General features: G+C 39.7%; 2 protein-coding genes across 4 annotated transcripts in view; both read left to right on the top strand.

The window, feature by feature from the left end:
* CPR14 (cuticular protein RR-1 motif 14) overlaps nt 1–2,290 on the top strand; it is a 3,729-nt gene extending 1,439 nt beyond the window's left edge. For 2 of the 3 annotated variants that reach the window (XM_062673801.1, NM_001173263.1), the window contains 3 exons: nt 1–271; nt 656–1,731; nt 2,249–2,290. The exon at nt 1–271 is cut by the window's left edge. In XM_062673801.1, the coding sequence (XP_062529785.1) occupies nt 1–271; nt 656–1,731; nt 2,249–2,290 (1,389 nt within the window). Of the gene's footprint in view, nt 272–655; nt 2,147–2,248 lie in introns of those variants that run through there. The other variant, XM_038017449.2, reaches the window with a different exon arrangement.
* A 34,048-nt stretch (nt 2,291–36,338) lies between these two features.
* CPR15 (cuticular protein RR-1 motif 15) lies at nt 36,339–49,192 on the top strand. The gene is made up of 3 exons (NM_001173262.1): nt 36,339–36,408; nt 37,718–38,255; nt 48,531–49,192. Exons 1-3 carry the CDS (start codon nt 36,400–36,402, stop codon nt 48,824–48,826), a joined length of 843 nt encoding a protein of 280 aa, NP_001166733.1. The 5' UTR covers nt 36,339–36,399; the 3' UTR covers nt 48,827–49,192.
* Nucleotides 49,193–67,789: the final 18,597 nt, after the last annotated feature.

The raw sequence follows: 67,789 nt of genomic DNA, 5'->3' as shown, positions 1-67,789 counted from the left end.
CTTAGTTTTGAAAACATCATAACGCCAGAAGGCTTCTCATACACATTTGATACTTCAAATGGCATACACGCAGATGAAAGTGGCTCAGCTATTGAGGGGGTAAGAGCCAAAGGATCTTACTCATATACGGGTGATGATGGGAAGGTATACACTGTGACTTACACAGCAGATGAAAAAGGCTTCCTACCAAAAGGTGATCACATTCATCCTCTTCCAAATTCTATTAAAGCCCTGATTGAAAAGACCACAGCCGATGGAATATATGATGATGGTAAGAATTTGAATGAAGTTAATTTCTTCTTAAAAATGCAATGAAAAACAACTCTTACATTTGGGTATTGCTATAATTTTTTTTAGTTTTGATTCGCAGAAGTTTAATAATAATATAATTCATGTGTAGATACAGCCATACAACTAAAATTTAACAAATTTATTATTTTAACTATAAACTATTCAATAAATAATATCAAAACTAAAGCTAAAAGCTGCAATCCCTGCTAGCCTATTCAATTTTAAATAAATTTAAATCCAACCTCTTTTAGCACTTAGAAATTTCTACGCCTTGGGTCTTTGTTTTGGATTTTTCACCACTAAAATTTTTTTCAGTCTTAAATAATTAATACATTAAAAGTTTGTGATCTTCTTGTCATTTTAGGTTCTTACAGTGAAGAAAAGTATGGACACATGCGCTATCAAGGGCCCATCGATCGTTATTACTCACAAATTCATATGAAGACAGGGAATCGACAGCGAAAGCCTGCAAATAAAGGAACTAGCTCGTTCAACAAAACTCAATACATGAAGACAAATAATTCCGAAAGACTAGCAACTAATACCCCTTTCATAATTAACACTCCTAAAAGTGTTCTTCCCTTTAAGATAAAAGAAAGAAGCCAGACATCAACTTTAAGATCACGACCATCAAATATTATTGGTAATCAATATCCAAACGCCGAATTGAAAGGCAGTGAAAACGTTATCAAAAATTCGCAAGACAATGCTATCGTTGAAAGCGATGATTATAATATTAACGACATGAAACTCGGTAAACTTAAAACACCAACTTTTGAAATAATTAAAGAAAGCCATGAAAAACAATTTAAAAATGTACAAAAGCCGGTAGCCGTTACTGCTGACCCTTTTAACGGTCAAACAATTACTTCAACTGAAATTCCTGATTACTTCACAACCGAATTTAATAATCCATTGCTTTTAATAAGCAATGATGATTTTATACCGACTACTAGCGATGGGGAAACAGGTTATACATATACAAAGCCAAAAAATGTATTCAAAGAAGGCATAACATCAACTTCTGCTGATGCCGAGAAAGAAAGATATGTTTCTGTTAATCCTGGAGAAGCAAACGCTTATACTTCTTCAGTAAACGTACCAAATGATCTCTCAAGAACTCAAGAGTCAACAAGCCCTCAAACTCCGATTTTAAGATCAAAATTTACAGCAAATAACAATCCATACCTGACAACAGACACGATTGAAAAGATAAAGCTATTAGAAAGCTCACTAACGCCAACATTATTTATGCCATCAACAACGCCAATGCCATCATTAAATAAATATATTGATACTGGTATTAAGGCATTAGACGATAAAAAAACCATGGATGCTACAACTCCTGCAAATGTAAATACAGGATATTACACAGACAGCGATTTAGCTCTGAACACTGCTTTTGATCATAGTCCCAGACCAACAACACCTGCAGACGAGGTATACGAAGATCGTACCAACTTGCCATATTTAACCACAGAGCAAGACGCTGACACGAAACTCTTAAGCAATAATTATGACCCAAATTTTAAGTTTTCAGTCCGAATGCCCGTCAATGCGTTTGGGAATAGAAACTTAATGCAAATCGATAATGATGATCCATTTTATCGGAAAACTGATAAAGTTATTGGCGAAGACTTCAGTGGACCCAAACAACCTCAATCGTTTGATCCAGCTTCTGGTTACTATTATTAGTAAAATATTTCTTGATAAGCTATATAAACTAGGCGATAGTTGCTATATTATGTTGGGTGCGATAGATATTTTGTTACATCTTAACTATTGTCGTCCGTATTTTATTTTCTTAATTACGGCATAACCAATTCTTTGAAGAATAAAAATATGAAATATGTAATACTGTTTTAAATTTTGCTATGGAAAAAATGGTTACATATCGCTGAGATTAGCTCTAGAAACAAAATAACCCATATGTGCTAATAACTCAATTCATTTGCAGTATGTTCATTTTACTATGCCGGAAACCTCCCTAAAGTTCTAACAGATGTGTCTAATACAAAAGTTTGACAAAGAAAAAAGCCGACTTCAACAAAATAAATTATAAATCTCATCACTTAAGTCGAAATCAATTAGGCATGCACTTTATAAGATAAATCAAAAATTACTGATGTTTTTAATACAATTAATAGAGGGGCCAATTAGGAGCGCCAGCTTTTTAATAAAAATATATAATTATCATCAAAATCGTTTCTCGGTGTTTCCCGAGCGCTATGACATGTCCTTCTTCAAACGAGACTTGTGGGGAGTATTAAGCAGTAGGTAAAAAAAAAGATTTTCCGATAGAATAACAACATGAAACGTGACCAATGTCGTCCGTGCAGTCCGTGAGAGGCACTGCTGATGTCTCTGCTCTACAAATAAATTTAGTTAGACCGCCAATCAAAACGGACATAATATGCAAATTCAATATTCAAAGCACTAATTACGAGCAATTGAATCAAATACATTTCAACAGAGAATTCCTTGAATAAATCCTCCGTAAACACAACCTCGCGCACATAATCGAACCTCAGTTTAACATATGAATTGTAATTATTAATATTCGTTCATCGTATCTTCGTCTTAATAGTCTAAATAGTTTTTAGTAATGGGTTATTAGGATTTGCTATTTAATTTTGAAAATATTACATTGTTGCAACTTCTCTGGCAGTATTGGAAAAAATAAAGATCCTAAAACAAACGAAGATTCAAAATATTTACTTGTTCAGAGTCGGTAGGCAGGCGAGATTTTCTCGAAACTTTTATTACCGCATTTTGTTTTGATACAAATTTGGACGAAATTCACTCCCCAATTTGGTTTATAGTTACAGGGACTAATAGAAATCACAACAAGAGCTCCTGATCCTGTGGACCGAAAGTCGACGTTACCTCAAGCACCGTCCTCGCCGAATCCGTCGGTTGCGACGAAGGGCTCGACGAGTAAATTAACCCATAGACACAGCCCACTGACTTTCTCGCCGGATCTTCTCAGCGGGTCGCGTTTCCGATCCGGTGGTAGATTCTGCGAAGCACTGCTCTTGCTAGGGTCAGTGCTAGCAATACTTCCGGTTTGAGCCCCGTGAGCTCACTACGCGTTAAGGAGAAGCTGAAATAGCCTCTCAAGGCTATCAGTATAGGTAGGAAAAAAAATCGGTTCTGTAAAGTCGGTTTACTGACGATAGTTGAACGTGACAATGTCATAAGAAAATACGCCTCAGAGCGAGGTAACGCCGCATGAGTCATGTTTTTTCGTGCGCGCAGCCGGCTCCATCGAATTATAAGACGTTGTCACGTCAAAAACAAGATTACTGTCACCCATCCACCCATCTAGAGTTATGGGGTTAAAATCCCAATGGCTTGAGGGCTCATAATGTAGTTGATAATCGCAGCACGCTGCTGTAGTAGATACTAATCTAGCAGAGGATCTTGCTTCGTTGAATCACTTAATCGCCTTACGACACCTATAGAAAACGATGGATAGAATATGCTATCCTAAGATATGTAAATTGAATTGAGAACCTAATATTTATGATCATTTAACACGTAATCGAAAAGCGTCGTGATAGACTTGGACAATCATTAACTGAACCATTAAAGGACTACTGAAGAAAAAACTTTACGAATTAGTAGTTTAGGCTATTATCGATCGAACATTTTATCCGTTGATCATTCGCTTCGATATTTTTTTTAAAAGCGTCATCTATACTAAATTTCCAGAACTACACATTACCATTTTTGTAGCAATGTTAACAGAATAAAAATTCAACAGATGGCGCTTATATCAAATTTCTTCTGTATTCAGTTTCTCCGTAGTCTTGAAGAATTTTTACTCTTAATGCCTTTTGATGATTTTTTTTATGTTTTTGATAATGTTATTGATCATTTAAAGGCTCCGGAAAAGAGGTTACATCCAGAGAAACTGATCCATACAAACAATCGCATAAAGAGTCGACAGCAGAATACTTGTAACTCTGACTAGAGATAGTCTAATAGATGTATTTTTACCCCCTACCTATTCGCTGGTAGCTCTAGGCGCTTTTCCAGCTACGCCCGGGTAGGTGAGCTCACGGGCTCAACCTGAGAAAATTTGCTACCACTAGCCCTTGCAAGAGAAGTGGTGCTTCGCAGAATCTACCATCGGATCGGAATCGTGACCCGTTAAGAAGATCCGGCGAGAAACTCAGCGGGCTTTAGATTAGGTTGTACGTCGAATTCTTTGCCGAGCTCGACGAGTACGGTTACCGGAATCCCTAAGCCTGCTCCTAGTGTTAGAGCTGAAGGTGTCTAATGTAATGGGTTAATGAATGGCCAATTCCTGGCCAATTCTAGACTAATGGTTTAACGATGACGCGTTGATAGATTTTGTTTTATTAGGTCTTTTCCTAGCATTTTGATAGGATTTAATCATCAAATGCATTCCATTCCGTCGGATAGAACAGTAGATTGAGAGAGAGATTGAGATTCCAAAACAAATTTTCAGCGGTTTTTCTTAGAGTAATACCAATAAAATTAAGATAAAAACGGTTCCGGAGATTAAAATTTTCATCTACGATGCATTATTATACATAGCTCATTGAAAAATGTACACAAAAACTTAAAGAACTAGCTTGACCTGATCCACCTTGGCTTTTGGGATGAATCGGGTCACTTATGGGGATAATAGAGTTTTTTCATAGGGCTGGCACTATTTAGTTGTTAGGTAGGTTGTTGCCTTTAGGTAATTAACTTTTCAATATCTTTAATTAATTACAAAACTCCGATGACTAAATTAAACTATTTAATACTCATAAAAGCTAAATGAAAGTCCCTTTCAATTCAACACATTTAAATCTCACAAAAGCATTGTGACAACCCAGATCTGTCACCAGGGACGTCTTAAATTAGGCTGGGGCCCTTGGGCACACAAAAGTTTGAGGCCCTTTTGGAAAGTAAAAAAAGCGAATTAAATTAACATTTTTCTACTGAGTATGAAAATTTATTAAAGGTAATCAAATAAAGTATGATATAATATGTCATTAATGATATTAGAATGCTGCTGGTTTTTAGATGCGTTCGGAAATAATATTAATTAGTACAGTAGGAATAGGCGCAGTCATCGATATAATGGCGTAGTATATGCCTTGTAAATACCTTCTGATAAGATTACTGATTTGTGAAAAAAGTATAATGCGCCCGTCAAAAATGTTTTGAGAATAAATGTGTGAGAGAAATTGTCGGTCCTTAGGGGCCCCCTGAGAAAGGGGGCCCTGGGCACGGGCCCCGTGTGCCCTTATGGTAAAGACGGTATTGTCTGTCACTATTCCCCCCAATCTATGGTAGGCGTTGTTCAGTGCCTTGGAATAAACTCCCACACTATAAAGTTGCTATGTGTGCTTTATTGAACCGGTTTTTCAATGGTTAACGGAAAGCTGGCTTGGCTTGGCTTACTCTTGCTAGCTCCGATGTTGATGCCAATAAAATCTTAAAAAAAATAGCAGGCAATTCATATATTTTTAACCATTCGTTTCTAATGTTTTTTTTTAAAATCAAACATTGAAAAGTTTCGATATTAATAGGTCATGTTTACGGAAATTATTACGCGATGCCTTACATTACGTAATTTATTTTTTAAGAAAATAACGCATGACATGCGATAATGATCTTTTTGTCGGGACTTTTTTCGAGTTATTTTCAAATTATAATAATGAACAGAAGAAAAAAAACCTATTGAACAAATTACAGGATCGCTTCGAAGAAAAAAATTTTGCTTTTTGTTTCTTCGTGCTATATCCGGGTGATTAATATTTAACGCTCTTGAAGATGGATGTAGCGCTAATCTACCTGTTAAACCAATATCAAAGACAAATGCCAATATCATGATAATGCCAGGAAAATTTAGCCAGCCCGCTACTTATCGCAAGCATAACTTGCAGACTTCTTTTGAATAAGTCCAAACGCTCAGGGATCTGGAGTTGACTTCATCCTCAAATTTTTATTTATTGATTAGATGACTGCACGCTCCCACAACCCTTGTAAATCCTGTGCACGCTCTCCACTCACAGACCCGAACAGTCATGAGTTCCATTAAATCTTCCCCTCGTATTTCAGCTTAACATCTTCGGCTTATGTCGATTAAATAACTGGGGATCGCGCATTTCAAATCTATATCTATACTAATATATAAATCTATAGTGGTTTTTACGGATGTTCCGTTATAACTACTGAACCATGTATTCGATTGACTTGAAACTTGGTACTCATGTAGAAAATACATGTACTTAATGGATAGGCTGATATTAATATGAGTGTTGGACTCTTTACACCAGTTGCGGGGGTGTTAATTATGAGAATCTTTGTGGTGAGAAATAATAATGTTAATTTTAAATGCCCAGCGAAGAGGACGGGTACAGCTAGTCTTATCATAAATAGACAGAATACCTCGTACATTCTATATCTGTGTGAAGTAAATCAGCGGCCCACACCTAGGAGACCTTTCGTCTTATCGCGTGAGTCACAGCTTCTGAGATGTGCACGTCTGGCATCCGCGATGAAGCACGACGGAGTTTTTTGTTAGGTAAAAACTGGTACACTAGTCCGCAACTGTCACTCACTTTGGCGTATGAGGTCAAGGCTTCCTTTGAATTAGGATGAGAGTAAGGTAGGATAAGAGGTAATGGTGAAAATCGTTTTTCTCAAACGAACACAACGGCTTACATACCTTTTTAATACGCTTTTATTAGCTTCAGAGGTATGTATGTTAGTATGTAACGGAATCTTTGAACATGATTTTGATCCCCTTCAAAATGTCGGATTAACTCGAAATTTGGTATACTTATTAAGAAAGGATGACAATTCGATACTTAAAAAAAAATTAAAAGACAAATTGAAATTCAACAAAAAAATTAAAAATAAATAATAGTTTTAAAAAACTGCTGTTCAGGATATTATCAAAATATTTATAACTATTGATACCACGCACCCCACGCTTTATTTACAATAAGATGCTTTTGTTCTTAAACTATTTTTAATTCAAATTTATTAAAATTTATTTTCTATTTTTAGGTGGATTTTTTATAAAAGCGTATTTTGTTAGTTTTTTTTTCAAACTATGGAAGAAATAAGGCGATACTATCTGGGCTGTCTGTAAGCACATTTCTCTCTCTGTATATCATAGCTACCATATATTACAAACCGTTAATAGAGCATCTTGGGAGTCTAGTCTTGGGAGTCTGGTGGGATAGTCGTACTATACTTTTATCAGACCTCAAGATTCTTATATCTACAGGCCACTGTACCCACTTAACGTCAGGTGGACCGTGAGTCCTTTGAATGAATGAATGAAATGCATTTATTTCAGGCAACTTAAGCCGATAAAATGTCACATACAATTACATAACATCTAAATCAAAATACAATAAAATTAAAATTATAATTTATCAGAATGACTAAAAACAAAAATTGTCAACTACTAATATAAAATTAAAATTAATAAATTTTCAACCACCCTCACAATAAAAGACGTGCTTACCTCTCTTTTACTGCTATCATTTAGACGCCGTAGTGCCTTGTGTCAATGGATCTCCGAACATTAAATCTAGGTAAGATCTCGGTGAAATTTCAAGGCAGATGCAGATGCAGACGCGTTCGATATGCAAGGGCCTTAATAAATTAAAACGCAAGATTTGCTTTTCGAATTTGCATTAAGTTTCGTCAAACGATAATAAATTAACGAAAATTCGTTCTGGAATTGATTATTATTTATGGTTAGACTTAACGATTAACATCGTGATCCGAATGTGTTTTGGTATTTAGTTTTAACGATAATTAGGACTGTGTTGTTATTATATTTAACGAACAATTCTTAGCGTTGCTCCTTTGGAAGGGAAAATTTTAATTGCTTATTATTAGCTGCTAGCTTCGAAGTCGTCGTGGCCTAAAGGATAAGACGTCCGGTGCATTCGTATGTAGCGATGCACCGGTGTTCGAATCCCGCAGGCGGGTACCAATTTTTCTAATGAAATACGTACTTAACAAATGTTCACGATCGGCTTCCACGATGAAGGAATAACATCGTGTAATGAAAATCAAACCCGCAAAATTATAATTTGCGTAATTACTGGTGGTAGGACGTCTTGTGAGTCCGCACGGGTAGGTACCACCGCCCCGCCTATTTCTGCCGTGAAGCAGTAATGCGTTTCGGTTTGAAGGGCGACGCAGCCGTTGTGACTATACTGAGACCTTACAACTTATATCTCAAGGTGTGTGGCGCATTTACGTTGTAGATGTCTATGGGCTCCAGTAACCACTTAATACCATGTGGGCTGTGAGCTCGTCCATACATCTAACCAATAAAAAAAAGAAAGAAAAAAAGCTGCATTAAAAATATTTACATAATTCCACGCAAATAGTTTTTTTCTCCTACCTACGTCGAAAGTTCGGTTTTCGTCCCGCTGTACAGGGAAGAAAGTCTAACGTTTCCTCCCTGGGGACTCACAAGTGCGCATGCGCGTTAGTGACTACGTCTGCTCTCACGCATCTAAAATTTTCCGCCATTGTTGTGCTCGGGTAATTTGCAATATTGTGTTTAGTGTAAAAGTAAAATAAACAAAAGGCAATAAAATTTAATGGTGAAGTATTAAACAAAGCTGAGTTCATCGGACAGTTCTTATTCAATCAAACAATATTTTGTAGGCTTGGCTCTGCTCCTGGCATTGCTGAAGTCCATGGGCGACGGTAACCACTCTCCATCAGGTAGGCCGTATGCTCGTCTGCCTACAAGGGCAATAAAAAAAAAAAAAAAAATTGACATTTTTCTTCAATATGAATTTAAAAAAATGTCTATTAGCGGCCTTTGAAATTACAATCCCTAATTATGAAACATCAGTTAATCGAACCTAATACTCGGGACCACCGGAGGGCATGTCCTACACGTCTCAGAGATGCATTGTAGATAGTTATTGAAAGCGAAATATCAGGGTCGATGAATAAAAGCGATGATTACCCAACCAATGAGTATCGTGGACCAAAGATTATTGGAAAACGTAGAATGGACTTGGAATTTTCAATGACTTATCTGGAGCGCTCATAGGTACATCGCACTTGTCACATGCAGGTCACATGGCATGGAATCAGTCATGTACTATTGTTGGGCGATTGTTTCTCTGTTGTTAGAGAATCGCCTGTTGCTACTATTTCAAAAACAGTCACCATTTATTACTCAAATGCATTAACGTGAACGCCCCTCAAAGCTCAACCCGGAAAAATGATACTAACAAACACGAAGATCATTGTTTTGGTTCGCTCAAATCGTAATCACAATGTTACGTAATCGTGTCTTCTTCTTCTATCTTTCCTATTACCCTCTGCTGGGGTGTAGAGCTCGAATCAAGTCCTTCCATTTACATCGGTCTTGGGCAATCTGCTTTAACTCCTCCCACGTCATGCCCAAGATGTCCAGCTCCTGATCCACCGAGCGACGCAAAATTGTTCTGGGACAGCTTCTCTTCCTTTTCCCAGACACTTTCCAGATCAGTGCTCCCTTGGATACGTAATCATGTAGATAATAGAAATGAAGGTAGCTAATTTTACTTCGAATCTGAACCGAAGGAGCAAACCGCTCAACTCACAGTAATTATTTTTAGATAGCAAGCAAAAGTCTTCCATTAAGTATAACGTAACTTGTCACTACCATTGGCTGCGTGGTCATCCTCTCTTCTAGTACTAGTAGCCGTTGTAACTATACTGAGATTTTAGAACTTATATCTCAAGGTGGGTGGCGCATTTACGTTGTAGATGTCTATGGGCTCCAGTAACTACTTAACATCAGGTGGACTGTGAGCTCGTCCACCCATCTAAGCCATAAAAAAAATGGAGCTTCGACCTCATATCACAAAGTGACGTTTTGATTTCTAAGAGCTTTTCTTACGAGGTGGATAGTGAACACATAGTTTGCCCTACCTATTTGCTGGTAGCCTAAGGGACTATTCCAAGTTCTCACGGACGGGTATGTGAGCTCACGGGCTAAATTTAAGTGAATTTGCTAACACTGGCCCTAGTAAGAGCAGTGCTTTGAGAGCCTTCGAATCGGTCGTGACACTCCGTAGGTAGTGAAGGTCTTCGTTGTTTCACACTAAATTCACGTTGTGATGTCAACGGACTCCAGTGATCAGTTTTTTTATTTTTTTTATTGCCCTTGTAGGCAGAGGTGCACACGGCCCACCTGATGGTGAGTGGTTACCGTCGCCCATGGACTTCAGCAATGCCAGGGGCAGAGCCAAGCCGCGGCCTTCGTTTGAAGAAGGACATGTCATAGCGCTCGGGAAACACCGTGGAGGGGAGCTCATTCCATAGTCGGATGGTACGTGGCAAAAAAGACCTCTGGAAACGCACAAATTAAAACCAAATAGCCTATGATGGTTAAGCCAAACCACGCAAGAAATAAACATCAAGTTATCTTCATGGTCCATCTGAACATGCCTAGTCTATGCGGAGAGCGATGAAAACGCAGTCGAGTTCTTGACCTTACCTCGCAACCTCAAGATTCCAGAGTACTTTTTAATATTGGTCTGATTGCGTTCGCAAGCGGCATCCGTGTTTGTTTATCTCCACAATCTGCTTCCCAGTATAGGTATTTAGATATTTGTATAAGCGTGTACGTGCGATCAACGGTCGTGCCCAAATGGTCCTGTTTGTGTACCTAAATGTCACTATCACACCCACAATCCAGATACTTTATCGGTATATTTAGATGCTTTTATAAGCGTGTACGTACGATCAACGGTCGTGCCCAAATGGTCCTGTTTGTGTACCTAAATGTCACTACCACACCCACAATCCAGATACTTTATCGGGGGTCCTCTCAACGGTACCAAAATGAATCTTAATCCAGTTTGATTTTCAGCAATTTCTAATTAATACATTTACACGAAACCTTTGCAACTATGTACTAATTCGGCATCACAGTCTGGTGAGCTTGGAAATTTGACGGAAATCTTGATTCAGTCTTCATTAACTCGTTTCTTCTCGATTACTGCCCATTTAATCTATAAAAACTTTAGATGAAAACGCCAACGTCCAAAGCTGCCATATCCCTCTGAACTTTACATATACATATAATACAGTCCGAATTAAGACTACTTTTACGATTTTACGACCGTCCATCCCTAACTACGGAAACCGTAAAGTATTGGATTTTTTTTACTGGTGGTAGGACCTCTTGTGAGTCCGCACGGGTAGGTACCACCGCCCTGCCTATTTCTGCCCTGAATCAATAATGCGTTTCGGTTTGAAGGGTGGGGCACCCGTTGTAACTATACTGAGATCTTAGAACCTATATCTCAAGGTGGGTGGCGGCATTTACGTTGTAGATGTCTATGGGTAACCATTTAACACGAGGTAGGCCGTGAGCTCGTCCACCTACAGCATTAAAAAAAAACGTCTGAAATAATATAACGCCAATATTAAATGCAAAGACTGTGATAGCAGTGGCTTAGACTGCGTGTAGGTCTCGCGGAAGCCGAGGAAAATATTATCTACCATCGTTCAGTAATAAACTATTGCGTATTATTTAAAGCGCAATTTAAAATAGTTGAAGATCGTGATGAGTAAAGTCGAGAGCGCATCATTTTAGCCGCCGGTTGTGAGCATACGTATCGGGGATTGCAGACTTGCGATTTAACACGAAAATAAAATTTCCCAAAAATGAAAGCCTAGGACGTTTTGTATGACCAGAAATCAGTTTTAAACACGATCGAACAAGACACCTTTTTTTTTTTTATTGCTTAGATGTGTGGACGAGCTCACATCCTACCTGGTGTTAAGTGGTTACTGAAGCCCATAGACACCTACAACGTAAATGCGCCACACCTTGAGATATAGTTCTAAGGTCTCAGTATAGTCACAACGGCTGCCCCACCCTTCAAAACGAAACGCATTACTGCTTCACGGCAGAAATAGGCGGGGCGGTGGTACCTACCCGTGCGGACTCACAAGAGGTCCTAGAAAGTTTCGCTGTAAAAATCAATATAAACGACGATCTATGACCGAGACATAACCAATTCCCACCACTGAGAATACACCAGAAGACGTCAAGACTCACCTCATCCGAAGAAACATATTATTATACACAATCCGCAACTTTCAATAAAACTGAATAGGCACCTGTATTACGTACAAGATGTGAAAATTGAAATCAGGTTCCATACTGATGCTGCTAATTAGAAAAGAAAATTATAGTGGGAGCAAGTTCACGCTTGTTCGAAAGCACAATGTAAAATATTGTTGATAACAAGTAACGGCCCCATTCAGATGGCCATTGAACTCTTGCAAAAATAAAGATATTTAAAAATGACATGCTTGCTTGTATGCAAGCTAAACTAAAGATTAAGTAAAGCTTTGGCTAATGTCGTATATCGTCACTAACAACACACCCTGTTCAAAGGCTTTCGTCTTGAAATGCTATAGATTCAGGTAAAGAGCTCAACAAAGTCCAGATAGACGCAAAACACGAAGCTCTAATACCGATTTTTAACATGAATATTATCTGTTATAGGACCGGTTTTCTTTGATGTCATGAATATTATCTGTTATAGGACCGATTTTCTTTGATGTCATGAATATTATCTGTTATAGGACCGATTTTCTTTGATATCATGAATATTATCTGTTATAGGACCGATTTTCTTTGATGTCATGAATATTACCTGTTATAGGACCGGTTTTCTTTGACGTCATGAATATTATCTGTTATAGGACCGGTTTTCTTTGACGTCATGAATATTATCTGCTATAGGACCGGTTTTCTTTGACGTCATGAATATTATCTGTTATAGGACCGGTTTTCTTTGGCGTGCTTGGGACAGTTTGAGGCAGCGGTATAACCCACTGTGTGTCTCGCCGGAATTTCTCAGTGGGTCGTGATTCCAATCCAGCGGTAGATTCTGCGAAACGTTGGTCTTGCTAGGGCTAATGTTAGCAAATTCTCTCAGGTTGAGCCTGTGGGCTCACCTACCCGTCAGGGCGTAGCTGAAATAGCCTCTTAGGCTACCAGCAAATAGGTAGGGATAAAAAAGCAACTAAATTATTAAAATTAGAACTTATCTCAAGGTGGGTCGCGCATACACACTATAGTTGTCTGTAGGCTCCAGCAAATACTTAACACCAGGTGGGCTGTGAGCTCGTCTACCCAAATAAGTGTTGAGTCTCTATATCGGGCAAGGATTAATAAGACACGTGTTCAGTTAAGTGACTAACGTGTATTGGGATTACAACCTAACGTGCTATCGACAGCTCGACAATCCCGAGACAGACGTAGCATCATTGCAATATAATTACCGCTAACACATGCATATAATTATTAGTTGCTATGGGAACATTTGTGGTCCCTACATAAGCAATAAAACAAAAAACTTCAGAGGTGTCAAGGGACACCCGGATGGAACGAAGTTCCTTTCGATTAATTAGTGAAGGAATTGTAATTTTTTTTTTAAGTTATAATAATAAATTACGGCATTATGAAGAAGAAAAAAACAATACTATGAACTAAATTACTATTGTTGAAACGCGAAATCTCGAGAAACTGTACTCATTACGCGGACCAATCGGATACGAGCAATGTCACGCGATAAGCGCCTACACGTTGATTGGTCAGAATGACGGATGTAAAAAGTGTCGTGACAACTTTTCGTAAGAATTTTTTCCGTCTAGCCCCTTTTCACAACGCGAGATAAGGAACTTCGTTCCAAAAAAAAATAAAAAAACACAATTTAAGTTTCTCGACACGCGCGTTTCTTCTTGACAACAGCAAGTCTGCGTGACACAAGGAATTCAATAGATGCTCTCGAAATTGCGTCACGAATCATCGAGTGCAGGCTATTACGGAGCCGGCGTTGGCGCTGGCACAGACCGGTGTTACGGTAATCGTTTCATAAATGCCTTTAGAATCGACTTATGAATTTAAATTTGGTTCGCGTAAATTTTAACGCCATATTTGTTTATGCGGGATTGTTGTTTGGGAATACAGACCCTAGGCTAGTACGTTACTCACTCTAACCGGCACTAGGTATCTAGGCACCGGCAATAGGCACTAGCTATCTAGACGAGCTTCGGACACCCTGCCGACCGGGTTGGTGGTCATAGCGCCGACGGCCGCCGGTCCGGCGTCCCGAGTGGGAGGGTGATGGGAGACATGTACTCCGCACTAAACGCTTCACTCTCCCCCCTTTCCCTTTTCATGAATTCTGTCTCATGCGAGGCTCGGACGTGGGTTGTTGAGCGACAGAAGGTTTTAGTCAATTCAACTCCGACATACTCCGCCCGCCTTCCCCTGTGGAGGGTGGGAGTCCTGCGATTTCCTCCTGACCAAAAAAGGCTAGTACGCTGTGTTACACAGCGGTAGGCAGCGGCTAGGCTCTGCCCCTGGCATTGCTGAAGTCCATGGTCGACGGTAACCACTCACCATCAAGTGGGCCGTATGCTCGTCTGCCTACAAGGGCAATAAAAAAAGGAAAAAAAAGACCTTGCGTTCGCTTAATAAGGATTTTATCCGATCGGATCGCGTGATGCAATCGGTTCAAATCATCTTACTAACACTAGTTAGCCTTACTACTCACTACTTGTTATACAGTACTTACTTACTACACACTTACCGACTCGTGTATGGTATAACTAAATAACATCCTGTAATTAATTTAAAATGGTTTAATATTAATAATTATAAATTAATAAATATGATAATTGTATTTTTTGACTTGTTTTTTCCTTTATTGTAAATATTTTTATTTATTTAAAAAAAAGAAAATATTTGAAAAAGCCCGCTGAGTTTGTTTCGCCGGTTCTTCTCAGGACTGTGGCTTTTTTGGGACCGGCGGTAGAGTTAACACTGTTATTTGTATTTTGACATTCAACAAGTGTGTCATACTGACATCTAAGTTGAAATAAATGATTTTGAATTTGAATTTGATCTACGTTTTTTTTTTTTTTTTTTTATTGCCCTTGTAGGCAGACGAGCATACGGCCCACCTGATGGTGAGTGGTTACCGTCGCCCATGGACTTCAGCAATGCCAGGGGCAGAGCCAAGCCGCTGCCTACCGTGTAAGAAACGCCATTATATCGAATTATGACACGAAGCAGTGCTGCTACTAAAAGTCAGCTAAGTCAGCAAAGTTAGAACAGCTGCTATCTAAACTAATTGCTATATCGCTATTAATATCTTAAATACAAAAACGAGTTCGTGTTGCTTTTACGCTTTCACAACTTAGCTAATCGATCGATCATCAGGAAATGTTGCAGAAACAAAACACAGCTACCCAAGGATCTTACTTTTTAAACTTAGCACGTATAAAATCATGTGCATTTTAATGAAACTAAAAGTAAAAGTGACCGGGTCGTCGTGTCCTTTACGGGGCACGGTTCCATAGATACAGCCCACTGAGCAATGACCTCAGATTCCCCCTGAGGTAGAGGTTCGCCCCGAGACCCATACCGCGCCCCCTTTTTTTCCCTACCTATGCTGATAGCCTTGAGAGGCTATTTCAGCTTCTCATTGACGTATAGGTGAGCTCTCTGGGTTCAAAACGGAGTGTTGCTAAAACTAACCCTAGCATGAATTCGCAGAATCTACCACTAGATCAGAAACGCGACCCACTGAAAAGATCCGGCGAGAAACTCATTGGGCTTGTCTGTGGATTAATTTACTCGCCGAACCCTTAGGTATTTGATACAATTAGCGATAGTTACAAAGAACCATGACCGGATTTAATTGGTTGGAAATGAAAATGTTTTGTAAACTCGATGAGAGTAACGCATCACGGTGAGCCCTCACTTGAATTTACTCCCCGGTAGCCGAGAACCGGACAATACTAAAGCGGTTTATCTTCATAGGTTATAACAGTTTTTTTTTATTGCTTAGATAGGTGGACGAGCTCACAACCCACCTGCTGTTAAGTGGTTACTGGGGCCCGTAGACATCTACGACGTAAATGCGCCATCCACCTTGAAATATAAATTCTAAGGTCACAGTATAGCTACAACGGCTGCCCCGCCCTTCAAACCGAAACGCATTACTGTTTCACGGCAGAAATAGGAATAACCTACCCGTGCGGACTCACAAGAGGTCCTACCACCAGTAGTATCTTAGTGTTAGTAACTTAAAAATATAATATATTACTCACTATCCATTACAATGTTTCCTCCCATTAGTATGTTCCACATTTACTATCCTCGATAAAATGTCAAGAACGCAAACATTCTGCTAAGTAACCTCTCCGAACGATACTTACATTAATCGTACGCTATTAATTGGCTCCGATCTAATGACCGCTAAATATGTACGCATTGATTGACAGATTCCCGAGAAAGACATGCCCTACTGTTTTAATTTATTGACTGTCCTCCGAACACCAAGAAAGACTTGGAATATTTTAATTAATAATTATCTATACTGTCGATGTGCTGTAGCTAGTGCACGCATGCAGAGCCTTCCCTAATCTAAATATTAATACGTGAAGCAAAAATTTTGTATCCCTTTTTACGAAAATTGCGCGGACGGAGGAGTATGAAATTTTCCGCACTTATAGAGATTATAGAGAAGAAGTGCACATTGCCAATATTTTTTTTAAATAATGCATAAAAGATACATTAAATCAATAAAGAAAACATTACACACACTACATACCATGTATTTGACGCACACACGCAACTGTCAAACTTTTGCTCTTGACGTCTGTGGTCAAATTGAGAATAGATTAAATATTGTTTGTCTTTGCTAATATATTTTTATAGAGTAGCCTTAGCGAAATTTGTGATTACAGAAGTATAAAATATAATAATAATAGTGTACAAACTTACAATTCCAAATAATTATAGTCGAATTTCGACTACTGCGGGACCTCTAGTATATAACTAAATACAAGAAATCTTCCAAACATCAGCGAGCTATAGAGAGGGCTATGCTTAAAGTTTCTGTGAAAGATCGAATCGATCGAGGTAATCCGACAGAGAACCAAAGATATAGACGTAGCACAGCGAATTAGTAAGCTGAGCTGGCAATGGGCTGGCCATATTACCCGGACAACCGATAACCGTTGGGGTAAACGCGTTCTTGAGTGGAGACCGCGAATTGGAAAACGCAGTGCAGGACGCTCTAAGGCTCGGTGGAGTGATGATCTGTGCAGGGTGACTGGCAGGAACTGAATGAGAGAAGCCGAGGATCATGCTCAGTGGCGAGCAATTGGAGAGGCCTATGTCCAGCAGTGGACTGCTATAGGCTGATGATGATGATGAACAATCGTCCAAACAGAGAAAAAACAAACCAGTTCCTTACACGAATGTTTGCCCGGATGTGGGAATCGAACCCACGGGCGAGGGTTCGCCGCAACAGTCAGAGCCGCTAACCGCTGCGCCACCGATAAAAGTAGTTTTAATTGTGTGTTCAATATGTGCAAGTTTTGTTACTTGTACCTGTAGCGTGCATCATTCGCAGATCGGGTCGCACTCGGGTGTCATCGGGCGTGATCAGAATTTCGGAACGCGCAGGTGTCCCGTGACGTCATCACAACAAGATTCGCGCGCCGATTTGACTTGAATATAAAATCGAAATTTTAGTTTTAATTTGTATCATCTAGTGCCTAGCGTCGTTTACTCCTTTTTAGTTTATACATATTTTATTATTGTACATACATCTGAACATTATAAATATTATTAAATTAGTGTGTTTGAGTTTTTTTAAATTCCGAGTGAAAATTTCCCGCGAATACGGAGAACAAAATAACAAATTACATACTTAGGTACTGACTAATTAATTCATCTGCGCAGAAACTAAGCCGCTAGGGCTACTAACTTGAAAAATTGGCGCTTGGCGTGCTTGAATAACATTCCTAAGGATTAAAACTAAGAGATGACGCTTAAGAGATGAAAAGGAAAAAGGTTTGAAAGTGTCCGTTTTCAAAGTTTAACTCCTAAATTTAAACTAGGAATTAGAAGTTTATCTGAAAAGAATCATGAAATGTTATATGATGGTAACGGCCACATTCCGGGTTTTTTTTATGATTGAAGGATTACTGGTGGCCCGGAGGCCTTTCCAGTTTCACCAGGACAGGTGGGCGAGCAAAGGCTCAGCCAGAAGGGGTGGGATTTGCTAACAGCTACTCGAGCGCCTCCGAAGGAGACCTAACAACTCAAGAGCAGCTGCTTCGCGAATGAATCTACTACCGGATCGGAATCGCGACCCGCGGAGAAGATCCGGCGAGAAACTCAGCGAGCTGATTCACGGGTTAGGTTGCACGGCGAACTCTTTGTCGAGTTCGACGAGTACGGTTACCGGGGTCCCTAAGCCTGCTCCTAGTGATAGAGCTGAAGGCGTCTAATGCAAATGTTATTGGATCTGATGGATCCGTAAGGACGTGTGACATTCCGGGTCTGATCTTTAATGTAGTATGAAATCTCAATTTCAAAAACAGCAAGAGTATGTACAGGCCAAGTTTGGTAGGAAATGCGAAAACGATTTACCTAAAACGTGCATCAGAAACGTGGCCAAATCATTTAGCTGTGGGCGTTCTCTTTGTGAGGAGAGCATGATTCAAATAATTCACATTACGAAATTCACGCGGAGCAAACGACCATCGGGATATAATAGTGCAAACTTCAGGGTCTACACAAACTAGGTTAATTAGTATTTCTGGCCATAAATTGACCTGAGGGGGAGTCCGTATAGAGTCCCTTCTTTATTTCGCGGGAAAATCGTGTTTTTGGATCACTCGTAATTAACACCACAGTTGAAACAATAGGAGTTTTATTGTTGCAGCGGCCTACATAGTTCTAATTTATACACTTTATTTTTTTCGTCTCATGTATTTTCGGCGGTAAAAAGTCTACTTCGATAAAGCGGCACGACACGAGAACCCTGTCATCGTGGCCGCCGGTAACTACATTCCCGATCCTGCGGACAGAATGGAAAGAAGTCGACGTCGCCCCAAACATGTCATTTCGGATCCTCCCGATCCACTAACGGTGCTTTTAGGTACCTCAAGCACCGGTCATCGTTCTCGTCGAACCCATCGCTTGCGACGAAGGGCTCGACGAGTAAATGAACCCTCAGACACAGCCCACTGAGTTTCTCGCCGGCTCTTCTCAGTGGGACGTTTCCGATCCGGTGGTAGATTCTGCGAAGCACGGCTATTGCTAGGGTTCGTGTTAGCAATGTCGTCAAGTTTGAGCCCCGTGAGCTCACCTACTAGTTAAGATTACGCTGAAATAGCCTCTCAAGGCTCTCAGCTAGGTAGGAAAAAAAAGAGGGAAAAAGTGTCACAGATTTATATATGGGCTCCGGTAACCACTTAAAACAAGGTGGACCGGACCGTAAGCTTGTCCACCGATATAAGCATTAATAAATAAATAAGTAATTTGAATCAGAGCTCATTTTCTTGTTCCATCAGGAACGTACCCAAGGGGATGGGAGATTTCAGTAATGTCTGTCATGGGGACCACATAGGAGAAGCCGCTTTTTCTAGTCGATTCTGTAGGTGCTGGAATGCGGAGGGAGGGAGGAGTTTATCCACACACGCTTTAATACTGACCGAATCTTCTTAGGTTTCCAGGGAATTCCCCTAGGTTTTATTTCCCTACCTATTTGCTGATATCCTAAAGGAGACCTGCTACGCCCGGTAGGTGAGCTCACGGGCTCAACCTGAGAGAAATATCTAACACTAGCCATAGCTAGAACAGTTCGTCGCAGAATCTACCACCGGATCGGAATAGCGACTGCGAAGATCCGGCGAGAAACTCAGTGGGCTCTCCCCTATGCCGTCTATGGACCGGATCATGGATCACGGATTTTTGGAACCAAGTTCCATAAGGAACGATGCGGAGGGGTATGCTAACCGGCAAAAAATGTCCGTAACGTAAGATTTATAGTAGTAATGCACACAGTGTACGACTTAACTTTGTAATAACGTACAAAAAATTACATATTTTGATTATATATATTTTTAAATATTATATATTTAAATCATTGTGAATAAAATAAAATTGATAACTTTGTAAAGTAGTTTTTTTTATCAATAAAAAAATCATAATAAAAGTATATACCCGTATAATTATTTTCTTTATACCTCGAATAGAACTTAAAATTAATATTTTTATAATAAGTAACTTCGTTCCTATCCGGTGTCCCACGACACCACACTTTTTTTTAATTGGGCCTATAATAAATCACGATACCATTGAAAACACATTTATATGGCGTAGAGAAAATAAGCGGGAGTCAATATAATTTTTATAATAATTATAACAGTACATGCCCATACCCGAACCAAGTACCGACTTTAAGCATACAAAACCACCGTACTATCGCCGCTGTTTCGTCATAATACTAGATCATTTATCTAGTCTAGATGCAATCTCTAGACTGCCTTGAATCTAACATAGCTCTCATTATAATAAACCCATCCTTAAAGTACTCGTAAATGCTAACTACTGCCAATTTGTTACATTGCCGTATTTATAAACGTTAGGAGCCGGTATGAACTGTCAAATCGTGTAGTATCGACACCATGTTTACTATTTACTAGTTTGAAGATTGATGTGGTGATTATACGAAACGATACGATATAATTGAGACTTGGAAGTTGTCTGTCATGTTGGGTGATGGAATACTTGTTATGATGTCCACGGACTCGGGAAACCATTGACAAAGAGGGGCTTGAGGTCGTCGGCTCATTTTTTTAATTCATTTTTTTATTGTCCTTTTAGTCAGACGAGCGTACGGCTCATCTGATGGTGAGTTATTACCGTCGTTCAGGGCAGAGTCAATCCGCTGCTTAAAAAGTTTTTTTTTTGTTTCAAAAATGTCATTACGTAATAGTATCCTAAAGCGTCTATTTTTTGATTAAGCATCTTAAAAATATCGGGCCGCATCTATAGATACATATATAAGTGTATACGTCTACAACCAACATACATAAGCCGTTACATATAAATCAATGAATCGATTTGAAGCTTGACCTTTGATCGCTCCGGTGAACTTTAAAGCATCTCCACGTACTTTCTAAACGTTCGGATCCGTAATAACTTTGTACATTTTTGTTATTATGTAATTAGCGTGTACGTAATTACTCGACGATCACAAGGTTACCGCGGAATGTTTTTAATGATTACTTAATAATTTCAGATCAACTATTAATTCAGAATTGCCTAATAACGTGTTATGAGCTTCTTCGGACACTAGAGGAAGAGGTAACCTAAGAAGAAATGGATGGATTGCGCGAAAGACCATATTATGTTTAAGACCCCTCTTAAGTGAGCGAAGAAATGGTATATGATAGAAGAATATGAAAGGAGTATGAAGTCGTCGTGGCCTAAAGGATAAGACGTCCGGTGCATTTGCGTTGAGCGATGCACCGGTGTTCGAATCTCAGGCGGGTACCAATTTTTCTAATGAAATACGTACTCAACAATTATTCACGATTGACTTCCGCGGTGAAGGAATAACATCGTGTAATAAAAATCAAACCCGCAAAATTATAATTTGCGTAATTACTGGTGGTAGGACCTCTTGTGAGTCTGCGTGGGTAGGTCCCACCACCCTACCTATTTCTGCCGTGAAGCAGTAATGCGTTTTGGTTTGAAGGGTGGGGCAGCCGTTGTAACTATACTTGATACCTTAGAACTTATTCACAAGGTGGGTGGCGCATTTACGTTGTAGATGTCTATGAGCTCCAGTAACCACTTAACACCAGGTGGGCTGTGAGCTCGTCCACCCATATAAGCAATAGATAAAAAATAAAAAAGTATACAAAATTATAGTCTTCGTTCAATCAAAATGCATGGTTTCTTCAAGATAATGTAATATTGGCGTCGTGATACCAATCGCCGTGGAGCCTGGTTCGCGGTCAGCCGATCTGGTAATCTACATCAGTATTGTACTGGGATTTGAAACGAGTGTAAAGGTCACACGATGCGTAGGTTCCGGCAGATTGTCCCAAGTCGAGGTCACTAGCTGACCAGTCGCGGATCTCTCGACGATGACCGTTCACCATGCTATGCTACAGTAAACTAGGTATTTAAAATACGTCCTTATTGACTTGTGATATTTTTTTTGTTTTTAAATGGCTGTTACTTTATCCGCTCTCATATTTTTATATCGTTAACGACATTAGTAATTTGAGTATGCAGAAAAATAAAAATATTGTAATAAAGAAATACTACTTTGAAAGCGACAGTAAATATATTAATTAGCTTTATTAAATTACTGGTGGTAGGACCTCTTGTGAGTCCGCGCGGGTAGGTACCACGACCCTGCCTATTTCTGCCGTGAAGCAGTAATGCGTTTCGGTTTGAAGGGTGGGGCAGCCGTTGTTTCTATACTTGAGACCTTAGAACTTATATCTCAAGGTGGGTGGCGCATTTACGTTGTAGATGTCTACAGGCTGCAGTAACCACTTAACACCAAGTGGGCTGTGAGCTCGTCCACCCATCTAATCAAATTTTTTTTTAAAAATAAAACAGTTTAAAGTTTAAAACGCTTTAAACCTACAAATTACTGGCAAAATACGTTCCTATTGGAAGCAGAATTGAGAGACTCAATCTGATTGTTTTCAACGAGAGTTTGAATTTTGTGAGACAAAGAATTCATCTTGTTATTGTTGAAATACTCAGAATTGGTTTTCATTAACATAAGAATTATTTTTTGCTTTCAATTTAAGATTACTTTGTAACGTAATGCTTTGTATGTCTTTTCTATATTATGTTAACCTTTTTGTTAATTTTTGCGTTTTTATTAGTGCCCCAATGATGACACCTACACGTGCGGACATACATAGTTATCAATTTGAATTTATTTTCACATTTTTATTGCCTTAGATCAGGGGTTCCCAAACTCATTTCTTCTACTGCCCACTTTGAGAAAAAAATATTTTTAGCGCCCCCTTTCTTTTTAACCTACTTAAAAACCACTATAGCGAGAACTCATTCGGTGTCTAGAAGAAATCACAATTCGCCTCCCAAGCCTCTACACAACGCCCCTAATTTTTTTTCTGGGTGTCTTACCCTTTAGGGCTGCAGCCCCCACAAAGGGGCGTTATCGCCCACTTCGGGCAAGATTCTCTTTTCGTTGTAAACTATATTATTCATAGATCGTGAAAGATTCACGTAATTCACGTATATAATGTTATCTATACTGATATAATATTCTAAAGAGAAAATATTTGTTTGTTTGTTTGTTTGTATTGAATAAGCTCAAAAACTAGGGAACCGATTTGAAAAATTATTTCACTGTTTGGAAGCCACACTATTCCCGAGTGACGGGTTATAATCTTTTTTGAAAAAAATTAGGGATCCTTACTAAAACCTAAACATAAACAGGTAACATTAATAATGGAATGTAACCCAAGGTGTAAAAAAATTACCTAAAATACTCTTTACATCGCGTGCCCTGCGAAAACTATTGATGACAGAATAAAATAATGTACTACGACTTTGTAGAACACATTATTATTTACAAAAAGCGTTGCGAAAGCATTATGTCTAACTATTAGAGTTATGCCGCAATAAGTGTTCTTTTATTTAAAAAAATAAAACAACGTCAAATATCGTTGAAATTTTTGTTTAAGACCCGAGCGGAGCCGGAGCGGGCCGCTAGTTTATTAACATTAACAACAATTGATTGGGAAGTCCTTGTTGACAGTTGTCCAGTGCGGCCGCTCTGATGCAGCCGACATCCATTCTCGCGACCTCTGTCAGACTTCATTACGCAAAACCAACGCATCGAAATGTAATATTCTTTTAATTTTTGCTGCACGCTTCAATCAGCGCTACGCCTCTGGGCCAATGGGCAAACCTCATTACGGTAAATTGCCCTGTTTTAAGTGTAATTACATAACATGTCAGATTATTGCTCGGCCTATGTGTAATAATGAAGTGGATGGTATGGCATTGGTGTTAATACGTAGCTATCGGTCTATTGCTTAGATTGGTGAACGAGCTCACGACCCACCTGGTGTTAACGCGGTTACAATGGCTGCCCCACCCTTCAAACCGAAACGCATTACTACTTCACGGCAGAAACAGACAAGGTGGTGGTACATACCCATGCGGACTCACAAGAGGTCCTACCACCAGTGAAGAGACTTGGAGACTTACAGGCCCTATGTCGTAATTTTAGAGAGGTATTGTGAAGAATGAAATGCATACCGCGTCACATCAGACACAGAAAGGACGGTGAGAAAATACGTGCTGATAAAACACGCCCTGTCGCCGGTTCTCAAATTACCTTTTCCTCTCGTATTTCTTACGATAGGCAATGGCGACTGTAACGATGACAGTTACTATTTAACATCAAGTGTGTTATCAGTTTGTGTAATATCTCATAAAACCTTGTTGTGAACATCTGGCAGGTTGTTGTTGTACTCCTAGCGTAGCGGTTAGCGTGGTATGGACATGTCATGCATAGAGAGAAGATGTATGGAATGTTAGAGCAAGGTAGAAGGGGTAGAGGTCGACCGAAGAATACACGGTTTGAAGGGTGGGGCAGCCGTTGTAACTATACTTGAGACCTTAGAACTTCTATCTCAAGGTGGGTGGCGCATTTACGTTGTGGATGTTTATGGGCTCCAGTAACCACTTAACACCAGGTGGGCTGTGAGCTCGTCCACCCATCTAAGCAATAAAAAAAAAAAAAAAAAAAAAAAACACGGATGGAGTGTGCGAATGACGATATGAGAGAAGAGAGAAGGTATGAGAAAAAGTACCCCGCCGGTACATAGGGCCCTCACAAGCTGTCTCTACTTGACTCTGTCTTGCGCATATTTCTTAACATCACTCCAGGTCAGGCCAGCAGTCCACATCTCGCTCTCCACAGTAAGTCGCCATACAGGGCGGCAAGGTCTTCTCCTGCCACGCGGTTAGTACTCAAACGCGATTGATGCTGCGTCGACTTTGCTGCGCCCTAGAGTGTATCGTATCCAATGGTCCGATGGACAATGTTTGCGTGATGGGGTCTTAGTCACATCTGCCAGTGAGAATCTTAAAAATTGTATTAAATAAACAATTAATTCCTTGATACGAGAATGTGTTATTTTTTTGAAACTTGACCTAGATCTTTAAGATATCCCAACAAAGTTATATCCCGTCGATTAATTGAGCAACAAAGTCTAGACGATCTATATCTAGATCGACTGCCCATCTCGTACCCTTACTTGGCCCGACCTAAGACTCCAATACAGATTCAATCATGATTTATATACAGAAAAAAACAACAGTGCAAAAATGTGTACATATTTTTTATGCTTATTAAATGCTCTATACGGCCAGTCGACGAGTTTAAGTTCCACCTGGTTTTAAGGGAGACCGGCACAATTGTATATTAGAAGTGTCATTATCAATGACGGGGGCATAGCTAAGTCGCTGACTACTGCTGATGCTCGTTTTTAATTATTTCAAAAGTCGATCTTTCACTATTCAACCCTCCATCGAATTTGATTTTCGATACCAAATTTGGTAGTAGGACCTCTGGTGAGTCCGCGCGGGTAGGTACCACCACCCTGCCTATTTCTGCCGTGAAGCAGTAATGCGTTTCGGTTTGAAGAGCGGGGCAGCCGTTGTAACTATACTTGAGACCTTAGAACTTATATCTCAGGGCGGGTGGCGCATTTGCGTTGTGGATGTCTATGGGCTCCAGTAACCACTTAGCACCAGGTGGGCTGTGACCTCGTCCACCCATCAAAGCAATAAAAAAAAAACAAGGCTGAATTAGAAGCGGATTGATAAGATGAGGTTGGGATAGCGTTGGCTCTTGTAAATGAATCAAACTGAACGAAGATCCTAAAGATTAACAAGACAAGTGCCATACAATCGTAGTCCGGTGAAGAAGGACGGCTTGCTATCATCCTGTTACTCTTAACCTACGTCCCGGTATTAGTTTTCGCTTAATTTCTGAAGTCTTCTTGCACTATTTGCATTTTTTTTTAATTCTCAATACTTATCTATGTATTTTTAGCATACATCATAATTAGCTATGGAAGATTTATAAGAGTAAAATTCGTAACGGCGTTACATTACTCATAATAAACAAGAATGTGTGGCGGTAGCTATCATACGTACCAAGCTATTTGACAGATTCCTGGATCGCGCTTACGACATTTTCAAGATAAGCTTGTAAATATACAAGTTCCGAACAACAAAATTCGGACCGTCGGTCTACCGAGGAAAATCACTAACTCGGTGGAAGAATTTCCCGTCGTCGAAATTTCTCGAAATCAATATGAATATTTTGACAGTGTTCTTTTAAAGGGCTTACAGAAATTCGTTAACTATTACGAATGGAACCATCGGTGTATGACGGTACCTCTTACAATCAAATACGTTTGGTTGGATCTTTCCAGTTACAGAAATGTATTTTAAGACTTTATAAATACAAGACTAATGTGTATATTTATTCTAATAATTTGCTGTGCAAAGATATGAATCGTAAGGAATCTGGTGCCCATTTAAAATCAATATTCTTAAAAACGAGATTTGTGAAACCATGTAACTGCATTGCATTGAACGTAATAGCCCAAGGTAAGAATAAAATCGTTTTAAAACATTTATTTTGCCTACTTAGTTACAATGTCTGAATCGATTTCTGCTATATCAACTAAACTAAACAAAAATAGTTTGGAAAAATAGCATTCGTTAAATTTCACGAAAAATAATAATAATACGTAGGGCAAATACACATCAAAAACTTAGTCATAGCTAAAATGGTAAAGCCCACAGCGAGGTCTATTTTGCGACATTTAAAGTAATGCTCTGCGGTTTAGTGAAGGCGACATCAAGAAACGATTAGGCTGACTATAAACTAGCGTTTTTAACGCTTCTACACAATTATTTAATGCTGACAATAGTTTTACACAATTATTCATTCATTTTTGAAATGTTATATGCATTTTAATTGGGAATTGCCTATACCGATTTTCTGTACACTAATATGCACTCAATTTATTCTTTCAATTCTGACAATAGGAACTAGGAATTTAACAGTAAGCAGTGGTATGGCAGTATCTCTAGCGTAGTGAACAATGGCGACTGCTCACTATTATATGGTCCATATGTTTGTATATTTACAGTGGCAATAAAAAAATCTTGATTAATAAAAACAATCTCGATATTCCGTGTAGACAATAAAATAAATGTTGGCAATAAAATTTTTGATGCCGTGATTCATCATATGGTCAGTCGTCAATATCCAGTGGTAGCATTTAAACAGACTAGAAAGAGGGTAGGCAGATTTTTTTGCTGCTAACATCCTACTTGTAGTCTTTTTTTTCCCATTCTGTATAGAAATGTAATTCAATTCAAGTTATAGGCACAGACAAGATCCGCGCGTTCACTGGGTATAAAGACCCTTTTGACAGGACGCCACAATTTCAAGGAATATCGCTGCGACCTTTCACGATTGTTGGGAAACTTGGAGTCAACGTTTCGAATGATCTCTACTATCGGAGAATTAGGAGGACAAAGCTAAGTTGTCGTCAAAATTGCTAGGATTCTTCAACAGAGCAAAGCGATACTTTACGCCAAGACAACGACCTTCGCAAATCACAATTCCGTCCTCAGATGGAGTACTCCTCCCATCTTTGCCAGGGCTCCCAAATAGCAGCTACTTCCATTTGACTATATACAAAAGACAACAGAAAGTGTAGGGTTTTATTTGCAATATAAGTAAGTGTTGGGCCGCACGGTTCTGTTGTAAAGTAGTCATACGCTTCGATTTTTAGAGTGAGAAAACCGTTATTTAATAATAGTAACACTTTTAAAAGCCGACTTAACCTAATAGGTGTATGGCTCTAATATAGAATAAATAAAAAAACCTTTTAAATTCCCAAGTGCGTGAGTAATTTATTTGACACTTAAAAGACACGTTAAGCAGCTATGACAATATAATGATTCCATGATCCACCTAAAATTGTCACTAGGATTAAGACAGTTAAAGATTTAATTTATTTTAAACATGTTTTACATTTGTTTTTTGATAAGTCTATGAAGGATTTATTGGGTCCCGTAAAAAAGCACGCGTTTTTCATAAAAAGCTCGGCGATCGCTAGGTGTGCAGCCAGCCTTGTGTAAGCAGAACCTATAAATTTAATAGCTCTACAAAATGTTTTAGAATGTTAGTAGGTGTATTTTAATGATGATACAAAAAGTTAATCTGTGAATAGCTAGTTCGGACCGGCTCCATTGTTCTGTTTATAAATGCCACTACGTGATGAAGCAGAGGTTTTCAATGCAAGCTTTTTCATTCCGTTGCTAATCTCAAATTCTCATATATTTCAGAGAGGCTTTATTTTTACCGAAGCAAAGAAGGTTAGAGCAGACGTGCTGCATGTGCAAATGAAATAATGACCGATATGATCTTATGGTCATTAAAAAATACACGAACTAAAGTAGGTACATATATTTTCTTTAGAGAGATACATCGTGTTTTTATTTATTTTTAAAATAATTATTTAAAAAAACGTAATCTTTTACTTCAATTACTTCTCGATATTTCGGCACTCTTGCAAGCGCTATGATCACAGGTTGAGACTACAAGTAGGATGTTTTTTTTTTTAAGAGATTTTATGACCTGGTAACTGAGACCTTTAAGTCATGTCTTATTTTAATTTATATTATTCATATTTTTATGAAAAATTTCATGAATTTTATGGAGTGAAATGAAATGAAGATGATTAACTTGAGACACCAATCAACTGGGATGAAATAAGATGAAATGAATTGAGATGATATGGGATGAAATATAATCTCAGTAAAATGGTGGTCATTTACTAAGATTTTTTCAGTGGACTTTTTGGAGGATCCCGAGAAGTTACGTCCAGCGGCTTTGTTTCATTTTCCCACATTTGTGCACTCTCACAGATATTAAACAGTTAATAAACCACCATTATTACACATTTAAACCCGAAGAAACACTAAATAGACAAAATAAAACAAATCACACAACTTCACTCCTCGCGTTCCCGCCAAAAAGTCCAAGTAGGATGTTAGTAGCAAAAAAATCTGCCTACCCTCTTTCTAGTCCGTTTAAGTGTTACCACTGGATATTGGCGAAGACATCTACAATATACATGCCGTCCTCCACCTTGAGACATGAGTTCTAAGATCTCAGTATAGTTACAACGACTACCCCACCTTTCAAACCGAAACCCATTACTGCTTCACGGCAGAAATAGGCAGGGTGGTAGTACCTACCCGTACAGACTCACAAGAGGTCCTACCACCAGTAATTACGCAAATTATAATTTTGCGGGTTTGATTTTTATTACACGATTTTATTCCTTCACCGTGGAAGGCGATTGTGAAAATTTGTTGAGCACGTATTTCATTAGAAAAATTGGTACCCGCCTGAGATTCAAACACCGGTGCATCGCTCAACACGAATGCACCGGACGTCTTATCCTTTACGCCACGACGACTTCAATGGTGTTAATAGTTGTGGCTTCTCCGACATATACCTACGGTTCAGTTCGAAGCATGGGGCCCTCACTGCACAACGCAGTCCTGACTTGGGCTTGTCCTAACTTGCTCGTGATGCCAATCTCAACTGCAATTTCATCGGCATATCTAATGCAATAAAAAACCAGTAAAGTCACCTCATCTAACCGTCAAACCATGACGATATAGAAACTTAATACTCAGGCTATTTTGATGGATTGTTAAATAAGTGTATAAGATTGCATTATATCAAGTTACCGGTAGTCGCGACGGGTGTAAAAATTAATAATAGTCATATCTATACTAATATTATAAAGCTGAAGAGTTTGTTTGTTTGAACGCGTTAATCTCAAGAACTACTGGTCCGATTTGAAAAATTATTTCAGTATTAGACAGCCCATTTATTGAGGAAGGCTATAGGCTATATAACATCACGGTAAGACCAAAACAAGTGGAGCACCAATAAAGAATGTTTTAAAATAGGGGTTTAAATAGCTCCTTAACATTCTATAATTCAAAAATATCTTCACTTTCTACGTAAATGAAGTGGGGGGTAACATTTAGCGTTATGCCAAAGTAACTATTCCACGCGGACGGAGTCGCGGGCAAAAGCTAGTTTATTTATATCCGACTAATGAAACCCACGCTGTGTGTGCTTAGTGCGAGTTTTTTAACGTTCTCGATAGCGTAAAAGTTAACTCAAATTTGTATGGAGTTGGAACGTTTTTTTTTTTATTGCTTAGATGGGTGAATGAGCTCACAGCCCACCTGGTGTTAAGTGGTTACTGGAGCCCATAGACATCCACAACGTAAATGCGCCACCCACCTTGAGATACAAGTTCTACGGTCTCAAGTATAGTCACAACGGCTGCCCCACCCTTCAAACCGAAACGCATTACTACTTCACGGCAGAAATAGATAGGGTGGTGGTACCCACCCGCGCGGACTCACAAGAGGTCCTACCACCAGTAAAAAACCACCAGTTTGCATACGTTTGCATACAAATTTGAGTTAACTTTTACGCTATCGAGAACATTAAAAAGCTCGCACTAAGCACACTGGTGTGACTAATAGTGTGAAACGCATATTACGGCCCCGCGATGTGAAATAAATTTAGAATTCACACGCGCCCCATCTGTCATATGTTATTGGTAATTACGTGTTTCCGAAATGCCAATAACCAGTGGACCAAATCGGTGGTACATCGAAATCGAATTAATTTTTAACGGACGCTAAACGGACAAACATTCGTTTTATTTTTATAGATAGTTCGATTGATGCGTGTCGTTAATACCTTTACCGCAATTCTCTTTATGAGAGGAACATATTGCTCGTATATCGACTTTATATAAGTTTACGTTTTTATAATAACATTCGTTTATTTGGATTGGTTTATTTATTTATCTATTTACTAGCTGACCCGGCAGACTTCGTAGTGCCTCAATCGATAAATAAAAGACCTAAACTTATGTCTAAAATAATCTTAAAACAAACAAAAGGAATCCGTCCGACGGGGGACACACCAAAGGAAAAACAAAATTGTTATTTTTATTTAATTCCTAGCATTTTCATCTACCTTTTAAACCTTCTCTGGACTTCCACAAATAATTCAAGACCAAAATTAGCCAAATCGGTCCAGCCGTTCTCGAGTTTTACCGAGACTAACGAACAGGAATTCATTTTTAAATATATAGATAGATTACACTTCATGCAATATTTATATGGCGGACTTAATGTCTGAGATATTCTCTACAGTCAACCAAAGGTAGCGTAGAGTAAATAAAGGCAGGTGCTTCGAAATATTAATTTAATTATAAATACATACATACCGTAAATAAGTGTAAATATATGTACATATTTATATACACAAACACATATACAGTTAATACAAAATACAGATACAATATTCAGTTTTGTCATTACCATGACAATTTTTTTCGAATCCTGAAGATAATAATATTAATATTCTGATGTAATAGGCACGTAATAAATGCTCACGAATGACTTCATGTCATTGTGATACTACCTACCATCCTGCCTATTTCTGCCTTAAAACAAGAATGCTTTTCGGTTTGAAGGATAGGACAGCCGTTGTACTGTAAAAGCTGAGACCTCATGAGTAAAGATGGGTGGCAACATTTACATTGTTGATGTCTATTGGCTACGGTAATCACTTAACATACGATGAGCGGTGAGCTCGTCCACTCAATTCCGTGCAATAAATCCATACTAATATTATAATTAGGAAAGATTTGTTTGTTTGTTTGTATTGAATAGGCTCCGAAACTACTGAACCGATTTGAAAAATTATTTCACTGTTTGGAAGCTACACAATCCCCGAATGACATACGCTACATTATTTTAAAAAAAGTTAGGGTTCCTTACTAAAACTCCAATAATGTGACCCAAGGTGTAAAAAAATTACTTAAAATATTCTTTACATCGCGTGCCCTACGAAAACGATTGATGATAGAATAAAATAATGTACTACGACTTTATAGAACACATTATTATTTACAAAAAGTGTCGCGACAGCATATATGTTTAACTATTATAGTTATCCCGCAATAAGTGTTATTTTATTTAAAATAACACAACGTCAAATAACGTTGAAATTTTTGTTAAGGACCCGAACGGAGCCGGGGCGGACCGCTATAAATTATAAAATTATGAACAGAGCGTACAGAAAACATTAGATTACTACAATCGTGAATTCAGATTATCAATAATAATAATAATAATACCCTTCAACTACACAACGGTTCACTTAGGATTCATAAAAATGTAATTTTGAAATCCGTTCTGTGATTTTTTTTTCTCTATTTGTTTGAAAAATACGTCTTTCGATTCGGACGAACGATGTTGGGGTAATTTTTTATTTATTTCCGACGCAAGGAAAATTTTATTTTGACTTTCATTCACATATCCAGAACACACACACAAACACACACACACACCCAGAACCCAGCGTGGAGGCTGTCACACATCTTAGGACAATATGAAACTGCTTTTCGGCAGAAATAAGCTGGATATAGAACCATTAAAGGCCACGTCGCCAAATAGAATAAATATTCATGTAACAAACTGGTTTCATTTTGTTATCGTTCCAAATTAAGTAAATTAACCCACAGACACAGCCCACTGAGTTTCGCGCCGGATCTTCTCAGTGGGTCGTGTTTCCGATCCGGTGGTAGATTCTGCGAAGAGCCGTGGCTCTTGCTAGAGCTCGTGTTAGCAACGTCGCTAGATTTAAGCCTCGCGAGCTCACCTACTAGTTAAAGTTACGCTGGAATAGCCTCTGAAGGCGATCAGCTTAGATAGGAATAAAAACCAAAAATTTATTTTAGAATATTTTAATAACAACATATTAGCAACGAATCTACCACTTCTTTCTTCATTATTATCGCAATTCAATTTGTTTTACATCCTCGAACAACGCATAGCGTAATGTTATCAAGAATATTAATATGGATAATCGATAATTTTATATAAACAGTATATCATGGTGATGATTCACGTTAATGATTTATTGACAGACCCAAGCCTACAATGGCAGGCAATCTTTCGTTCAATGAGATCATAATGCACAGGGTCAGTGGTAATTACGTTACTTTTCTAAGTAATCCAGCAATTCCAAGCATGTGAATTGCTTAATTACAGTTTCTAATCTCAATTAGAACAGTGTTTTTGTTTATTGCTTCGATGGGTGGACGAGCTCATAGCCCACCTGGTATTAAGTGGATACCGGAGCCCATAGACATCGACAACGTACAGGGGCCCACCTTGAGTGACCATACTATTATATCTCAGCCTACTCTCCTGCATCTTGTCGGCGATGTCGCTCTTTTATTACCTTGTGTCTTTATAAAATCTAAAAAGAGCGTATTAAATACACAGCACGCTCGCCGTTATTCAGAGCCGTGTGTATACACAACAATGGCCCAACATAATTGTCGTTATAATAGTGAAGTATTAAACTACTGTTTCTTAACGTGTTTTACTGTATGCGAAACTTTATTGTTTTACACATGTGACATGCGTGTTCGGGATTGGGCAACGATTGCCGTGGTCACTAATGGGATGGATAACCGTTTACCGTTCTATCTATTTGGCGAAGGCTGTAAGGCTATGAAGGTTGAGTTTTTTTTTTGTTGCTTAGATGTGTAGACGAGCTCACAGCCCACCTGGTGTTAAGTGGTTACTGGAGCCCATAAACATCTACAACGTAAATGCGCCACCCACCTTGAGATATAAGTTCTAAGGTCTCAAGTATAGTTACAACGGCTGCCCCGCCCTTCAAACCGAAACGCATTACTGTTTCACGGCAGAAATAGGCGGGGCGGTGGTACCTACCCGTGCGGACTCACAAGAGGTCCTACCACCAGTAGAAAAAAATATATCAGAAACATTGAATTGTGTAATGCGTTTCACTGGTATCCTTTTCAGGATTTCAGTGCCCTTTAATGCTATTTCTTAACTTGGTCGAGGTACGGACATCTATGTTTTAATGTTGCTACTAGTGACGAAGCTAGTTTTGTAACTGGTTGACAATTAAGAGAGGTCGTCGAAGACGTCGTGGCCTAAAGGATAAGACGTCCGGTGCATTCGTATGTAGCGATGCAAAGGTGTTCGAATCCCGCAGGCGGGTACCAATTATTCTAATGAAATACGTACTTAACAAATATTGCAGATCCCACGGTTAAGGAATAACATAGTGTAATGAAAAACCCTGCCTATTCCAGCCGTGAAGCAGTAATGCGTTTCGGTTTGAAGAGTGGTGCAGCCGCTGTAACTATACTGAGACCTTAGAACTCATATCTCAAGGTAGGTGGCGGCATTTACATTATAGATGTCTACGGGCTCCGGTAACCACTTAACAAATGGGCTGCGAGCTCGTCCACCCATATATGCAATAGAAAAAAACAAAAAAAAAGAGAAAGAAATTTCTAGAAACTCTAGGGCTAGAAGTTGGACAAATCGAACGGCTTTCATCTATATGAAATGGCACGAAAATTACTTTATCTTGGGAGCCCAAGCCGAAACATTTGATCAGTAGATACTCTACTCCTACGATCCACTATACGTGTTTATTATTAGAATCGCCTAGTCTTAACAGGTTCTTAATCGCTTGATCTGTATTTATCTATCGTAATGGAATTTTTCAACAAAATTTTCATTAACTTCAACACCTCCAATAATGTCAATTTGTACACGTGTCAAGAACCAATGACAATGCAATAAACTCAATTAAATTACCCGATACAACATCCTGATCGGGATAAAAAAAATATTTTTTTTTATTAATTATTTTATTCTGGCCAGCTACCAAAAGGTGTTTGTTGTCTTGGTTTTTTAGACTATACTTAATATTTTATATTGTAAGTGGGCGGATATCGAGCTCATCACTCACATTAATGGTATAAAAAAATACAATTATACCAGTTTTTAGAATCCAGTTTTAGGTACCAATTTTTTTAAGCACCATACGTAGGTACTTCCACGCTTAACGAAGAACAATGGCTAAATAAAAAGGAAATCCAAAAAAATATTGTGTAATAAATGTTGTTTTTTTATTCTTCAGATGTGTGGACGAGCTCACGGCCCCCCTGATGTTAAGTGGTTACCAGAGCCCATAGAAATCTACAACGTAAATATGTACAGTACAGCGGCTGCCCCACCCTTCGCATTTACGTTGTAGATGTCTATGGGCCCCAGTAACCACTTTAAACCAAGTGGGTTGTGTGTGAATAAAAAAGGGATATGGTTGAAATCAGAGGTACAGCCAAATATCTGATGACTTTGTTCAAGCACCAGTCTCTTCTTTTTTTGCGAACGACATCAGACGAGCCAATTGCACGGACATTGGAAATACCAGGACAGTCCAATCACTGTCTCGTAATTTCACTTTTATTGCTCTAGGTTGAAAGACCAGCTTCCTAAGCCGGTATTGTGAGGGTACAAAATTCTATAGGGTTCGTAACGTGAATACCACTATCTTTGCGTAGAAGTAATGACCACTGAAATATAAGGCTTATTAAAATCTCAAACAGGATCAATCAGCATTCGTAGTGCGATTATCTAGGCGAAGAATGACGAAGAAGCCGAAGAAGGTTCTCGAAGCTTTCTTCATAAAAAACAATAAAGCATACAGATAATCAAAGTCTTCCTACAGCCTTGTAATGAAGGCTTAACTTTCAACCAGGTTCAACCAGGAAATGAAGTGAACACCTCGAAACAAGACATTAAATTATTATTTTTATAAAAAAATCATATATCATCGCAATTGCATTATCTGTACATCCTCATTACGTTTGCGACATAAAAATTAAAAAAATAAAACATAGCCTGTTCACCATCAACTCTCGAAGGAGTCCGATAGCCACCAAACAAAAATATCATGATCTCAGCACACAAAGATATGTGTACCTCAATCCAGGTCACAGTTGAATGGATATATCAAGAGCTGTGATGTAGAAGATTTTTTACTGATGTAGAGCTCTCGTTTAAGTGGTAGGGGTTCGCCGTGACCATGATTTGATTTTCAGTCACAAGAAGCCTTCTAAGACGGTGTAAAAGGTATATAATGCGGTTCCATCGTCTGTACATCACAGTTCACAGCAGGTTACTGCAGTAACAACATCAAGTAAAACATTACCTTAAACTCTACAATGAAATTGGTGAGTTTTGTGAACTATGCGGACTCTCCGTAGAGTTCAACTCTATGTAGAGATAGAATTTCAAGCTTTTAAACGAAATAATAATTTTATATCTTTAGTTAAAGCTTAAGTGCGAAAATTTTTCTAATATTAACTTGTATTTTAGTTATAATAAGTCGCTTTAATAATGTTGAGGTTCCTTGATTTTAAAAAAACTTGATTTTTATTAATTATAAAATTAATAATTTTAATGTATAATAATAATTTCGTTCATCAAAAATAGGTTTGAAATTACCGACTTCCAAATGGTGGGAATTACTTTCTAACAAATTCGACAACAAAAATGATCCTAATATAATATTTTAAAACAGTACCTCATGAAAATGTAACTCAGCTTAAGAACTTCAATTGTTTTCATAAATAACAATAATTAACATGAATAATGTCATTAATGCGAATATTTTGTTAATCTATTCTTTCTTCACGCATTTGCATTAACGACAGATTTTTTTGTGGAAACATGCATTACTGACTTCTATTATTACTTCTTCTAAGATTATAATACTATTTAATCATATAAAAAAATATATTTTTCCAAATAATGTTACAATCTAAAATCACTAGAGACGAAACCACAACGCAATTGACACAATGCGAACAAAACCTTCGAATGATTAATTAAAATTAATTACTAGAATCAGAGCTAAGCTCATCAGCCATTAAAATCAATGATGGTGCCGAGCAAAAAATCTAGGTCATCCATAAAGACTGGCATATGCACTAAATAGGCTAGGCTGCATTCTTCAAATGACTCGACGCTTTATTGTGAGCGATTTGAAATGCTATTAGACTTACCGACGCTTTGAATGGTTTATAGATTAGTCATTTTACTGGTGGTAGGACCTCTTGTGAGTCCACATGGCTAGGTACCACCGCCCTGCCTATTTCTGCCGTGAAGCAGTAATGCGCTTCGGTTTGAAGGGTGAGGCATTCGTTGTAACTATACTGAGACCTTAGAACTCATATCTCAAGGTGGGTGGCGGCATTTACGTTGTAGATGTCCGGTAACTGGCTCCGGTAACCACTTAACATCAGGTGGGCTGTGAGCTCGTCCACTCATCTATGCAATCAAAATAAATAAAATAAAACCCGAGAACAAACTGTAAAATATTTTTCGCTATTATCCACTGTTGAGAATTCTTCTCACCAGTACTCAACTTTGGCTTCAACAGTTTTCGATATTGTCAGTAACTTTTTCAAGAGTACCAACTAAGCTAACTTTATACTCGCATCTGTATATTTTGTTAATGGTTTATTTGTCTTTCCGCAGTTCGTGGTAGCCGCTGTGCTCGGTGTCTGCTTAGCAGACCGCCTTGACAACAAATACCTGCCGCCCAGAGGCAATGCTGGAGCCGGTTTTGGCCCTGGTTTCGGCCTGGCTCCGGGAGCCGGTGGCTTTGGAGGCAACGGAGGTCTGGGACAGGGAGGCTTCGCTCCACAACCGAGCGGAGGCTACAACGCCGCTTCCCAGGCCTACAGCAGCCGCTCTCAAGCCTCAGCTGACGCTGGTGCTCAGATCCTCAGACTGAACAATGAAGTTACCGCTGAAGGCTTCTCCTACGACTTCGAAACCTCCAACGGAATTCGTGCTGATGCGCACGGAGTAGCCACTAACGGTGTCCAGTCCCAAGGCAGCTTCGCCTACAAGGGTGATGATGGTCAGGACTATAGTATCACTTACACCGCCGACGAGAACGGATACCAACCTCAGGGCGCGCATCTTCCCACCCCTCCTCCAATCCCCGAGGAAATCTTGAAATCTTTGGAACAGAACGCCCGTGATGAGGCCGCTGGTATCAGTGATGATGGTGAGTCATATAAATCCTTTTTTTACATAATCTCACATCAAATTACTGTGCTTTTAGTGAGAAAATCCTGAAATCATAACTCATCGTATATGACATACAAAATTCACAAAAAAGCATACTGTGCTTAAAAAGAAGAGCTAATAATTGATACATGGTGATACTAATTTAAGGTATCCACTTTTACTATTGATATTTTAAAACAAAATTTAGTTACTACTGAATTAAAGTTATTCTCAAAACGCTTTAAAAGTCATTACATGCTACAACAAAACCATTTTGATTTAATATGAAATACATTGCGATTAAATATGTCCGATTAACACAGACTCAGCACTAGTTGACTCCTTATTTGTTCAGATTTACTGATTTTTCTATAAAAAAACATAATTATTACTCAATTATTTAAACAGTGCCATGACACTTGACCCATATCATGTAATTTAGCAATACAGGCTAAAGCACCCATTATGTTATAGGATACGAGAAAGAGACCTTCTCGTGGGGTCTGGTGGTACAACGATGACCCAAATATTGTTTTTCGGAACTTGCATATCCCAGTTAGCTCTACCCCTTTGCTCTATCCCAGTTAGCTGATACTGTTATTACGTGGATTGAGGCTTTTGCCGGACTTATTCTATTCTACTACAGCCAACATCAAGATGTTCAAATGCTTATTTACAAATTATTACAAGCCAAAAACGAATCAAAGAAGCTCCCTCCATTAATGTTTTCTGACACTACATAATTAATAACAAAACTTTTTGTTTGTTATCACACGTCAAATTAATCACACCTCGCTTCAGTCTATCTAGCCAATACAAAAAAACATATATTTGTTACATAACATTATGTCCGATGTTCTGACGGTCAAAATTAGTAATGACCGAAAAAGTGTCGGCAAAAAGTGACAGCATTGATGAGTTTCTGGACACGAAGACGTAGTTAGCGACTTGCTTTTTGTAGCTCAATTTAGTGTTACCAGTTGCCTGTTTTTTATTCCAAAATGGGCGCTGCCACTCACGATGCTCCTCCCAAGAGTTAAGATATCAATTGAACCCTAAAGAGAAGATGTCTTTTGCTATCTAGCCTAGTGCGAAGCGGGGCTGATTGACGAATACTAATCTGCCAGCTTCCTTACTACATTTACAAGTTACAATTGAATTTAAATCCCCCTGATAGCAAGTAAACACAATATTTTGGATTCTAAGACAGTAAAATCACTATGATTTTGAGTTTTATACAGAGATACCTTAGTCTTAATTAATAAGACTCATTTCAAATGCTACATTTGAAAAATTTATATCACAGAAATATCTTTTAAATTACGAAAATTGTGTCATTACCATTTAATTAGTATTTAATTATATTTAGCATTTAATAACATATAGTATTTAATTATAATTCCTCATTTAATCCCATGTTGCCTATAGATCTAACACACTATACAAAAATACACACTAATGAGACAAATATCAGGTAAAAGTGCTCAAATCGCTCAGACCACAAATTGCCAGTCTAGTCATCTCAAATACACAATTAACCGACTTTTGACCTTGTTTAAATGCAATTCGGGTCGAAATTAGCACGGATGCAATGCCTAATGATAGTACAGTTATGAAAGAAATTAGATTTTACGTAATCAAATCAAAGTATATGGACCAAGTATTTCTTAAGGTGTCTTTTGCCACGTGAGGTGTATCGGCCGAATGTTCCATTTCAACTCAGGTATTCTTGAGAATAAATCAGAATCTGACTAAACAGGGTGATCTCAACTTCCACCTGATGTTATGTGGTGACCGGAATCCATATTGATAGCACAAAGTGAACGCAGATGCCAAACCTTAATGGTCACAAGAGCTACCTTATCCTTCAAATCTAAATCCATGATAATTTTTACTGGTGGTAGGACCCATAGTGAGTCTGCACGGGTAGTTACCCCCCTATTTCTGTCGTGTAGTAGTAATGCGTTTCGGTTTGAAGGGTGGTGCAACCGTTGTAATTATACTGAGACCTTAGAACTCACATCTCAAGGTGGGTGGCGGCATTCACGTTGCAGGTGTCTATGGGCTCCAGTAACCACTTAACAACAGGTGGGCTGTGTAACATAATTGCAATTAAAAAATAAAATAAAAAATAGATCATTGTCTGATAAATGTCTTTCATATTTAATCGATCATGCCCCATCTCTCTTTTGCCTCCCCAAAGAACCACAGCATAGCCTCATGAATAGACAATTTTTCTACTGTATTTCTAGTGTTTCTTTTTTTTTAATCGTAAAATTTAACCGGATGTAATTATATGTGATCGTATCACGATTGTCTCACCTAATGATAAAACTAACACGTAACAACTCTGAGCTCCTATTCCGCCGCTATATTCACTCATTGCTCCGTTTTGCGATTTCATTATAAGGGTACATCTACACGGCCGGCTAGCTCGTAACGTTGTTGCTAAGTAAATAATTAAATGAAATCAGAATGTGTTCCAAGCCCATTTATGGTAATATATTTATGACCCCGTCTACCTTGAGACATGAGGTCGATATCTGTACCAAAGTAACGGCCATGAGTATGGTAAGCTAAATTTCCAAATAATTTCGCAGACATTGTATTTTCTTTTTTTTCTATTTTGAAAAAGAATATTTGGTTCGCGGTATAGCTAACCTTGCCTAAGTAAGGTTTTACGTTCAATCAGTAGCTTATCAGCAGCATTTTATTATTTCTTTCGGGTCCACCACCAGACGGCCCTTTTGTGCTGTAGAATCGCTATATATTTTCTATTCTGATTCTCTAACTATGCGAATCAAAGAACTCTCCTCTCCTAGTTAGATCAACAATAATACAGTACAATATCGAACGCGTTCAATTTCATTAGGGCAGGACCAAGTCTTTTTGGAAAAAAATATCCAGATCGCTACCACCGTATTTTCTCAAAGAGAATATTTTATTTTAATCACAAGTGCGAATACACCTTAACCTGACTGAGTTTACAAAACGTGGGAGCTTGCATTGCAGCACGCATCGTGAGGGCCGATGCTCTAAGACGCATAGTTCATAGGTCATTCCGTTAACTGATTCTAAATTGATACACTTAATAAATAATCAGGTTACGTTGGCTAATAGTAGACTAAGTTTTGTAATTATTTGCAAGTTGCTAGTGCTGTAGTTACTTCAATTTTTGAAGTATATTTGTAAACGAATGCATATATTTATCTTTAGCTAGACTATTAATTGCTTCAAAACTTATTTTTTATTTATTTATTTTTTATTTATTTATTTATTTATTACAAAAACATACAATTTTAATCATAATAACAAATATTGAAACGATGTTATCTGCTGTAGTCATAGACTGTGTTGCAGATAACAACGCCAACCCCTACACACAACGAACAATAACATATCAATTTAAATATTTCATAAACACATTATAATAATTAATTTTAAATACAATTATCAAATCAATACAATATTATTTCAAAATCTAGAAGTACAATTAGTGTATGTGTGTGTGTGTGTGTGTGTGTGTGTGTGTGTGTGCGTGTGTGTGTGTGTGTGTGTGTGTGTGTGTGTGTGTGTGTGTGCGTGTGTGTGTGTGTGTGTGTGTGGGTGTATGTCTGAGTGTATGTGTAGATGCGTGTTAATACCTAATATATAAATTGCTCATTACCAAAATGTGTAATCTACTCCAGTAATTCTTCCATATCTTCGTATGTAAGGGAGAAAAGCCATCTATCAATGATAATTTTAACTTCTTTAGAAATAAGTGGGTAAATATTTAGTAATTTATTTATCTTATTGTACAGAATAGAGCTTAAATACCTATAGTGAGACCTGACCACATTATAATTTGCTACATAGATTTTGCACACTCTGCCCTGACGACGAGTTTGCGAACAGATATTAGGGTCAAAAACGAGTTCCAAATGTTTACGTAACAATGTGCTCCCAATAAAAGATTGTCTAACTCGAGGCACTTTGCAGATATCATACAATTCCTCCGTTGGAAACCTTATTGGTTTTTTAGATATTACTTTAAGCACGGCTCTCTGTGCTCTTTCCAATCTAAGTAATAATCCTTTCCTACAGCCTCCCCAAACGACAATGCAATAGGTTATGACAGAGTGTGCCAAAGCATAATAAACCATTTTCAGTATGTGGAGATCGCTTGATGTTCTTAGCTTCCGAAAGACAAAGATAAGCTTTCGTACTTTTCCAACCAAATCATTTATATGCTCTTGCCAAGATAGGGTGCCGTCAATTTTTAGACCAAGATATTTTACAGCATTAGTTCGTGAAATTTTTGGACAAAGATCATGTGTGTTCGTTTCTGAATGGCATTGATGAACAGTCAAGGAAAAGGAAAGCGGTGGCTGCGATACATTAACTAATACATAAACTATGGATACATTTCGCATTTAATGTTATTAAATCCAGCTATTCCAGCCAAGGAACAAAAAATGAAAACAACTGTTAAACTGAAGTCATCGTGGCCTAAAGGATAAGACGTCCGGTGCTTTCATATCTAGCGATGCAATGGTGTTCGAATCCCGCAGGCGGGTACCAATTTTTCTAATGAAATACGTACTTAACAATTGTTCACGATTGACTTCCACGGTGAAGGAATAACATCGTGTAATACAAATAAAACCCGCAAAAATTATAATTAGCGTAATTACTGGTGGTAGGACCTCTAATGAGGCCGCGCAGGTAGGTACCACCACCCTGCCTATTTCTGCCGTGAAGCAGTAATGCGTTTCGGTTTGAAGGATGGGACAGCCGTTGTAACTATACTCAGACCTTAGAACTTGTATCTCAAGGTGGGTGGCGCATTTACGTCGTAGATGTCTATGGGCTCCAGTAACCACTTAACACCAGATTGGCTGTGAGCTCGTCCACCCACCTATGCAATAAAAAATATAAATAAATAAAAAGCCATCAATCAAAAGATACATGCAACCTGTGCCCCAACCATTTCATCCGTCCTCAGCAGCGAGATCTTCGCCAATTTTCAATTCCCAAGAGCATACTGCAGTAATGCTTCACGCGTTTCAGATTTAAGGGTAGCTTAGTCATATCTCAAAGTTGGTAACAGAATTTTGTTCTGGTAAATAACTGTGGGAGCACGTAATCCAATCTTACATAATGAAAAAAAAACCAGGGATATTTACCTCAGCGCAGCATTGTAAGCGCGACCTTTATATACTTGCACTACAGAATCTATACTTCAGATCTGACTCTAGAAATCTAGGTCTGTGTTCTTGGAAGGCGCGTCGTGGGGCCCGATGAAAGATCAAAGTTCCTCAAAATGTCTCATGCAGTTATTGTTAAAACGCTTTAAATGTTCTTGCTTGATATTGCGCGATACTGTTCGCTCGACGTCAGCTTGATGTTCGTTGAAACATTACAAATATAATACGGTTGCATTAATTACGGTTCGGTGCTAATAAAATCACTCTTAGTCTCGTGTGTAGAGCGGTTTAGGAATATAGAAACCTCATAGAATAGAAAAATCAAACCCGCAAAATTATAATTTGCGTAATCACTGGTGGTAGGACCTCTTGGGAGTCCACACGGGTAGGTACCACCGCCCCGCCTATTTCAGCCGTGAAGCACTAATGCGTTTCGCTTTGAAGGATGGGGCAGCCGTTGTAACTATACTGAGACTTTAGAACTTGTATCTAAAGGTGGTTGGCGCGTCTACATTGTAGATGTCTATGGGCTCCAGTAACCACTTAACACCAGGTGGGCTGTGAGCTCATCCACCCATTCAAGCAATAAAAAAAAAAATTTGATCGGAAATTCATGTCTTTTTGGTAAACGCAAAAAAATTAATTCAAGGATTGTAATTTTTCATCATCATTTTTAATCTTTAAGCCTTAAATTGACGTAAAAAAGACAATCGTTGTCCTTTTTTAGACAAAACACAAAATTTAATTTATAATTTTAAAACGCTCAGCAGACACAATGGATTTGCTTCAGAGTCAGATTGCCCAAGTTTTGAATAACAATCACCATTAAAACGCATCTTACTAATATTCTAAGCTATTAACGTACTAATGCAATTATGAAATTGCTGCAATTACGCTGCGTCATTGCTAACTTCCTACACTCAGCTTACACGTAATTATTACTATAAGCACTATTTACACTGCAATAAAACGCATTACGGCGGTGCATTACCGACTTAGTAATCTTTGAAATAGCACACTAGATATGAGATTTCAATTGTATACTAATTTTTGCGTCACACAGCGCATCTGATAACAATCACGTTCTAGGCAGCGGCTTGGCTCTGCCCCTGGCATTGCCGAAGTCCATGGGCGACGGTTACCACTCACCATCATGTGGGCCGTATGCTCGTCTGCCTATAAGGGCAATAAAAAAAAAGGCGCTGTGGTATCACTTGTGCTTTTAATACTAAAAGTCTCAACTTCGATATTCGACATTTAACAGTTATAACGTGTTTGAGATAACTATGTTTTTTTTTTATATTTATATAGGTGGACGAACTCACCGTCCATCTGGTGTTAAGTGGTTGCCGGAGCCCATGGACATCAACAACGTTAATTCCGCTACCCATCTCGAGACATCAGTTTCAATTCTCATGTTTACATTAGAACCACTGCGAGGTCCTTCAAACGGAAACCTATTGCTTCAAGTTCAGTGAAACTGATGTGAAGTATTCAAACCTGTAAACCATAATACCAATATAAATACTGCTACCTTGAAATATGAGGTTGAAACATTAACTGTCTCGAACTTACGGCCTTCGGTTCTTACAATACGCTTGTTGTTACCACTAGCCGATCCGCAAATAAATTTATACAAAAATATTTAAATTTTAGATGATAATTTGTCTAATTTAAAGGTTAGCGAAATACTTGCAAAGTGTGCATCAAGGTATCATGTAAACTCTACGAATGATAAGTGGCTTTTGTTTCGCGGCCCACTCATAATTATTCCGAGACCTTGTTTGTAGGAAATCGCGACATTTGTAAGGATCAACTTACGTCATAGCTACAAAATTCGAATATCATAAAAATAATTATTTTAGAAATTAATTGATAAATAATTCTAATAACGTTCATCTGTCTACCATACTAAAAACAAGCGTGATTATACTCTATTTCTTCGGAATGGGAAATAATCAGAATAATAATTGTTTTCAACTACTTTGTTTCACGAACGCAATCCAAAAGCGTCCTAATTGTAGAGAATTATAAAAGTTAATATCGCGTGGCGCTAATCTACTTCCCACAGAACAGTAATGTACTATGGGAAATACGAAATTAGAACAATTCAAGTGTTCGCGAAATGAAATTTAGATTACTTTTGCATAACGGTAATTAGTACTCCTTGTAAGATGCATTGTGAGGCCGCGACTTATTTTTGGAACAAAAGAATCATTCTTTCCAGTATGAAAATTGGCATTATACAATTATAAATCTTTCTTTTTCTCCACTTTATCCCACTAGGTGGGGTCGGCACAGCTAATTTTTTTCTACTATTCTCTTTTATCAGCCGTCATCTCAACACTCACTCCTCTCTCTCTCATATCGTCATTCACACACTCCATCCATGTCTTCTTCGGTCGACCTCTTCCCCCTCTACCTTGCACTACCATTTCCATACATCTCCATTATACAATTATAAATGTACAATAATAATAAATAAAAAATAATTGCAACTTAAAGTAAAAAGGTGCAGTTAAATACATTATTTAAATAAGAATGAGCAATTAAAATTCCACTTCATAACTCAAGATGTTGATGTCAATGCGCTTCGCCGCTCAGCAAGGGATTTTTTTTTATTGCTTACATGGGTGGACGAGCTCACAGCCCATCTGGTATTAAGTGGTTACTGGAGCCCATAGACATCTACGACGTAAATGCGCCACCCACCTTGAGATATAAGTTATAAGGTCTCAAGTATATAAGTAGTCACAGAGCGGTGAAATGTTTAATATATAATATTTTTTTAACATTTCTCTAAATCCCAGTATTATCTTTAGTTTTCCTAAATATATTAAATTGCGACAGTAATCGTGTCCCCTAAAATGATAAACAAACAAAATAAATGCGACATTTTAACGTGTTTAAATTAATAATAATTGTTTAATCAAAATTTATCACGTGTAGAAAACATCGTAACTAATTTACATAACAATTTTCGTTTGGAAGCTACGTACCTAGTTCAAACGTAACGCAGTAAGGCAACTTCAATATATACATACATGTAATTGTGTATTCTCGTCTTGTCTATATATACGTGATACAAAATATGTATACATAATCCACGATAATCGATCCGGAATCTCGCTTATTTCTAGAAAGTAGTGTTTTCTAATTATTTAACCGCTTACAATTTCATTATTTAAAACACCTTTTTGCTATCAAAGAAATTAATGTAATTTGCACGAATACTGTGGTCAATCTGTTTTAATAAATAACAGTACTATCGTCAGACAGTAATAAAGACTGTGTCCCCGAAAATAACGGATTGTAAGATACATTTTAAATGTAAACTTTTTAAACTAATAAAAGCTTAAGTAACTAACATCAGACCCGTAACTCATGAGAAACACACCACTGATGCAGTTTCATTAAACCGTAAATACATATTTTTTACGTATTTATTATTCTTAAAATTATCAATAAAATTACAAGATGTCCGTTTTTTGTTTGTTGTATCTGGAAAAACGTTCTCTCAGCTTACCTGTTTTTAAATATCGGGATCCACATAGTTTATAACGTCATAGACACGACAATTGAGACGAGATGGTAGCATGGTGCAGTATTTAGGGATAGGCAGCGACTTGACTGTGCCCTGTCATTACTGACATGTCCATTAGTGACGATAATCACTTGCCATGAGGCGGGCCGTATGCTCAATTGCCTACAAAAGCAATAAGAAAGAGATCGAAGTCACTAGAACATATAACAAAATCACGGCAAATGTAGATAGACTTGAGCAATCCTTACTTTAATAATCAGTTTAATAATCAGCTTCACAAACATCTTACATGTTATGGCATGGACTGCTAAAACACAGCTTATTAAACTTAATTTCATTTAAATACTAGTGGACCCGGCGAACTTTGTTCCGCCACACGGTTTGTTTCAAACACATCAACCGGTCAACTTCAAAATTCTACTATAATTAACCATAGAATATATTACGTTTAGCTGTCAGTTGCGTTTTGTTATTCCATATCAGTTGCGTTTTGTTATACCACGTTTTATGTCGCGTCCCACGGGAACGTTATAAAAAGTATCCTATGTCCTTCTCCTGGTTTTAAGCTACCTCCTCACCAATTTTCAGCCAAATCAGTTCAGCCGTTATCAGTTGAGTTATAAATAGTGTAACTAACACGACTTTATTTATATATATAGATTCTCACTATAGATCTCGAAGCCACTTATTTATTCTGTCCCATATTATCGTACCGGACCAAAAAATTGCCGCAACAACTTAAAATCACGCTTAGCTACGAAACCTCCCATTTACTGGCCCGCCCTAATGAGGCTTCCCATCAAACAACAAGATCGGGTATTGGGTATTTTTATGTCTAAAAATCAAAATTAGTGGTTAGAAATAAAGAAATGACAATATTTTTTGAACACACTGTGTCTACAAGGTCGTTTTGCGTTCGGGACAAAATACTTTAAACAATTTTCATGAACATTTTGCTGGTGTTTCGTACATTGAATGTGAAATGAAATGAGAACAAGGCGATTAAAATGTAGACATCTTTTACTATTCACCAAGCAAATAGCAAGAATTTGAGTATTAGAAAGTCAAAGAATTAGATTAGTTTATTAAAGTAATGTGCTCAGACAAAGCCATTGTTTTCATTTTCTGTTGGACTATCAGTTTTCCTTGAATTTCTGATAGCCATTTCACTCGATGTGGTGATATGAAAGTTTATCCAACCAGTTTGATTACTTCGTGGGTCTGACCGTTACAAATATTATTAAGAATATTACTGTCCATAAAACTATTGAAATTCTTTGATCTTTGTAAGCCTATTCAGGTCTTGTTAGTGTATTGGTGACGGGTAGCCATCATACAACACAAGATATTTAACAGATGCTTAAATCTCTTTTAAAGGTATTCATAATAACAAAGTCCTGATTTACCTTCTGTGTATATCTTCTGTCTATTCCTAGGAAAAATCCTAGCACGGTGTCATCAGAAGCATTCTGAAACATTTACTTAAAAAAATCAAACTCTCTTATTCTTATTTTCTCAAATTTTCTTCTTTTTACTTCAGGTACATACCATGGTGAAGGTGCCGGCTCTGGTGCTGCTGCCTACTCCAGCTCTGGATCAGCTGGATACTCCTCAGGTGGCCATAGCTCTGGCTTCGGCGGTGCTGGAAGCGGTGCTTTTGGAGCCGGATCCGGTAGCGGTGCTGGTGCCGGTGGCTTCGGAGCCAGTGCTGGTGGTTTCGGTAGCCGCGGAGCCGGATTCGGTGGTGCCGCCTCCCGTCAGTACCTGGCACCGAACGCCGGCTCCCGGGGCTCGGGTTCTGGTAACTTCAACGCTCAAACCGGCTACAAATACTGATTCGACCTAAAATCAAATCTAGATGATGATTTTTAAATTACCAACGACTTTTAATATGTAAATTAATGTAAGTAGGCTCTTGCTTGTCGAAGAACAAATCGTCTTTTCACATTAAAAGTGTACAATTTTATAAAAATATTCAAAATCGAGTTAATATGCGGAATCATTTGGTATCACCAGTATTTTTTTCATAAATACTGTCAAAAGAGCACAGTTTAATTCTAGTTTTTTTTTTAGTTTACCTATGTTTTGACGACTATTAACATAATTGATATCTTACTTTAAAAGATAGATAATGTAACTGGTAAAAAACAAAACAAAATCATGTTGCAAAGATGATTAATATTAAAAACACCACATGTTAAACCTTTAAAACACTCTCCTGTAAAATTAGTAAGTTTTGAGATTATACATTTTCAATGCGAGAAGACGAAATAATCCGTTAATATTATCGAACTATTCATTGAGCTAACACTTGAAAATATATTGCCGTTTCGCTGATCATCATCAAAGATACTGACGCTGATTACTGACGCTTATTAATTATAAAATTCTGTACACCTTTTTTTTTCGTTTTCTTCTTCGTAATGTTTATGATCTCAAAGTCTGTCACCTTCAAATTCCTTCATGTTAAAAATCGTAGTGACTAGTTAATACGCGCGTCGCCGGACAGTCGTAGAGATAAGAAAATGTATAAAAAAAACGTTTTTGTTAGTTTTTAAGTTATCAAATGTAAATATAAAACAATGAATCGAATAAATAAACGAGTTAATGCAATACAACATTCGTTTTTAATGCTTCAACATCACAACTACTAAAAAATTGTAACTAACATTATATTATTGTTATAATAATATGAAAAATTACAAAATTACAAAATATATATTACAAAATACATGTCAGAGGAAGTGTGGAAATAGTCCCTGTGATTGACAAATTAAAGAGCGGACAGTTAGCGTGGTATGGACATGTGATGCGTAGAGAGAAAATGCATGTGACTAGGAGATGTATGGAAATTGTAGTGCAAGGTAGAGGGGGAAGAGGTCGACCGAGAAAGACATGGATGGAGTGTGTGAATGACGATATGAGAGAAAGAGGAGTGAGTGTTGAGATGACAGCTGTTAGAAGTGAATGGAATAAAAAAAATTGCTGTGCTGACCCCACCTAGTGGAATAATATGGAGTCAATTTTTCTAATGAAATACGTACTCAACAAATGTTCATGATTGATTTCCACGGTGAAGGAATAACATCGTGTAATAAAAATGAAACCTGCAAATTTATAATTTGCGTCATTACTGGTGGTAGGACCTCTTGTAAGTCCGGGTGGGTACCACCACCCTGCCTATTTCTGCCGCGAAGCAGTAATGCGTTTCGGTTTGAAGGGTGGGGCAGCCGTTATAACTATATTTGAGACCTTAGAACTTATATCTCAAGGTGGGTGGCGCATTTACGTTGTGGATGTCTATGGGCTCCAGTAACCACTTGACACCAGGTGGGCTGTGAGCTCGTCCACTCATCTAAGCAATAAAAAAAAAAGACAAAATTAACAAAACAAGGTTTTTGGATACTTAGGTCCTACGACTATAAATTGCAAAAATCTTTGTAATTAAATATCTTTTCTAAATATAACCGAGTTAAAGTTTAATTAAAAATTGAAATGCAAAAATTCACAGTATAATTCATTCAGAATTGCAATTGGGAGACAGCTGATATCGTCAATGGCACCTGGCATGACAATGCGAGACAAACAAGGCAATTACTTTAACACTACCCAAAAATGTCTTGCAGTATATTTACCTTTAAATGCACAGATTGCAATCCTTCACACAGAAACATGTGTTTCAACTGTACCAAGTTGTCTGAAATAGATCTCTCAAAACGACCAAGAGACCTTCTATCTAAAACATTCAATATCATTTGTGGTATTTCAATTAACAATTGAGGCTTTTATATGTGTGACATAGATTGTGACTTACTAAAACTCAGACACAGCCCACTGAGTTTCTCGCCAGATCTTCTCAGTGGGTCGCGTTTCCGATCCGGTGGTAGATTCTGCGAAGCACGGATCTTGCTAGGGTTCGTGTTAGCAACGTCATCAGGTTTGAGCCCAGTGAGCTTACTGATATAGCCTCTCAAAGCTATCAGCTTAGGTAGGAAAAAAGAAAGAGACTCATTCTTACTCAGTATGGGCATTTAATCTTTTTATAGAAATTCAGATCAGTAGAACAATATTGAAGTAAGTAATGCTACAATTGCAATATCAGCCAACAAGTAAAACATGAATGTACCTCGTATAATCTAGGCTAAGCCGACATCAAAGGTTATTTGAAGTCCAGCAAAAAAACATCAAACAAACGTCCTTTAAGCGGTGAACGTAGCATCTAATTATGGAGACGATCGATAGAAATACCTACCAGTTTTTATACGCCATGATGCTTTCGATTTAATCTGTTTGGTGCGTTACATTTAAAAAGCACTGGAAACAAACCATATGTTTCTATCGACACTAGGGTAAATAAAGTACTTTTTACTGATTAGGAATAAGTTTCTTAGCTTTTTTAAATTTATTGCTTAGACGGGTGAACGAGCTCACAGCCCACCTGGTGTTAAGTAGTTACTGGAGCCCATAGACATATACAACGTAAATTCGCCACCCACCTTGAGATATAAGTTCTAAGGTCTCAGTATAGTTACAACGGTTGCCCCACCCTTCAAACCGAAACGTATTACTGCTTCACGGCGGAAATAGGCGGGGTGGTGGTACCTACCCGTGCTGACTCACAAGAGGTCCTACCACCAGTAAAAACAAGTTAGCAACATATTTAAGTTTAAGATTGAGTGTAAAATGCAAAAGGTCGTGCTAACAATGCAAGCTGTTTCATCCTGGAATCGAGAAGTACTCTGTCCATAGATTTTTTTACCTTGGGAATAAACGAAGGTTGCATGTTTAAATCACGTCGGGGTTGCCAGTTTGGAAATAAGCGGCAAAGGGAAGATCTTCCACCGAACGGGTTGTATTACTCGGTAGACCGACGGCTCTAATGTTGTTCTTCGGAGTTTGTTTAGATGCAAACTTGAAAATGTCAGTAGCGAAATTCAGACGTCTGTTAAATATTTTGATTTGTATGATAACTCCTCTGGGTCTGCGGATGGACCTCGGTTCCCTCTGTATTTTGTACCGTATGTCCCATGGGGAGTGCTCTGAGGTAATGTTCGAGATGATACCGTCATCTCGTTTTTACCATCGCATCGCCCGCCACCGGAGTAGAGTTCATCCACACTACCTGGAGCCACTGCGGTCATCCACAGTGCGTTTCCAGAGGTCTTTTTTGCCACGTACCATCCGGCTATGGAATGAGCTCCCCCCCGCCTCGATGTTTCCCGAGCGCTATGACATGTCCTTCTTCAAACGAGGCTTGTGGTGAGTATAAAGCGGTAGGCAGCGGCTTGGCTCTGCTCCTGGCAAGTCCATGGGCGACGGTAACCACTTACCATCAGGTGGGCCGTGTGCTCGTCTGCCTACTAGGGTAATAGAAAAAAACTACTTACCTCATATTACTAATCCGACAAATAATCAAAAGATTCCCAAACTTCCTCTAAGGCCCCATTTAATTCCTGTCTGTAGTATTGAAGTGTATTATGAATGCCCAAAAGCTAGTCGCCACATCACCAGCTCGCTTATTTCAGCGAATAACCAATCATGTCAAAATGTCTCAAAGTTCACACTTGCATAATTATTAGTGGTCCACCATACTACATAGTTCTAATGTGAACTCAGTCATGCATTCCAATTCAAAAGGCTGAGACGGTTATTGTTTATTTAGTAATATAAAGTACTTCGAAACTTCAACCTTATTGGAATTATTATCATATTGTTCATATTTGTATGTGTGTATATATAAGTATATTGCAATCGATAGGTACGTGTAATTCGTTTTCAAATGATTCTTGGCCACCTAATTATCTGGAAGAGATCGTTCTTACCGAAAAGACCGCCAATTGCACTCTTTGTATTTAAGGTAATAATCTAATAACTATTAATGAAATTACTAATAATTATACAATTATAATTAACTGTATTCAGTTTGGTTCACTGAATACATTACAAAACAAATGGCCTCCAAACATTCACGTACGGAGTACACTTAGTAACTCAAGACCTAAGAATGATAAGGATTATACCTTTCCCGGTATCTAGGTCGCTATTACAAACAAATACTGAACTAGCATCAACTGTTTGTACAATCACGAGTGTTGTACGTCAAATAATATAAACGAAGACGTACTCAGGTTGATGTCTGGGCACGAATTCTCGAAGCCGTGAGTTCTCAAAGTGGATCGCCCCCGTAGGCGCTGTGCTTATCTGAGTGGGTGATTGAAACTTTCAGAAATATTGGGGACGCCAAATAATAATTACTGGATTGTGGAAAATAGATAAAATAAAATTAAATAATAGTTTAAAAAACTAACACAATACGTTTTTATAGAAAATCCAACTAAGAAATAGAAAATAAATTTTAATAAATTTGAATTAAAAATAGTGTAAGAAAAAATGATTTTATTGTAAAAAAGCGTGGGGTGCATGGCATCAGTAGGGTTATTTTAATAATATCCTGAAAAGCACCTTGGATTTTCTATAAAAGCGTATTTTGTTAGTTTTTATTAAAACATTATTTATTTTTCATTTTTTAGTTGAATTTCGATTTTTCCAATATATTTTTTAATATTGATTTGTCATCGGTCCTTAATAATTATACCAAATTTCGAGTTAATCCGACGTTTTGCAGGGGGTCAAAATCATGTTCAAAGATTCCGTTACATACTACCATACTAACATACATACGTCTGAAGCTAATAAAAGCGTATTAAAAAGGTATATAAAATAAAATAGACGCAATAGATTAAAAAGTTTAATTATATTTCCTTAAACTTATTTAACAAAAGAAGAATTCAGTGCAGTGGTCGTGGCTTACAGTTTAAGATGACTGGTGCTTTCGGTATCCAATGATGTGAGTGTGGGCCAGTGTTCGAATGACTTCTACGTTGAAAAAATAAGATCGTGTAACAATAATTCAACCCACAAAAAGTATATGTTGCGTAATTCTTGATGATAAGACGTCTTGTAAGTCCGCGCGGGTATATACCACCCTGGCAATTCCTGCCGTGAAGCAGTAAAGCATTTTGGTTTGAATGGTGGGACAGCCGTTATACGGTAAAAACTGAGGTTTAGCACTCATGTCTCAAGTTGCGTGGCGGAAATTACGAGTTTTATGTACCCAGGTGACCACTTGGTAGGCCACTTGTATGGTAGGCAGCAGCTTGGCTCTGCCCCTGGCATTGCTGACGTCCATTAGCGACGGTGATCACTTACCATCAGGTGGACCGTATGCTCGTCTGCCTACAAAGGCAATAAAAATAAATAAAAAACTTGATACCAAGTAGACGTAGGCTGTGAGCTTGTAACTCTATTTCAACACTAAAAAGGCAGCGATTTATTAAAAAAAAACATATTTAGACTGCTGATATTAAACGTAGAGATTTAAGAATGCTCTTAACAAAAATTGAATCGAACATTAATAAATAGTTGAACAAGCAAATCACGCCCATCCTTCAAATTAAGTAAATTTTGAAGAGTCTAATTTTATTAATAAATAAAAAAAAATTGTTGCATAAAGGTTGAGAAACACTGCAATATTGCATACTAGTTCTTGTTATTTCGAGTTCTATTCTAAACGGCACTTACTCGTATTATGTATATCTAAATACAGTAATTATTGCAAACACCTGAAACAAGTTAATGAAAATAAAAAAAAATATGACAAAAATTTTTGACAACATACTATTATTAAGTTTAAAAATAAACAAGCTCCAAACAAGTAGCTTGGTAGTAGAGTACTTTGTAAGGGCCGCATTGACAACCCATACGCCATACATACTACTTTTTACTGGTGGTAAGACCTCTTGTAAATCCGCACGGGTAGATATCATCACCCTGCCTATTTCAGCCTATCTAGTATAAAAAAGCTACTATTATTTTTAAACCATTCCGCAATTAAGTGCAACTGGCAGAAGCGTATTGCACTGTATCCATCATTAGTCGACAGGTCAAATTTAAATCATAAAACATTATCCAAAACACGATTATCAATTACAGTATCCGCTCACGAATTAATGCGAGTCATCCTGAATCTGAACAGGGATGTATTCAGATTTATCAATGAAATTTTTATGAATATACCTATACTAGCTGACCCGGCAGACTTCGTAGTGCCTCAACCGATAAATAAAAGACCTAAACTTTTGTATAAAAAAGTTGGACGGGGGAAAAACAAAATTGTTATTTTTATTTAATTCCGAGCATTTTCATATTTATCTACCTTCTAAACCTTCTCTGGACTTCCACAAATAATTCAAGACCAAAATTAGCCAAATCGGTCCAGCCGTTCTCGAGTTTTAGCGAGACTAACGAACAGCAATTCATTTTTATATATATAGATAGATATTTTTAATACGACTGTATCAACCTTCTATTGAAGGATATAAGTGTTTAATATTTTAAAGACTTCTTACAACATTTTCGGGTTCATACGAATTAATCTACACAGCAAAAATTGAAAATTTGTAAAAGAAACCAGTGAAGCGTGTGAAAGTTAAATCAAGTATTTTAAAATTATTGACGGCGATACCCGCCCAATTCCAGATATCTGACACACAAAATTTAAAGAAAAAAAAATCAAGTTAAATTATATTAAAAGGTCTCAATTTGCCTGTTTCTGTGTGCTATGAGTATCACACACACATACGCGATAAAAACAAACACACTCAGATCTCAAATATTTCAATCAAGATACAGCCGCTGTCGGCCGATAATTGCACCTCGCAGTCTAGTTTTCAAGTGACTAATAATTAAACTGGCAGTGCCGTGGCAGACTTAGTCAATTAACTTAATTACTTTCCTTCAATTAAGAAAAACATTTGTATTGTCGTCTAGAGTTTTTGTCACAAAACTATTAAGCCTTAGCCAGAAACGAACTATCTTAAGCAAATTAGTCAACATTCAAGAAAGAGAGAAAGAGAGAAAGAGAGAAAGAGAGAAAGAGAGAAAGAGAGAAAGAGAGAAAGAGAGAAAGAGAGAAAGAGAGAAAGAGAGAAAGAGAGAAAGAGAGAAAGAGAGAAAGATAGAAAGAGAGAGAGAGAGAAAGAGAGAAAGTGAGAAAGAGAGATAGAGAGAGAGAGAGAGAGAGAGAGAGAGAGAGAGAGAGAGAGAGAGAGAGAGAGAGAGAGAGAGAGAGAGAGAGAGAGAGAGGAGAGAGAGATAGAGAGAGAGAGAGAGAGGAGAGAGAGAGAGAGAGGAGAGAGAGAGGAGAGAGAGAGAGAGAGAGAGAGAGAGAGAGAGGAGTGAGAGAGAGAGAGGAGTGAGAGAGAGAGAGGAAAGAGAGAGAGAGAGAGAGAGAGAGAGAGAGAGAGAGAGAGAGAGAGGAGTGAGAGAGAGAGAGAACATACTTTATTGCACATCAAAACACAATATTATTATTTTTTTTATTGCCCTTGTTCAACTTTATTAACATTAGAAAACAGTCAACAAGCAGATACATTTGTACAAAGGGCGGTCTTATCGCTAAAGGCGATTTCTTGCAAACAGCCATTTAATTAATAGAAACTCTCGAAAAGATAAAGATACAAAAGGTATGTTGCAGTGTATTATTAATTAATACATTATTAAAGAATATACATACATACAATAAACGCCTCCTACAGGCTGCAAACAGCCTTTTAATTAATAGAAACTCTCGAAAAGATAAAGATACAGCAGGTATGTAGCGGTGTATTATTAATTAATACATTATTAAAGAAAATACATACATACCTCCTTCAGGCGCATTAGGAGATTTGTTCTACTGTATGAATTGATTTGTGTTAAATTATTGGAATATATTATTGTCCCCCAAATCATAAAAAAAAAACTAAATTAATATTAAATAAATGAATATAATAATATACCGTTAAATAGCATTCTCTTTTAATGTGTTGTGAAAACATAAGAAACTGCATTTTTCACTGTTTCACTTCTGTTTATACTGTTTGTGTAGAATCATTAAAGTTTAATCTAAAATCATTATTTGTCGGATCCCAACAATCGCACCTCAGTACGCCCCTGTCCATAACTCAGCTGATTTGTCTACTGCACGATAATTTCGTAACACCAGTTTATACTCGTAGCTATCCACCTTCGCAATAATACGATCTTATTGCTCTACCTAATTAGATGCACGGTACAAACCTAAGTCGGGCATCCGCGAGGGCTTAATGTAATCATAATAATTAATATGTCAATGTCATTATGGCGAATTTAGCTAATTCGAAATTCGGAAATGTTCGAGATGATACCGTCATCTCGTTTTTACCATCGCACCGACCGCCACCGGAGTAGATCATCCGTACTACCTGGAGCCACTGCGGTCATCCACAGCGGGTTTCCAGAGGTCTTTTTTGCCACGTACCATCCGGCTATGGAATGAGCTCCCCTCCACGGTGTTTCCCGAGCGCTATGACATGTCCTTCTTCAAACGAGGCTTGTGGAGAGTATTAAGCGGTAGGCAGCGGCTTGGCTCTGCCCCTGGCATTGCTGAAGTCCATGGGCAACGGTAACCACTCACCATCAGATGGGTCGTATGCTCGTCTGCCTACAAGGGCCATAAAAAAAACCTAAAACTTTTGGGTTATATAAAGTCTGGATGCTGTGTAGATTTTTTTGTTGTAAATGAACAGATTCATTCACGGCTGATGATATTCTAGGAGCCCATGGACAACAAAATGACAGTTACATCTAGGTGGCAGAAATATACCGAATGATGATAGTACTTACTGCTACCAGTTTTTTAGCACCATACCACAAGTTTTGGGTACTACATTTAGACTGGTGGTAGGACCTCTTGTGAGTCCACACGGGTAGGTACCACCGCCCCGCCTATTTCTGCCGTGAAGCAGTAATGCGTTTCGGTATGAAGGGTGGGGCAGCCGTTGTGACTATACTGAGACCTTAGAACTTATATCTCAAGGTGTGTGGCGCATTTACGCTGTAGATGTCTATGGGCTCCAGTAACCACTTAACACCAGGTGGGCTGTGAGCTCGTCCACACATCTAAGCAATAAAAAAAAATATTTAGAATTACTGACATCTATGTACGCCACGCTTGTGTGTTTGTTAAATATGATCGATTATTTTTATCTGTAATTACCGAGACACTATTCCTCATATACGACTTCTCTTTGTAAGAAGAGGTTACAAAGTGGATTAATTTTGACTTAAAAAAAATTAAACTTTGAAAATTCTAAAATTTTTTTATGAATAAAATACTAGAAAAACTCTATCAAAGTATGTTTCAACAAGAAGAGCCGTTTTTGCGAATTATACACTTTAGTGATAGGTGAAACATGTATGTCTTCCACACTCATTAGATAATTCTCATTGATAGTCCGTCTCAGTTTTGTTTGGTTTTTACTTCTTATATAGGTATGTAATAAATATATAAAGAGCCTTTTTTCATCCACTCCGTTATAGTTGTAAGTAAATAGCTAACTAACCAGCAATTGGGAACGCACTTTACAAATTGTGATCAGTGCCTAATGACGAGATTACTTTTGAAAATTCAATTTTTTTTTCTTATGAATGAGGGCTTACTGGTCCGGAAACCAGGACACGTGGGTGAGCAAAGGCTAAGACAGGAGGGGTGAGATTTGCTAACAGCTGCCCAAGCGCCTCCAAAGGAGACTTAAGAAGCAACTGCTTCGCGAATGAATACCAAATCGGAATCGCCAATTAATTACAACTGGTCTTCGTACATTTTCGTAAAATCATAAATGAGGTCATTCATTAAAATTACAAAACAGGATCGGAGCATGGCGTTTGGCAACGGCAACACGTCAGCCGTGCGTTATTAGTATCAATTTTATGAGTCAGTCACGACAGAATTCAGGTGGATCCACAATTCAAAATGCAGGCTAATTACGTAAGCACTATCAGCATCGATATCGATATAGCAATAGCAATAGCAATTTGTCTGTGAGTCTTAAATATGCTTCAAATAGGAAATATGTACACGATTCACATTTTTATTTCCAAATTTAAAGTCGCGCGTGATCGCCGGGAACGAATATATTGGAGACAAAAACAAGTACATGCAGATTCTGACTTCACTAAAAACCGTAGCAATGTGGCCGTAAATGGTCAATTCAACTTTCAAGTTAACTTAATAACATCCAAAACAACTTTTTTTATTGCTTAGATGGGTGGACGAACTCACAGCCCACCCAGTGTTAAGTGGTTACTGGAGCCCATAGACATCTACGACGTAAATGTGCCACCCACCTTGAGATATAAGTTCTTAGGTCTCAAGTATAGCTACAACGGCTGCCCCACTCTTCAAACCAAAACGCATTACTGCTTCACGGCAGAAATAAGCAGGGTGGTGGTACCTACCCGCGTGGACTCACAAGAGGTTCTACCACCAGTAACTACCCCCAGATCGAAGCAAGGCATGTTCGCATATCTAAATATCCACAAGTCGTGTTACCTATTTATAAACTATTCTGCATCTGTTCATTACGTCATGAAACATTTCCACCACAAGCATCATTAAGGAGCCTTAAGGTCCGCTAAATGAACCTTTAGATCATTTTCACGTCCACATTAAGCCTCTCCTTTTAAGCAAAAACGATTCATCAGTCTACTTCTGAGAGAGCAGCCAGAATGACCATATACTACTACTACTGTGCTGGCCCTATGACTCCAAAGTGGGTCTTGGTCTCCGATAATAAACGACGCTATCCATCCCGGCACTGCGTAACACTTTGCTAGTCCGACACTTGGAGCTCACGTAAATTTCCTTCCATACAGCGTAGAGTATCTAATACACAATATTCAAATCTAGTGCAATCAAATTGTCTTGCGTAGACTTACTATGGGGCTTATATTAGCGATTAGCGCTTTTAAAAGGCTTGTCAGGGAACAGGGTAGGAGATCGGAGATATAAAATAGAAAGTAAAGATGACGCATCCGCAAAGTATTGGCACTAGGAATAACCGAAAAAAAACCACCATTCTTTGCTTTTTAGAACATTTCCCTGTCCTGTCTGTATGCAAATTGATTTCGTTATATGATGACTTCTGCTTAGAGGTAGATGCAAGGCCGTGTGGTTAGTTTCCATCAACCTGTACATTTCTACCGCCAAGTGATCAAAGTTCTTGGTTTCAAGGCTAGGAAAGCGGTTAAACAATTTGCGACTTGGACTCGAAGCTTCAAGACCGCATTCGCGTTAGGATATCTTTTGGCCTCCGCTTGATACCAGACGGACAATGAGGTCATTCATCATTTTCGCCACCTTATCCCACTAGGTGGATTCAGCACAGCTAATTTTTCTCTTCTATTCTCTTCCATCAGCCGTCATCTCAACACTCACTCCTCTCTCTCTCTCATATCGTCATTCACACACTCCACCCATGTCTTCTTCGGTCGACCTCTTCCCCCTCTACTTTGCACTACCATTTCCATACATCTCCTAGTCACATGCATCTCCGATCTAAACAAAATATAGCGAACGGAACAAATTGGCATTGAACAGTCTAGTTATATTGGAACCTCTGGGTCTGCGGAGGGAATTCGGTTCCCTCTATATTCTGTACCGTATGTTCCATGGGGAGTGCTCTGAGGAATTGTTCGAGATGATACCGGCATCTCGTTTTTACCATCGCACCGGCCGCCACCGGAGTAGAGTTCATCCATACTACCTGGAGCCACTGCGGTCATCCACAGTGCGTTTCCAGATATATTTTTTGCCACGTACCATCCGGCTATGGAATGAGCTCCCCTCCACGGTGTTTCCCGAGCGCTATGACATGTCCTTCTTCAAACGAGGCTTGTGGAGAGTATTAAGCGGTAGGCAGCGTCTTGGCTCTGCCCCTGGCATTGCTGAAGTCCATGGGCGATGGTAACCACTCACCATCAGGTGGGCCATATGCCCGTCTGCATACAAAGGCAATAAAATATATATATATATATATATAATAGCAATTGTCATGTCGTTCCGTAATTAAACCATCACGATCCTTGATGTTCAGCGGAATATAAATTCAAGCAGTCTCGTTTACGTAACTTTTGCGTTTAAGATGTATCTATGTATTTTAGTCTCTATTGCTAGCGCCATAAGGCAATTAACAAGTTTCACTTATAAATTCAATAGCTGTACCACAATTATTGAACTCACATCAATATGTATGTTCTTTGCTATTTTATCGTGCAAAATGATTATGTTTGTTTGTATAGTTGGTCAAAAAGCCAGACACACTTGGTGTTAAGTGATTACCGGAGTCCATGAACACAACGATGCCCGTTTTGATACATATGCAAAAAGTTTCTATAATGACACATCTGTCATGTCTTTTAAACAAGAACACGTGGATGCTTCGAATGCTATCAATAAAATTAGGACCAGGATGATTATGCGAGGGAAAATATTAAAATACAATAAAAAACTTTTATAATTAAAGCTTCTTTTACGATTTAATGTCGCCGTTTTTCATTTTCAGTTTCGATTTAAGCTTCAGATTAAGCTGTAAAAAGAGTTTTAATTGTGTCTTTTTTTTATTTATTGCTTAGATGGATGGACGAGTTCACAGCCCACCTGGTGTTAAGTGGCTACTGGAGCCTATAGACATTTACTACGTAAATGCGCCACCCACCTCGAGATATAAGTTCTAAGATCTCAGTGTAGTTACAACGGCTACCCCACCCTTCGAACCGAAACGCATTACTGCTTCACGGCGGAAATAGGCGGGGTGGTGATACCTACCCGTGCGGGCTCCCAAGAGGTCCTACCACCAGTGATTACGCAAATTATAATTTTGCGCGTTTGATTTTTATTACACGATATTATTCCGTCACCGTGGAAGTCTAGGACTCGCCGAATACCCAAGACAGTACTAAGATATTTTATGTAAGTGATTATATTGCTTTGAAATACTGCCCTCAGAACATATGTGCTTAATAAATATTAATAATAAGCAGTAGCATTTATTATTAAAACTTCTAAAAATTTTGATTTTTTGTGGTGTTTCAATAAAGAGCTATTTATTACGATCTATTCACTAGCACCTTCAAGTAAACCAACATGTTATTTTAAGTTTACTTTAAAAAAAAACTATATTACGCGTAATTAGCAATATTACTTAAAACTCGCCGACAACGTTGATTTTAATTATGAATCGAAACTTAATGAACTAAGTCGATTAAGTTCGGGAAAAATCATTATCGAACGTTAAAGATTACTTAATATTTACTTACATATATTAATTGTTAGTAGAGTTGTATGTGCCTAATTTTGTAAACGCACCGCCGGAGACAAACACAAGCTGTCTTCTACAGCGACTCCGAGCTCACAGCATATTAATTTGTACTAAAATAAATTAAGAAATTATTTAAAATGTGATACTTTAAAAACGACTATTATAAATAGAATTTACAATTTCATCTTTTGGAGATTTTAATTATTATATTATTTCCTATTTTTCTATCCTATTTTTATTATTTACAGTTTTTTTTTCCTACTTAGTTAGAGTAATATAGCGTAACGGTTGCTGCGATGGATTAGAAAATGATATAAGAAGACTATGATATAGTTGCGGTAGGCAGCGGCTTGGCTCTGCCCCTGGCATTGCTGAAGTCCATGGGCGACGGTAACCACTCACCATCAGGTGGGCTGTATGCTCGTCTACCTACAATGGCAATAAAAAAAAAGTATGATAAAATAATATATCCTAAAGTGAAGACCTTCTTATCAGATCTTCTTATCACCAAAGCTTAGAAACTATTTGCCCAACAGACTTTAAATTTGCCATCCATACTTGTAGTCCTTTAGCGATGCAGGCGCTAACTAAGGACGGATTCAAAAGAATCTTATTCAGAATAGATTTTTCATTAACCATTGCATACGCTTAGCAACGGTTGCCATGGGTTACCATTTCTAATAAGTTGTAAGTTTTTTATAGCTTTTTGTATACTTAAGTAAGTCCTAGGAAACAAACGTCATAAACAGCTAGAAACACAAGTAAAATTCCATACCTTGAGAAAATGTATCGATTCATTATTTCTGAATAATAATTTTACCGCGGGTGGAACCGCGTCTCTAATACATAGCGAATTTATCTTTACATGTTATGAGTTCCGTTTGACCGGCCTTCGTCAGGTCACGACGATATTTATATTTTAAACAGGCGTAATTACTACCGCTTACTGTACCCCATAGCTTCTACGTTTTTCCTAAACGTATCTCCAAAAGTTGAACTACAAGCCCGTTCCGGTAGCTTCCATCTATTCCTGCCGAGAAGCAGCCTTACGTTCCAATTCCAGTTTGAAAAGAGCAATGATTATTGTATAAGACAATATTGGAGGATAGTGGCCCAACTATAATAATATAAGACAATATTGGCCCAACCTGATTTTTTGAAATATGTGGTTGTAATATGGGCACGCTATGTGTACGTCTTTAGCACCATGGGCTTTGTGAATTCCTCTGCTTATTTAGAAACACCATGTTGAATGTGGTCTGAGAAAATTTTCAGAATAGGGCGGAGCCACCCGAAAACTCCTTTTAACTCACTCCAAGATATCTTTTTTTTAATTGCTTAGATGGGTGGACGAGCTCACAGCCCACCTGGTGTTAAGTGATTACTTTAGCCCATAGACATCTAGAAGGTAAATGCGCCACTCACCTTGAGATATAAGTTCTAAGGTCTCAGTATAGTTACAACGGCTGCCCTACCCTTCAAACCGAAACGCATTATCACGGCAGAAATAAGCGGGGTGGTGGTACCTACCCGTGCGGATTCACAAGAAGCCAGTAAAAAAAATCCAGTACCACCAGTAAATCTACAATACGAAACCAATAGAAGGAAAAAAACTTTTGGGCAGGGGCCCGAACCTTTCCCGAGGGACCTGGGCGGGCCCCCCGGCGCGCACTCTGCGTGGCCGGGGGCTCCGTCTGTGGGGGAGTTTTGCTGGACTTCCACCGGGCGCGTCCGTAGGTGGCGGATAACGGGATCCTCTGGGAACAGTCCCACTCCCAGGGGTATCGTCCGGTCTTTTTCGTTGCAAGGATTTCTAGGTGTTAGGTAGGTAGGCTAGGTGTAGGAGTAGGGTAGCCTAGTTAGGCTTTGCAACGAAAGAGATCGGATGACGCGGACCAAAACCAGCAGGGGGAGTTGCGGGCTCTCCACGCCCTTCACTCGCTGAAGGGTGTTCCTCCTGGAGACGCTCGGGCTCCCTCTCTTTTCCCCTTTCTTCCCCCTTTTTTGTTTTTCTTCGGGTCACGTCCGACCCGTTTCGGATGTAACCCATGGGAGATGGTGGGTCACTTTTGGCCTGCCTTTTGATGGAGAAGTGAGCCGGCGTTGCTTACGCATCTTCCGGCCGCTGGTCGCCATGTCCCCGGCTTCGGCTACAGGGGCACGCCCTCCAGAGGGGGGTACCGGTATACCGGCGTGGCTTCGTCGTTGTTGCTCTTTTGAGCGTCGGGCGGTGGTCTGCCGTGCTGCTCGTTGCACTCGGCGGGCCGCCGGCCAACCCGTAATCCTCACTGCGTGGGGGACGGGGGCCGCTGCCGCGAGGCACGGGGCCGCGAGGACGTAAACCTCTTTAAAAAATGCCCCAATCCTAAGCTCTGGTGCCCGGCGATGGGATGAATGGCTGGAGGGAGTCCAGTCCCGAGGGTACCAACCAGACCCCAGGGGACCGACCCCTGGTTAATAAAAAAGGAACTAATGGAAATTATGGCACATGTAAAAAGTTCATTACCCCAGGAGGGTACCTCCCGCTCCGCGGGGGGAGGATCCCTCCGTGCGGTCGAGCAATCGGCCGCACGCTGCCCCACCGTTTCTGGGGGGGGCAAACATTGCCACGACGAAGGGGGCGACAGCACGGGTCGCGTAAGGGACAGAGTCCCCACCGTGCGCCTCGAACGCTGCGAGAGCCTGATCTCGCTCTACTCGGCGCGGAGTTCCGCAAGGGGCGACGCGTCCAGTGGGCGGGAGACGCCAGCGCTGTTCGTGGACAGTGCTCGACAGCGCACTAGACGGAAGAGGAAGTCGGCTCGTCAGCCGGCATCTGTCCCTCCGTCCGACTCCTCGGAAGGAGAGCCTGCTAGCGCCAAGTACATGGCGTTGGCGGAAGGGCCGGCGGCTGCTGCGGCGCCGCCCGTCACTGATTTTGAGAAACCATCGTCTTGCGGACTGGACGCTGCCTCCTCGGCGCAGTTCAGGGCCGCCTGCCGTGAGGCGAAAAATAAAAATAAAAATAGGAAACAAGAAGAGGTCGAGCGCTTACAGCGATCCCTGACGGAGGTGGGTCCCTCTGACCCCCTCCGAGCTTGTAAAATAGTCGGGAAGATAGTCGCGACCATTGCGGCTAAATCCAATGGAGGCCTCAAGGGCTCAGAAGTGTCGGCCATGAAATCGGCGGCCGCCACACTCGAGGAAAGGCTGCAGGACGTTGTGGACCGCACCACAACCGCGGAGACGGCGGGCTTGCGGCAAGAAGTGGCCCTGCAGCACGTCCGCCTTGAACAACTGGCGGAAGAGAATGGGCAACTTCGGGCGGAGAACGGACAGCTCCGCGTCGACATGGCCGAGCTACGAACAATGGTTGCCGATCTCATCGAGCGGCAACGCAGCTCGGCCCCTGTCCCTCCTTCGCCCGAAGCAGAAGGCCTCAATGAAGTCGAGGAGCTGAGGCGGCAGCTCCTTATACAGGAGGCAAGGAGCTCGACCGTTGAGCGCGCAAGACCGCCCCTCGCTCATGAGGTTAAAAACGGAGCTCCTACACCGGCACCCCGCAGGACTGTGGCCGCTAGAACGTATAGCGGCCCTAAAAAGGGCGCGACACCCGCGGCACGTCCGGCCGCTTCGGGGACCCAAAAAGATACGGGGGCACCAAAACCCGCCCCCGCAGGAGCACAAGTCACCGGCCAGCGTGAGACGCAGAAGACTGCTCCTGCCCCGTCCCAGCCTCCGAAGGCGGGGCCCGGCAGGAGCCGGACCAAGAAGAAGGGGCGGACCAATGCAGCCAAACCGGCACCGACCCCCCAGCCCCGCCCACTGCCCCCGGCCCCGGTAAACATGAACGAGGCCTGGACGACAGTGGTGCGGCGAGGGCCCAAAAAGGTGGCGGCGCCTCCTGCGCCGCGCCCCAAGCCCGCCCCTGCGGCCGCCGCTCCCCGCCAAGAGGGTCGAGCGGAGCCGAGGGGCCGAACTGGAAGAAGGAGGCCGCGCGCCCCGCGGTCGGCTGCAGTGGTAGTGGAGCTGCTGCCGGCCGGCAAAGAAAAGGGCATCACCTACCACGAGGTGATGACCCAGGCGCGCGGCGGCGTGAATGTGGACGCCCTCGGCGTGGAGGGGGGCATCAAGGTCCAGCAGACGGCCAACGGGGCTCGTCTTATAGAGTGCCCCGGCCCCAACACAAACGCCGCGGCCGAAAAATTGGCGGCCCGGCTGAGGGAGATCCTGCCGGACCCCGAGGTGGTGCGCATCGCGCGGCCCGTGAAGATGGGAGAAGTAAAAATCACGGGCCTCGACGAGTGCGCCACGAAAGAGGAGGTCGCCGCGGCCATCGCGTCGCAGGGCAACTGCGCCCTCGCCGACGTCAAAGTCGGAGAGCTCCGGGTGACATATTCCGGAACCCGGACGGCGTGGGCGCGTTGCCCGATTGCAACGGCGACCCTCCTGGCCACCCCTCCACAGGGGCGGCCTTCCGACAGCCCAGGAAGGCTGCGCGTGGGCTGGGTAGTGGCCCACGTGCAACTGCAGGAGAGCAGGCCGTGGCGTTGTCTTCGGTGCTTCGGCACCGGCCACGGCCTCGCCAAGTGCCCCTCGACCGTGGACCGCAACGACCTGTGTTTCCGCTGCGGCCAACCGGGACACAAGGCAGCCTCCTGCACCACAGCCGCGCCGCACTGCGTCTTGTGCGACGCGGCTAAAAGGAAGGCCGACCACCGGGCCGGGGGCCCGGCGTGTAAATCCGCCCCCTCCTCTACCAAAACGAGGAGGGGCGGAAAGAAAAATAAAAAGAATAAGGAGAGGCCGGCTGCAACAAGGGCAGCCGGCGAGTCAGTTCCCGTCGCGGCTATTGTCGAGCCGCAGGGCGGGACAGACGAGGGAGCGATGGACGTAGCCCCGTAATGGGTTGCGTCCACCGCTTCCTCCAGTGCAATTTGAACCACTCCGCCAGGGCACAGGATCTCCTCGTCCACACCATGGCGGAGTGGTCAATCGACGTCGCTGTCGCCGCGGAGCCGTACTTCGTCCCCACCGACCAGGACTGCTGGATGGGGGACGTCGACGGCTCCGTGGCCATCGTACTAAGACAGTCCGCGGCGTTACCCCCCTTGGATATGGTGGCCAGGGGACCCGGGTACGTCGCGGCTAGGATCGACGGGACCGTCGTGATCGGGGCGTACTTTTCTCCGAACAGGAGCCTCGCTGAATTCGAACGGTTTCTAGGCGGGCTTGAGGCGCTTTTACACCGCCTCGGGTCCCGCCCAGTCATCGTCGCGGGGGACCTCAATGCCAAGTGTACGGCTTGGGGCTCCCCCCGCACGGATTCGCGAGGCGAGGCCCTTTCGGAGTGGGCGATCGCGACCGGCCTCTGTCTCCTAAACAGAGGCACGGTCGCGACTTGCGTGCGGTGGAACGGGCAATCTCACGTGGACGTGACGTTCGCGTCCCCGTCCACCGTGCGCCGCACCCGCGGCTGGCGCGTACTCGAGGGGGCGGAGACGCTCTCGGACCACAGATATGTCCGATTTGAGCTCTCCGCCTCCTCTGCGTCGTCAACGTCGTCGACATTGTCTTCGGCGTCAGCCGCGGGCGCCCGCGGCGAGGAGGAGCTCCCGCAAGGTGCGCCCCGTTCGTTCCC

This window comes from Bombyx mori, chromosome 19 (assembly GCF_030269925.1).
Source record: "Bombyx mori chromosome 19, ASM3026992v2".
Lineage (NCBI taxonomy): Eukaryota > Metazoa > Arthropoda > Insecta > Lepidoptera > Bombycidae > Bombyx > Bombyx mori.
The sequence above is the reverse complement of the archived record's forward strand: the minus strand, read 5'-3'. Positions and strand labels throughout refer to the sequence as shown.

What these genes read in the sequence shown, in the direction of transcription:
- CPR15 (NM_001173262.1), top strand. An exon ending in CGCTGGTATCAGTGATGATG is followed by an intron (nt 38,256 to 48,530) that starts GTGAGTCATATA and finishes TTTTTACTTCAG; the next exon opens with GTACATACCATGGTGAAGGT.